The sequence below is a fragment of the Anopheles moucheti genome, chromosome 2 (assembly GCF_943734755.1).
Source record: "Anopheles moucheti chromosome 2, idAnoMoucSN_F20_07, whole genome shotgun sequence".
Classification (NCBI taxonomy): Eukaryota; Metazoa; Arthropoda; class Insecta; order Diptera; family Culicidae; genus Anopheles; species Anopheles moucheti.
Genome location: NC_069140.1, coordinates 52,305,257 through 52,376,503, shown reverse-complemented (window position 1 = coordinate 52,376,503; position 71,247 = coordinate 52,305,257). Strand labels below are relative to the sequence as shown.

Here is a 71,247-nt window from a genome sequence, read left to right as displayed (position 1 = left end):
GATAGTTTTTTGCTGCTACTTCCAACATGGGAATAGCAGCGGAGCATTAGTATATTCCGGACTTGCAGTAAAATTCATTAATATTGTAGTGGTTTTCTTTGTACTCTGTATCGATTTCAACAGGTGAAACAAAATAACTACTTCTAGAAAATTTTGGTATTATAAAAATCGACTGGGAACCAATTGATATTTTCACCGCAACATCGTTTCATGTGACTAGTGTATCTAACACTGTCGAAAAATTTAACCGACAAAATTCCAGTCAACCACACATGCTCGGGAAAATAAAAAAAAAACAAGGAATCACTTTGCACAAATTGTTAAAAATTCAGCATAAACGGTGTTAAAATTACAGCTAATGCCGCCATATTAGATTAATAAAATAAACATTCCCAACAACGTCAATTTGAGAGAAGATGGTTGTTTCGTCACGCATCAGTGCGCAAAGCATTAGCTGTAATTGATTGGCTATGGTGTTATAGGTCACATCCTGAAAAACATGGTGAACAACCCTGGTATGACATGGTGGAGGAAATGCAACGAAATGGGTGACTGTCGATTACGATACTATTTATTTATTTATTTATTTATTTATTAATTCATCGGACATGCACGTGTCTTAATGAATACTTAATTGGTAATGTGACAAAGAGACAACGGACCTAACAAGACGAGTTGGACATTGATGGACAGAAACGGAGACGTTCGCGAAATGCCGGTTGGGAAATACCAAAGTCATACACATTGTAATTAGCGTTAAAAACTGAACACATCACATTTACGGGATCTGTTTGACCGAAAGTGGTTCTATATCGCGAAGTTTTGATTATTTCCCGTTGTCTAAGTCTCCTGGATGGGGCCAAAAAGTTAATGGAGCTAAGAAGGGCCGGTGCATCAATGTCGTTACCGATGAGGCCAGCAACAAACATACATTGAGCCATTGTCCGTCGTACCGCCAATGGCTGAAGTCCCAAGAGCAGGCATCGTGCTGTGTAGTCTGGGCGTGTGTCGTTGGCTCTCCAGGGAAGAAGCCTAATGGCAAACCGGGTTGCCTTCCGTTGGATCGCTTCGATGCGTTGGCTCCAGGCATGTATTGAGGGACACCAAACTACACTCGCGTATTCTAGGATTGGTCGGACCAACGAACAAAATAGGATTTTTACGCACATGGGATCACGGAAATCTTTAGTCACACGAAACATTAAGCCTAGCGTCTGATTACCACGGTTAATTAGATTTGTCATATGGGGTCTAAAACTAAGTTGCTTGTCAAGAACGACACCTAAGTCTCTAACACTATCCGCACGTTGCAATAACCTATTCTCAATGTTGTAGTCAAAGAGAATGACAGATCTGCATCTTGAGAAGGACATTACTTGACATTTATCGATGGACAGTAGCAGTGAGTTTCGACGGCACCAAGAACTAAATGTGTCGATTGCCACTTGAAGACGAGAACAGTCTGAGACCTGTTTCACCGCGGCAAACAGCTTGACATCATCGGCATATAACAGAATGTTGAAATCAGCTAGTAGTAAAGCAGCATCGTTGATGTACAGAAGGAACAGTAATGGTCCGAGATTGCTGCCTTGCGGGACCCCGGAATTAGTGGTGAAGGTTCGTGACACGCTATTCTCTAGCTTAATGCGATAAGATCTTCCTGTGAGGTAAGAATTTATCCATTTTACCATACCATTTGAGAAACCAAGCTTCTGTAATTTAGCCACTAGAATAGCGTGGGAAACCGAGTCAAAGGCCGCCTTCAGGTCTGTGTAGATGGCATCGACCTGGAACCCAGAGTCCAGATTTTTTTTGCAGAAACTGACAAACTCGATTAGATTCGTGGACGTTGAGCGTTTGGGTATGAAACCGTGTTGTGAGGAGCATAGGTACTGTTTTGCAGCAGGCAGCATTGAGTGGTGGAGCATGAGCTCAAACACCTTCGACATAGCGCAAAGGGATGTCACACCCCGGTAATTTTTTGCATGTGAACGATCACCTTTTTTGTGTATTGGCACCATTAGAGCTGATTTCCAATAGCTGGGATATATTCCCGTTTGAAGAGAGGTGTTGTAGATGTTTGCTAAAATTGGAGCAATAGCATTGCAGCAGCGGACGAGGACGATAGCCGGAACACCATCTGGGCCAGGGCAAGTAGTCGGTTTAAGTCGGTTTATAAACGCGACCACTGTAGGAATATCTATTTGTGGGAGGTTTAGTTCCAGTGTATCAGCTGGTGTGTCGGCAGTGGCGTCGGCAACGTTAGCGGGGTCAGTGGTCACACTGACGTATTGGCTTTCAAATCGGCGTGCAAATATCTCACAGATCGAATCAGGAGAGGTGCCATCGATCCCTTCAAAAGATACTACATTCGGAATCGAATTGATTTTGGTTTTACTTTTGACAAACTTCCAAAAACTGCGAGGTTTGGACGAAAGATTGCGTTCGATTGAGGCTGTGTACCTGGCGTAGCATATGCGATTATATCGACGGTACATATTTGATACTATGCCAAAACGGATCCTGGAACATGTAGTTCTTGAACGCCGATGAGTGCGAAGCGCTGCCGATCTTGCCTTTTTCAGTTTTCTGAGATGTTTATCTCCCCAAACTGGAGCCTTTTTTGGTCGCGAGCACGGAACACTGATGGAAAACGTCGCATGCAGTAAATCAGTGAAGGCATAAACTGCATCGTCTATCGAGTTATAGTTAGAGCATTTAAAATCGGCAGCAAAAGATGTAATGCGGGATTCAATGTCGGCAAAATTAGCTTTGGCGAAATTTAAGCGCGGTGCGTTGTCAGTTACAGTATGCGATTCAGCCGTCGTAACAGAAATTGTCCATTCAAGAGCCGGATGGTGGCAGTCAGGTGAGATGATTGCAGGATCCGAATGTCCTATTGTCGTAGTAGCAAGTGTAGCTGTCAGATTAGTAAAAATTAAGTCCAACTGGCGCCCCAAGTGGTTTTTCACACCGCTGAGCTGACTGAGCCCGTTACTGGCCATTCCATCAGTGAAAATAAAATTGGCCTGAGATTGACACACTGGTTCATAGTGCATAGCTTGAGGAAGTATGCTATCCATGTCGGATGGTAGTGGAGGGTTCCATATGATATCGGGCTGATTAAAATCACCAATGATGAATAACAAATCATCATCTTTCGAACACGACGAAAGACTTGTTACAACCTTGTTAAGAGTATCCAATGTGTGAGTGTAGGTGGCTAGACTCGGAGGGATATATACTGCGCCGATGATGATGTGTGTGTTTAGAGCTCGTATTTTGACGACCAGCATCTCGAGCGAATCAGTGCCCAGCGTTATTTGCTGCGTACAGAGCGAAGAAGAGCAAGCGATCAAAACACCTCCGCCGCGTGAGCAAGCACTGTTAGATCGGTTTCTGTCGCAACGATATACTTGGTAGCCATTATCCGAAAAAAGTGCGGTTGGGATGGAATCGTCTAGCCATGTCTCAGTCATTATTATAACATCGTGATCGGTTTCGCATAGTGCCATGTGTAAATCTTTCGTTTTAGTGCGTAAACCGCGGACATTCTGGTAATACACCGTGAGTTCACGTGGTGGTAGCAGTGTGGCAGTGTTCGTAGTCGGGATGGAAACATGCGTAGTATTCGTTGCACGTGAAGATAAGCGCACACGTTGTGACGTTCCCGCTGACAGGATACGTGGCAACGCAGTGTTTGGCGTGGGATGCACGATGCAGTTCGTTGATGTGTGACAGCTCAGTGTTGATGATAATGATCGCTTACACGCGAAAGAAGCGATCAAGTGTAACTTGGCGCATATTGTAGCTGGTATTGTGGTTCGTTTGTGGAGGACCGTCAATCAGTGTCGAATTTGCATCATCAAGTGTAACTTGGCGCATATTGGAGCTGGTATTGTGGTTCGTTTGTAGAGGACCGTCAACCATGGTCGAATTTGCATTATTGGCAGTTTCCACCAAGATGCGGTTACTCGATTGCAAGCAAACGGGTCCCGGAGGAGGAAGCTGAGGTGTGTTTGTTGTGCAGCGGATAGTAGTACTGAGTCTACGTGTGGCGAAACGGCGGCCTGTGGATGTTGGTGTGTGTACTGCTAAGTGTTGGCCAACGGCAGCAGGTGTGTGTATAAGGCGGCAGCGATCAACGGCATTATGTGATGGTGAGTATACACGGCGTGGGGATTGAAAGAACTCACGAACACCCACGCCGACGGGCCAGCTGGACGGAGTGAGGGCCTTGTCCCGAAGGGATGCAGGAACTCTCACTTTGAAGGACAGCCACCTCAAGGTGTCCACATTTGTACCCCTCCTCATTAAGCAAAATGCAATTACGTCATCTGTTGCTAAACGGCGCTGTACAGAGGCAACCACTTGCTCAACGGTAACAGCAGTGGAGAGATGGGATAGGCGGATCCAGATCCGATCCATACGTGGCTTAAGAGCCACTGCTCTTAGTGGGGACGACTCCAGGTCAGTACCCATGAGTTCTGCTGGCAATGACGTTAGCGGAGTGATACCGGTGCCAGTGTTAGTGTTAGGTGAGGATGCTGTATAAAGATGGTCGACATGATTGTTTACATCCCTGATGCCTCCTTTTTGTACTTCAGGTGAAGCAGAATCTTCAACGATCCGTCTACGTTTACTGCCAGGGGCAGGCGGCACACCATGGAAGCGCGTACGTGGTGATGATTTCGAATGCAGGAGATTAAAGCCACTACGGACTTCTGCAACTATTGGCTCAACAAGTTTACCCATAGCTGACACAGCCGAGGCAATGGCAACTTGAAAGCCGGCGTGAGCTCCCATTTCCTTAACGGAACGGCAGCGCGGGTTTTTAAGGATGCTGGTGCATCCGAAGCAACTCCAGTGCAGGTCGATGTGCGTCAGAACTGCGTCGATGCACGCGGGGGGCAGCTTGCAACATTCTCGGTGAAAGGTAGCCTCGCAATATGCACAGGACATTATGCTGTCGGCACCCTCAAGCGTTAGAGCACAAGAGTGACAAATATCGGCCATCGCTGCTTTCTGCGCGGAATCGTTGAAGACACGAAAAAGCACGGATTTGTGATGACAAAACACGGATTTGACGGAGCAGTACAGTAGCACAGCGATCGGAAACAGTTACGAAACGGTTAGAGTCAATTACAACGTGGTACGCCACAGAAAACACAGAGAATTCAGCAAAAAATCACGGAGCACCGCGAGAAAGCGTCCTAACTAGAATCTATTTAAGTAATAATTTATGATTAAACATTATAAGTAAGTCGTTAGTAGGTTTAGTAGGGTAGGTAAGTAGGTTTTAGTTAGGTACATTAGGTAAAGTTCAATGCGAAGTTAAATACGAGTTAAACACTTAAGGTATGTAGGTTTAGCGATATGCGAGCAATAGTTTAGATAGAATTGATCAACTAAATGTTTTAGTCGCACGCACGAATATAATATAACATTATGTCATCCATATGAATGCAATAAACACGTTGAACCTCTTGGTAACTTGGTCATGTCAGCAAAACGTACACCATGTGAACGGGTTAATTGAAAAGAAGAAGATAATTACACATTTTTGCATTGTGCAGTGTGGCTTCATTGATGAAATTGTCAATTCTTCTTGATTTTAATTCTATTCAATACATATTAATAATACAAAGCGATGTACGCCGTACCTCGAAGTGCGATTTGGCTATGTAAAAGCGTAAGAAGAATGAACTGCCGTCCTTAATATGTGGCTCAATGGTCTAGGGGTATGATTCTCGCTTTGGGTGCGAGAGGTCCCGGGTTCAAATCCCGGTTGAGCCCGGTATGTTTTTTAGATAAATTTTATCTGCAAAATTATTTTTATTCTGTGGCTAGTAAATTTTTCGTTACTTATAGCATACAGACATGAGTTTGATCAAGAATCAAGCATCAATAATTAATAAAGAATATTTTAGTGCACAGTTATACAATAATTGTCATATATTAGTTTGCTCAATCAATGTGGACAATATAAATGGTTGGTTGTGAATGCTTCGCTATAGAAATGTGGTCTGTGTTGAATGTAATAAAAAGAGATCTTGGAGATGCCGGGTATCGATCCCGGTACCTCTCACATGCTAAGCGAGCGCTCTACCATCTGAGCTACATCCCCGTGTCGGAAATCGAGTGCTTAACGGCCATTATAATCGGTGGTAGCCCAACATGGCATTTTCATTCACCATCGCAAACATACATTCCAACGCTGAATGGCAACCATACCGGATGCTTCTGCTTTAATCCGTCATTCAGCTCAACCGTTTCTGCGCCCCTAAGGGATAGGGGAAGACGACACAAAATACAGAGACTGATTGCATGCTGTACACCGGTAGCGCGAGTAGTAGTGCTATTACGTATGATCCGTTTGATGCGCTGTCGACAATTCTGCTACACGATCTGTTAATTAATGTATTCAACCAGACGGGCGCGGGTTGTTGTGTTGTGATTACTGTCATTTGAAAATGAGACTGTCATAAGAAGACTTTGTGCAAATGCAGACAACACCGGGAGACGACAAATGGTGGTTTCCTTTGCATGGACACACCACTGCGTTTGCCACCGTGTCGCCCCCCCGCCCCCCGCCCCCTGCGCCATTATAGCTATCGGGCATACTTATTTATGCTTCACATTGTCTATTTTTGCCCATTATTAGTTCCTCCCGTTCGGTTGCTGTTATTCTCACGGTGAGAAGAATGTCCGGGGCAAAACGCATCGTCGATAACGGCACAGTAATGGAAGCAAGTGTGTATCGTGCGAGAATTGAAGCATCATTATCGATGCCGGACTGCGCGCCGCGTACCGGAAGGCCAGAAGGTACAGATCCATCGAATGGCTGAAGGAATAAAGTCAATCTTACCGATCGGCACTGCTTCCTCCACGCCCTAGCGAAATAGTGCGCGCGGTCAACAGCATTTGGCTTCCCGCTTCTCATCATCACGGTCCAAAAAACGGCCAATTCGAGGCGTCTTCATCGATTGCTATAAAAGAAATAAATTACAAACAGAGAAATCCCACCGATTTTGTGCCGCATTCCTTCTGTTTCTGCCGCCGCGGCATGTGTATATGCGGACGGGGCCAGAGGGTAAGCGCCGTAAGTCGTAAGTTGAACGTTGAAATATTTCATTGAACCTGTTTGAAGCGAAAAGGGGCGGGGGGAGGCGGTCTGCTTTTCGTGTGTGTGTGTGTGGGTGCTATGGCGAAACATACTTGCTACTTCTTCGCTACCCTTGAATTGAGCCCCAAACCCCACCTGAGCCAAACGGTAAATGGGACTCTCTCGCGCCGTTGCTGTGGGGATGATGGGCCACAATTTTTCGTAGCGCTTCTTCAACGCTTTTCCGACACGGTCAAAGTGTAAAAGAACGAAACCAAGAAAAGGGAAAAAAGGCGAGTGAACAGCCACACCGGGGATGGAATGAAATTAAGGTTCTTTTGGCGGGGCAAGAGCTTTGGAGAAGCTGCCTCAAGATTTAGGCAAGCTTCTGTTCTGTGGTTTTTGTTGTTGTTGTTGTTGTTGTTGTTTGGCGGATGAAAGATGGTAAAGACTTTTTTCCCGTTAACGGACCCACTTTGCAGGGTTGCGGTAGGAAGTGGTTTTGTGTTGTTGTGTTTTTTTTTGTTGCTATCTTTATTCTTGTGTTTTTTGGGCTGTTGTTGTAATTTTTGGTGTTCCGTTTTGACGGAGGTGTTCAAGGTGTAGCGGGTGGCATGTTGATGAACACTAATCAAACGCACTTAACGAAGAATCGGATATGGTGAAGCTATGTGGGCACCGTAAAAGTGTTTTTTTTTGTTTCATTGTTTGTTTTTTTTTTTGTGTATATTTTGAATAAAAGTATTTTCTCCACCTTTTTGTTATTGCTATTTGTTTATTATAAGTCTTGATTAATGGTATCAAACGATTATTGCTTGTTCACTCTGAGTTAGAGCATAAAACATGAATACTCGCACGTTGTATTGGAAACTTCCTAGCTTTATCCGTCCCTTACGGTGAAGTGACCTTTTCAATGGCTTCGCTTTGTTTTGCATATTTTTATCCGACGGCTGTGCCATTTGTTCCTTTTCATCTAATCATAATTACGGAAAATCGCTAAATGGCAGAGAAGAATAGTAACAATAAAAGAAACACATTCAAACCCTCACGAAGCCTCCGGGGGTTACATACACGCACAAACACACATACAATGTACAATGTGGGTTGTGTTGTGTCGCAAAACCACATTCAGTCGCCCACTCAATTTCCGGTTTTTCCACCCCTCCCCCCCCATTTCCACATTCCGTGGGTTCGCTGCCAACAATCCGCCTTCACTTAGTGTCCGATTATGGGCCATAATCAGTTGATAAGATCCGTGAGCGTTTGGGAAAATGTCACTTCCCACACACACACACACACACATTGTTGTGGCACAAACTGTTCCACAACGCATGTGTTTCTACTCCGGTCGAAGGGGATCAATAAATTAACGCCCAATCGAAACGGATTCACATTTCAACGGCATTCGGTTGGCGGGGCAGGGGGAGGAAGAGGGGCGGGTTGCAAGTGGAACGAATGGACGCCAAAGTGGTAAAGTATCCTTAAAACCGGAAAACCCGCCTGGATTACCAGGCAGCAGAGCGCACACGGCCGCGCGTTGTTCTACAAGGCGTAAGCAGTGGGAAAAGCTAATAAAACGATACTGTGCGAGTGACGGAGCGAGAGAGAGAGAAAGAGAGAGGGGAAACGTGCGAGAGAGCGAGAGTGGAAGACGGAAAATGTGAGAGTGAGAGTGGGAACACCGAACAAAGGAAGAATGAGATCAATGTGGTTGGTGCTTTTGCAGCTAAAGCCGTACGCACACACGCAGCAACACGCCACGGAGATGGGAGTATGAATTTTCACACCGTAATGGAGCCGCCTGGTGGTGGGTGTGTGGTGGTGGTGGTGGTGCTGGTTTCGGGATAGGGGTGGACCGTAACAGCCACTGAATGGGGGGTTGGCTCGGTGTGACGTTTGGATAACTTGATTTTCTTCTCTTCCGGTTCGGTAGGTCAATACGGACGACTACGATGTACACCGGAAGCATCACCAATTTTTATGGATGTGTGTGAATGTGATTCGAGTGGCTATTTCATTTATAGGTGAAATGTTTGAAGAGGTACAGTTGCGTATTTTACTAACTTTAACTCAACGTTTGCAAAGTATTGCAGCTAATTTGGTTGGAGCCCATTGTTTAATAAACTATGCACCTGTTTGGGTGTGTTTTTTTATTATTTTCAAAGTTTTACAAGAATGTTTTATACGGCTCTTTTACGGTGGTGTAAAAGTGGTATCGAAATTATTTAAGTATTTCGTTATCATTTCTTTTAGCATTGTTTACGGCAGCTCTTTGGACGATTCTTATGACTTCTCCAGCTGCTGTTATTTGTTGTATTTTAACGTAGATATCATTTACTCTTATGTGCTATGTGGGCATAATTTGACGGATGGCTTTTTTTTTATTTAACGGAAGAACGGCCAGGCTGTATATATTATAGACTGTACTTAGACGCTAATAGTTCATCAATTTTGTAAGCTATGTGGTAGGGAGACATTTCCTTCTCCCACCATTAGGATGCACCTTATCCCGGGTGAACTCGGAAGGAATAGCTGCATGCTTTTGGGGTCCCTCTTGTCCTCCTTTTTCGGCGGGTTTTACTTTCAGACCATTCCGACATTCAGACAGGCCGTCTGCGGCGTCCTTTGGTCGGAGGTGAGATTTTAGTGGTCTTATGAACGGCTTCGTGACCGGCTTGCCAATCCTTTGGCTTGGGGACCTTTAATTCGTTGACGTCCGTGTGGGCTGATGTCTCGGACAAATACTATTGCAAATGCCAATAGGCATACCAGACTCCGTCATGGTAGCGTCTGTCCCAACCTTTATAGGTGCGACTGTCCAAGCCTCCCCGATGTATCCTCGACAACAGCAATAGTACATATAACAGTAATGACAACAGAAACGAGGGACAAACATCTGTAACAAGGACTAAACAAAAGGAAGAACAAATAAGAACAAACGATAGTGCGTACTACCTACAGGATGGGGAAGGGGAGGGATTCATAGGGTGATTCCGATCTCTTTGGCGAAGTCGAACAGAATCCGTGCGTACACGTAGTCCTTCTGATCCAGAACGTCGCGAATTGGCACAGCAGCGGATCTTCCTGATGCCCGAACGGCTGCTAGAAGACCGGGTCTTGCGGCATCGAATTCACCACATGACCAGAGGATGTGGTCGATGTCATGGAATCCAACACTACAGCTACAAACCTTGGAGTCGGACATACCTATACGTTGAAGGTGCGCATTCATTGCATAATGGTTCGACATGAGCCTAGACATCATACGAATGAACGCACGACCTACCGGGAGGCTGTGAAACCAAGGACTCAGGGATACCTGTGGTGAGATTGAATACAAGAACCTCCCGAGCTCATCGTCATCCCACAAGCTCTGCCAGCGAGCCATGCAAAGCTGTTGTGGGGTGCGAAGAAACTCGTGAGGGGGAATCGACCTCTCAAAAAAGTTGCCCTCAAAGGCACCTCGTTTGGCCAAAAGATCTGCCTTTTCATTTCCGGGGATACCGCAATGAGCAGGCAACCAGATAAGCAATATTCGAAACGCTTTGTTGTACAGAGAGCTTAGTATATCCAAGATTTTTCGAATAAAATAATCGGAGCTCTTTATAGCCTTCACTGATTTCAGTGCTTCGACAGCGCTGAGGCTGTCTGTGAATATAAAATACTGATCCGGAGGACTCGCACTTATTAGTAATAGGGTGTAAAAAATAGCAGCCAGCTCAGCTACATAGATTGAGCATGGCTGTCTAAGTTTGTGGAAGATTTCGGTGCATGTGTTAAATACACCAAAACCCGTGCCCATATTGTTAAATAAAATAAAATAATAATATGTTAGTATTCCTCTTACACTTCGTTGGTTTCAAAACAAAAATGCTTGTTTTTTCAATGTTGTGACAGATGTTTCATAAGTGAAATGTCATTTAAGATTTTTTTTTTACAGAGTCAAACTGTTAAGAGTTGTATAACAACTCCCTAAATCTGAAACATTCCGCAACTGTCGTAATATGAGATCAGTAAGCGGATAATAATCTTACGTTTATTTATTAATGTCAACAATAATGTTGGCAAAAACATTGGCGCAATCTATGTAGATAGTATTATATGTTCATTGTTTATTTTGCTTTAACCAATTGCATCCAGTTCCCTAAATACCTGTTTGGTTTTTCTAATGCCACAGCAGGGCATGTTTATAGCACAGAACTTAACCATAATAGTAAAAATGGATTAAAATGGCCTTCAATTTATGTTTCAAACAATTGTTTGATGTGTCTGTGAATCTTGGTAGATGGTTCGTTCTTTTTAAAATTTGCCTGAATTGCTGAAGAAACAGAAGAATGTCCACTCTGCAAGATTGAAGTATGAACGATATTGCTAAAATATAACCGGCATAAGGTATTGTTTGTTAGTACAACTCAGCGTGTGAAATATTGCATTTTAGACACACACACTCTCTCTTTTTCTGTAAACAACGAGAAGTTGTTGAGCCACTTTTTCGTATCAGTAAATCATTTGTAACTTAATTGAGTTTATTCCAAACGACGGTTCTGTGTTATTCACCACTTTATTTGCCAATAGAATTACTGGATCAGTAATTTTGAATTTAAAACTTATTAAATTACAAAATCCAATAAAATGTCGCTTTGTTGATTTCAAAGTGCTAGTTGAGAAACCTAATTGGTGTATTATGAACCTTTATTTTAAACTACATGGTCAATCAAAAGTATGGGGAAAATCAGCTTATACTATTTTATGTAGGGTCCATGAAATAAGTAACCTTAAAATTCATTTATCAAGAAATGATGGTGGTGGTGGGGGTGGGGGTTGGAGTATATCTCCATATACCCTTTAGTATATCGGTAACAATGAATGGCACCACCACCAACCAAAGCAATAGAGATCAATGCTTTCCACTCAAGGGGTGGGGCGGTGAAATGATTGTGTTTGCGTGCGTGCGCGTCGTGAAATTAGCATTTTCTAAGCGTTTTTATTTAAAAAGTAAGTGTTTTTCTGGGCTCAACCGGGATTTGAACCCGGGACCTCTCGCACCCAAAGCGAGAATCATACCCCTAGACCATTGAGCCACTTGTAGTGAAGAAACAATAGACCCCAACAGATACTGATTTTCGATCACACGTTGACATACTTTCACCATGACCAGATAGTGATTTCACCACCACCTCCGTTTCAACCCATTGGCAAACTTTTGTGCGATGGCATCTGGCCAATCAGGCAATGGTTAAGTTAATGAGCAGCCCGATAAAACAATAGAGAACCTTTTGCGTGGTCACGGGTAGTAGTGAAGCATCTAATTGGGATGTCCCTGCGCCCCAGAACCTATTGACACTGTTGGTGCTCGGTGCTCACGCTGAATGAACTCTGCCGTTCAGCGTGGAACGCGGGTGGCAATGGTTAATTTAAATGAAGCAATAGCACAGCAGCAGCTTACCACGGCCAAAGAAATTGACGGAAGCTGCGATGTGCCGTATCGCACCTAATCTCTCCACCGACGATGACGTTTCCCCCCGGCCGTTGTCTTGTTCGTTAATTTTCCGTTAAATAAAATTACCCTTCGCTCTCGATGTTGACGCCCGGTGATGTTCTGCTGCGGTGTGGCAGAAACATACAGCAACAAAAAAAAACATCGTTTTGCTTGGAACCATGCGGAGATGGAAGATGCGCGTAGGCAGGAACAGAAGGGAACGGAAAATATTGTTGTTGTGCTACAACTGAAGACGATTCATGCCCCGGAACAAGTACAAGACAGGGCAAAGATAAACGATAAAATGAGATCGTACAGCAAGGGTGGAGGACAGAGCCGACAAGGAGAGGTAGTGCACGGGGAGCGGCGAGACTGGCGATGCTGGTGGTGTTGTGTTGCGTTGGTTGGTTGCTTCGGTGGGTCACCGTAGAAAGCCGTAGCAGCCGTACTAGCCGACCGCGCCGGGCGGTGGCGAAATAGATAACTCGAGAAAGTGGCGTCTGGTTTGGTCGTTTTGGAGCCTCGTTTGTGTGTTGGTGTGTTGGTGTGCCCTTCGCATCGAAACAGAGAAACGGCCAAAATGAAGGAAAAGATATTATTAAACACGTTTGCAAAAAAGCCTGCTCCCCACCAAATGGTACACGGTAGTAGCGGTTTATTTATTGTGGAACTGGGGTGAATCTTTGTTACGGGAGAGATTTGTCTTGTTTTCAGTAAATCACAATATGATTGGAATCGTAAGCCTGTTGGTTTTCGGCCGAGTGAAGATGGTTTGCATTGCAATGCGTAGAGTAGCTTTAGTAAAACAGTTTACCTTAAATAAAGGTGCAGCATTATTTAATAAATAGGGAAATGTTTTCATCTTGTTTTCCATTTTAAGCAATTGTATACTGGAGAGGGGATCAGAATAACTCTTCAACGGACACTTTTAGAAGTCTTCCCACACTTTCGTTAGTTATGATTATTTTCGTTGTTGTTTCTCTATACCAACTCAGAGGTAGGCCATACAAATGTATGATAGAACATAATTCTTATGCCAATAAACAATATTATCCTTGTTTATAAAATTAGAATACTGATTAGGCATTAGAATACTTTATTATCCAATGTGTGAATTGCAGGGTTACGCAATGTATATCGAGCACTCTGTATTGAATCGTACAAACGAATAAGATAAAAGCAGTAATTGAAATGGAAAGAAAAGGAGAGTTTTTTACAAAATTGTTAGTAGACATACACACAAAAAAAACGTTTCAGAAAAATGTTTAATTTTAACAAACTACTTATTATTATTAATCTGCTTTTTTGTTTCAACAAGCAAGTTAAACAGTAATCAAACGCATAAAAACACAACAATGCAGCTTTGACTCTTTGGCAATCAATAAACAGGGCACGCGTTTTTATATTAATTGCCGCGATTATCTTTTTTAGCTACTAAACATGTGGTAATATAATGAAATATAATATAGTATAACAGAAATAATTCTTGATATCTACTGGTACAACATATGTCTACTTTAATTCACATATATGTAAAGATTAGAGAAACAACGCTAACCTTTTTTGAGACCAATTTTATTCCGTTTCGAAGTACAAAACCAATCTGTCCCTTCCCAAGCGCACGCCGCTTATATAGCCCCTCACTCGTTCTCATCCACTCGTTCTCATCCACTCGTTCTCATACACTCGTTCTCATACATACACACTCATGCCTATCTCAATCACTCACGCCTCTCAAGTCACTCACGCCTCTCAAGTCACTCACGCCTCTCAAGTCACTCAGACGATTATTGATGAGCATCCTAACATCCCGACTTCACACGGCCTTTCCTCGACACGTCCTTCCGCCCCGGAGGACCTCTTCTGCATTACACCCGATACGGTTTCATGTGCGACGCCGCCGTCGAGGTTGTATGTGGCCCTTCACCGTTGATTTTCACCACATTGTACCGATCGTGTGGTCGAACATCCGTCACCTTGTACGGTCCAAGATATTCAGCAGCGTACTTCCTGCCTGGTCCGAACTGCGTCCGCTTGATAGCCACCAAATCTCCCTCTCGGTAGACGGTTGCCGGTCGTGCTCGCAGATTGTAGGATCTGCGTTGCTCTTCTTGCGCCTTGTCGATGCAAGTCCTAGCTCCTGCACGGATCTTCTCTCGTTCGTCGTTATACCGGGCCACACGAATCTCCTCCATTAGCTCGCCCAAGCGAAGATCTCCTTCGTTGCGCATCGGTAAGCCAAACATGGCTTCAAACGGAGACACACCGATGCTATGATGCGGACTGGAGTTTATCCATCTTTGGATATTCGTGGTGTGCTTATACCACTTCTTAGGATCGTTCACACTAGACTTCTTCAGCATAGTAACAATCACTTGGTTCACTCTTTCCACTTGTCCGTTACCTCGTGGAATTCCCGTCGTGATTTCTACTCTTTCGATACCTTGATTTTCACAGTATTGTTTGAAATCGTTCGATGTAAAAGCCGTTCCCTTGTCGTGCACAATACGCCTCGGATTACCGAATGTTTCGCTCTGCATCTTAAGTCGTTGAACAACTTCAAACGAATTCGTCGTCTTAGTCGGGTAAATCCATGTGTATTTGCTAAAGGCATCCACAACCACAAACAGATACTTATATCTTTTCTCCGTACTATCCATGGGACCCAGATGATCCACGTGGTACGTGTCAAACGGAGTGTTACCCTTTGGAATCGCGTTTAATAATCCTTCCGTTTTTCCTCTTTTCCGCTCGGATAGAATACACTTGACACAACACGCGATGATTTGTTTCACCTTCTCACTCAAGTTCGCAATGTAAAATTCTCTTTGTATGATGTCCTCTAACTTACGTGTTCCAAGATGACCGTTATCGTGCGCTCTACGAATTAATTCACTTTGCATTTCTGCTGGAACAACGATAAGTTCCCTACCTTGCACCACTTTCATCAGTAAACCATCACTCATAACGTAATCTTCATATTCTTGAATTTTCAGCAGTTCTATTATTGCCTTAACACGTTCATCACTTTTTTGTGATCTTTTGAGAGCCTCAATCACTGGATCGTGTGCGACTATCATCACTGGTGCTCTACTCAAAGCGTCGGCATGCTTCATCGATGATCCCGATCGATGGACTACTTCGTATTCATACTCTTCTAGCATTAACGCCCATCTCGCGATTCTAGCCGATAGTTCTTTAGACTTTAAAGTATGCTTGAAGGCCGCACAATCAGTCACTATTTTAAACTTTAGGCCTAAAAGATAAACACGAAACTTTTCAACCGCACGAACTACTGCCAAAACCTCCAAATGATATGCACTATAATTTTTCTCGGCACTAGATGTCTGTTGACTCATATATGCAACCGGATGAAACTTATCGTCATCACCCTTTTGCATTAGTATAGCTCCGTAACCGTATTTGGACGCGTCTGTATGTAGTTCAGTCTCACTGTTTTCATCATAAATCCTCAACACAGGATCGGTGGTCAAAAAACGTTTCAGCTCATCGAAACTGTTTCGTTGCGCTTCACCAAACTCAAACGCAACTTCTTTCTGGAGAAGGTTCGTCAAAGGTTTGGAAATCGTCGCATACCCGGCAATGAATTTTCGGAAATATCCAGTTAGTCCCAAAAATCGCTGCAATTCCTTTACGTTCTTTGGTACCGGGAAACTCTGCACTGATCGTAATTTGGTTGGCGATATGCGATAACACCCACCGCTTATCACATACCCGAGATACTCGACTTCTTTTTTCAAAAACTGAGATTTTTTCCAGTTAAACTGTACACCGTTTTCACTCGCAACTCTCAACAACTCCCGAAGAGTTTTTAGGTTTGATTCTTCGTCTAAAGAAGGAATTATCAGATCGTCCACGTACACTAGAATACGTCCGTCTTTTATCAAATCGCGGAACACATCAGCCACGAATCGGCTAAAACTCGCTGGACTGTTCGCTAACCCGAAAGGTGTCCGCAGAAACTCGTATTGCCCCGTGTGGGTAACGAAACCAGTAAATCGTTGACTCGAGGTTTCTACCGGGACATGAAAAAATGAATTCTTTAAGTCAAGCGTTGTAAATAATCTTGCCGATTTCAACCGATCAATCTGATCTTCGATGTTTCTCATCGGGAAACAATCCTTCACCATCTTGCGGTTTAATTCTCGATAATCTATACACACACGTAGTGTGCCGTCCTTCTTTCGCGCCAGCGTAACAGGACTCGCGAAATCGCTTATGCTCTCCTTAATAATATTCGCCGCTAACCACTCATCGATCGTTTTCTCCAAAACGACCCTTTCACCCGGTGCGAACCGCCTTGGTGAGGAACGCACAGGAGTATCATCATGCAATATGATTTTTGTCTCCACGCGACACTTCACTTCTTCACTCGGTTTATAACCCGAAATTATTTTTTTCACTTCTTTGGCGAATCGTGGGTTTACATCTAGATCGTCTTCCGTTTCGCACATTATTGTAAGGACTTCATTCGTTGTATCACATGGTTTTATTTCCACGCCGGTTGTCGATATTGTAACTTCAAAATGGTTCAACGAATCCCTGCCCAAAACTACTTCATATGACATGCTTTCAGTTGGCACCACAAAGAACCTCATTCCACGGAACACATTGCTGTTTATTGTGATGTCCGTTTCGAAGAAACCGATGGCTTTTGTCTTCATGCCTCCAAAACCTTGAAAACACATCGTGGTATTGTTAAGCACGTTACCTCCGATCTTGTTGTGACATGATTTTGTCATAAGGTTCTGGCTACTACCGCTATCGAACAAAGCCTTTATTGTTGTCTCGTTACAGACAGCATCGATCGTTCCTTCGGTTTCTTCTACTACATTGACTTTCGCAGGAACCACACTTTTGTTGCGCGTACACTCGTTGGACTTGTGTCCGTATGCCTGACACGAAAAACATTTCGGACCGCTTCGCGCTAATGTGCAATCTCGGGCCTGGTGTCCTTTCTTCCCGCAATTATAACACCTTTGTTCTGTTCTCTTATTATCCGGTTTGCTTGAACAATTTTCTCGCTTACCTTCCTTACCATCTTCTTTACTGCCCGACACTTTTTTCTTTTTAGCGTTCAGAACCTTCTCATGAGTTCTGAGCTTCTCTTTCATTTCTCGCACCGTTCGTGCCTCATACAGGAGAAATTTGTAAGAATCTTCATCCGTCACTCCGTTTGCGATGTACTCACACAAACTAGGCTCATCGAGATCGATTTGTTTCGAGATTCGCTGCATCTCATAAACGTATTCACGCATCGTCTCGGCCTCTCCTCTCTTTCGACCAGAAAGGATGCGATGTACATCGCTCGATCGCACGAGGGGAGCGAATTCATCTATTAATTCTCTCTTCAACTTCGCATAGCTTGACACATCACGCAACGAAAACACGAATTTTCGCGCCACTCCAGTCAGCTTTTTGCGACACATGATCAGCCGTTGCTCATCATCCCAGCGCGCTGATTTTGCCGCGGATTCGAGGTGAGATAACCAAATTTTAACGTCTTGACCGTCTTCCGCTCCAAACGATTCGATGCTATCTTCCATGTCACGGAACGTATAGACTCTACGTGACCGTCTTGGAGATGATGTTCGCAGAGCTGTTTGGAAGAGCTCATCATCGGAAGCGTTGCCGTCACCAGGATCATCGTTGTTATCGGAATCATCAACCTCGTCGTCGTTGTCCTTGAAAGGGCGATCCACTTCATCTTCCTTTTCATCACTATCAACCGCTTGGACATCACCTTCTTTTTGCGAACGGTTGTGATCTTTTGAACTCGCACTATGTCCACTCTTGGACGTACCGGCGCTGCCTGCGGAAGCCATCACTTTCTGATATTCTAATATTCGCTCAGCCATTTCCACTTTCCCACCGGTGGAATCCAGCGCAAGCTTCTCGCATTCGCGCGTAAGCCCCACTTTTGTGAAAATTTCACAAAGTTCCTGTACGGTAGCCATTATGCAATTACCCGCAGCTTCTTCGCAAAGTATTGGCTTTACAGAGCCACGCAGTTTTTCCACTCGGGAACGTCACAGATTGCTTCAAAGAGCCTCGCAGTTTTTCCACTCAGGAACGTCACAGATTGCTTCAAAGAGCCTCGCAGTTTTTCCACTCAGGAACGTCACAAAAATGCTCAAGAAAGCCTGCACAATTCTCCTCACAGTGTTTTAATGAACCTCACGATACACTATTTGCTCATAAGCGTCACAATTTTCACACAAAAACGTCTTAATGGTCAATGGGAAAGTTTATCCACATCCCGGTTGAGCCCCCATGTAAAGATTAGAGAAACAACGCTAACCTTTTTTGAGACCAATTTTATTCCGTTTCGAAGTACAAAACCAATCTGTCCCTTCCCAAGCGCACGCCGCTTATATAGCCCCTCACTCGTTCTCATCCACTCGTTCTCATCCACTCGTTCTCATACACTCGTTCTCATACATACACACTCATGCCTATCTCAATCACTCACGCCTCTCAAGTCACTCACGCCTCTCAAGTCACTCACGCCTCTCAAGTCACTCAGACGATTATTGATGAGCATCCTAACATCCCGACTTCACATATATAATGTATGCAAGGCATCGCATTAAGAACTTTATTTAACATCGTTTAAGTATATATAATATATTTTCGAAGTTACATATATATTTTTCTATTACATTTAGAAAAACATATTTTTATTTTAGTTCAGTAATTTTTCCTTCTGCAAACCGTGAAGTGAAGTGAATAATTCACTTAATCTTGCTAGTATTGGAATGCATTGCTTTCTTTTATCCGAGAAGCTACCCTGATAATTGTATTATAATGCCAGTTTAAAAGCATTCTTCACCGTTAAATCATATCATATACTGAGCTCGTACAAAATAACTTTATTGAACAAGCAAGCATCACATTAAGAAATGAACAAAATAAAAGAACAGTTTTATATATTCTCCATTTGCTTTGTCTATTATAATCCATGTTAAGCCTGGTTTAAGACACAGCATCCCTCTCAATCTCAACCACCAATTGTTTATTTATCTCTGCTTTCAATGCCCAGTCAACCGTCTATTGCCATCATTGCGCAACTGTATGAACGGAACAGAGTCGTGTTCTCCCCGCACATTCTTTTCAAGCTGCAAATATTAATTACACCCAAGCGCAGTGAACGAAACTGCACGAAGCATACACGGCGGCCGGGCTGATCTGCCACTGGGTTCGCCACTAAATCACCCATCCACCCACGGTCGGGTTGCATCATCTGTACCAGCGCGATCTAAAGTGCGATCTCTCACCTACTTTCACCGGCCGGCCAGTTGGAATTCATTTTCATTTCAACGTTTTCATTCCCATTACGTTGCGCGCCACAGTGCTGCTCTTCGTTGGAAAGCGAAAACAACTCCTTAAAGGGGGTAGCAGCACTACATTCGGTGAGCGTGAGTGTTTTAGATAGAAGATGCTAAACTTACAGGCGAAAAAAGTCGAAACCGTGAAAGAAGAAAAGTTTAAAATTTGTTGTTTCTTTTTATTGTGGTCCAGTGCAATGGAGGATAGAAATGATTAATATTTCCCTTTTTCGATGCACTTGCTGTTGCACACTCAAACACTGACACCATGTGGTTCCAGCTGTGCGCGACACTGCAACGGACACGCAACCGATAGTGGCAGTTGCATTCGAACATGTTGTTTATCATGCACGGAAGTATGATATTTTTTCCAAACAAACTTGATCGCGGGTAGCCCCGGCATAGAGGAAAGCGCTCGATCTATCATTATTAGCGGGGGTCATGTCTTCGCGTGTTTCATAAAGAAGTATCCAACAAACCCATGCCGGGTAGCTGTTTGATTTGTTGCCACTGCACGCGCTAAAAGTAGGCCAACCAAACTGTACGCCCCACGCTAAGTAAGTTGTGTGGTGTTGGTGTACGGTTGTGCTGTGCGTGTGCGAGATGATGGCGACAGTCACCGAATGGTACGCATTGTGTTGTTGTTTTTTTTTTTTTAAGCCACCTTTACATCGGGCTGGTTTGGTGAAAGGACAACAATGCTGCCACTGTGTGTTCTGCGTGTTCGTTGTTTGAATAATATGAAGGTTGCTGGGAGATTTTTTGGGATAAATATGTGTTTCTTACATCAATAAGGCGCCGTGGCTTAGTTGGTTAAAGCGCCTGTCTAGTAAACAGGAGATCGTGAGTTCGAATCTCGCCGGAGCCTAGGAAACTCGTCCTTTGAAAATAGTTCGAGAGAGAGAGAGAAGTTCAAGGAAGTTTCTGTGAAGAAAGATGCTTTTTATATATATTTACTTTATACACATTTTGTTTACTTTTAGTGCACCTAAGAATACACAAATTAATTTTTATATAATCGAACGATTTATGTTTACCGATTTTACTGAAAGACTTTTAAAATGGATTGCTTTCCACATCAACCTCTCGTCGGCAATTTCCCTCCAGGCGTAGTACGTCACAACAGCTGTGGTGTCCGAGCGGTTAAGGAGATGGACTTGAAATCCATTGGGTTCTACCCGCACAGGTTCGAATCCTGTCTACAGCGAACCTTACAATAGCGCCCGTTGCCTTGCTCTTGATTTGTGAGATAAAAACTTGTGAAAGAGAGCCAGCGCAACTGGTAAAGAAGCTTTTTTAGAAGAAAACATTCGTTATAAGTGTGATGACATCCTCTCCATGTAGGTTATCTTTTACGCTAATTATAATTATTTGAATAAATTTGAATACATACATGTTTTTTCGACATTTAGATCCTATAGATAAGACATATGATTAACGATCTCACCTACACCACTGTACAATCCAATTGAAATCTCCTCAGAGCACACTTATTAACGCCAAGATGAGAGCTTCCATGCTGCTCATTCAATCGTCCTTCAAGGCGACCCATTTTCCTCAAGGTAAAGAAAATTCAAGACACAACCGCCGTATTGACTTTTCCGGAAGGTTCATCCTTACCGTGCTAAAGCAACCTACGCGTACATTCCTTTCCTGTCCCCTGACAACGGCGCTATCGCACCGTTATGCTAACGCCCACACCAACAGCCAGCGTTACAACGATGGTGAGCATGAACGATTCATGTTTTTTTTGCATATTGGCCAAACTTCTGAACCATAAGTCTATCATCCCACGCACTCCACAATAATTCGCACGAAATCGTAACAGTTCGGAGAAATGTTTCAAGAGTCCATGGCTCGCCGGTAACACGTTGCCCGCGGGTTCCATACGATACAGCGTGGGCTATATGGGTTCAAAGATCCTTACGTATCGGGTGTCTCTTTCGTAATAAGGTGGCGGCAATTGAACAATCCAGTGAATGCTAGCGAGCTATTTCCCAGATGCACTAAGATTCACTGGAATACGCGAAATCGCGCCTGGGAATCACCGGGAATGGCATCAGGGGCTAGCTCGAAGTGAAGAAACTCAGATGAACGAATCGCTGGAACAATCATCATTAAAAAGTTTCGGTGAAGTCTACCAAGGTCAGGCTAGAAGAATGCAATGCCATTTTGCTTTCTGACCGGTTCGTGTTAAATGGCTACACTGCTGTGGAACAAAACAGACGGTGTCGGAAAACCCAGCCCCAGGAATTCGACGGAATGGCCGGACGGGTTTTCGTACACATCAGCATTGGTGTGTTAGCCTTTTTGGGGGAAATTTGATGATGGAAGCTAACCAGAAAATTTTAGTAATTCTGTGAATTCTGGTCACGGGATCGAGCATTTTCCGAACCTCTGGTGGAAATTCTTGATGATTTTGATATCTTTCCAAGATATATTAAAATCGTTAGTATAGTGCAATTGATTTCACTGAAGTAAGGAAGGATGCCAATATTACGCGAGTATTATATCTCCGCAAAGTCGACACGCAGAAGTACACACAAAACTCGCAAGGATTTACCGCGTTCTTATCAATGTATCTGGTTCCGGTGTTTACGCACCGATGTTTAAGAAACATTTTTACGTTTTGACCGTGAACAAGATAAGTAAAACTGCATCTGCATCTCTCGGCGCGATTGTCTCACCAGGCATAGACACGGAGGAAAAAAAGGTCAACGAACGGGAAAGCGATAAACAGAAGGAAAAAGTGTACGGCCCGTTTGAAAGCGGGACCCCTCCTGGAAGCGAGGATGTCTTTTTTTTTTCTTCCAACCTCGTGCGTAGCGTTGTGCTGTGTGTCCCCTACCGTGTCATCGCTTTCGCATATGTTTATTTGTGTGTAGATACATTTTGTGGCCTCGGTGCGCATCCGTCGACGTCGTCGGGCAGAGCTTGTGGGTGCATCCGTTTGGTGGTGATGTGAGCACAGGAGGATGGACGGTAGAAATCTGCTTAGAGTGAGAATCCACAACAAGCCGATACGGTTACTACCACCTGCTACAGCGCCCCCACACACTGCGCTTGCCTTTGCGGCTCTTTACCTTGCTGCGAGTCCTTCAGTCCTTAATTTCTGGTGGTGTACGTGCTTTAGAAAGAGAGAAATCGAGAGGTGCGATAGAGATAGTATGCGCGTATACATTTTACTCTGCCCGTTAGAGGAAGGCTTCTCGACTCGTCGGCATGCTGCGAAAGGATGACATCGAAGCGTCCTTTGCATAACGTGAAAAAGAGAGAGAGAGAGCGCGAATGAAGGAACACGATATAGTGAGAGCGATAGAAATGGTGAAAGAGTGAGAACTGTTTCTCACTCACACAACGACCCAATACGGGTAGACATTAAAGAATGAAGTTTATTGAAAAATCGCTCGTCCCGTTGTACAAGTACGACAATGAAAGGGAAAATGAATGAACAGCGGATGAGGGTGAAAAGTCTCTCTAGACCCGTCATCAGCACACGGCAGAGTGTGCCTGAGCAGCATATGGATCGATGTGAAACGAATGAAAGAGACCGAAACAGAATCTATCAGGCGCTCTTTCTCACTCGCATATTTTCCTCCTTTTTCACCCCTCCCCTTCCTCCCTCCCCCGCCCCATCCCTTCGTCACTCACCGTGGAAGATTGTTGAAATGCAATGCAAACGTGATTTCCATCACGTACGAGCATAAATGCCGCATATACCGACCAGCAGAGGACACACAGAAGCGGGCATTGGAAATGATGGCATATTATGTTGTGTTTTATTGTGGGTCGATTCTCTAAAGCCGGCTTGTTGAAGCCTGGTGGTACGTTTTCGGTACGGTTTTCGTGTCGATGGACGGACCGTCGCGTGGAAATGGGGCTGTTGGTAGTTTTGGGATTTTCGGTATTCATTACACTTTTTCCAATTAAAGCTAAAAGCACCCTACACACATCCCCCTTCCCCCTGGGCTGGTGAAGGGCTCTCGTCGGGAAGCTCCGGGGGCAATTTGTTGCCACCGCGATGGATTTAAACGGTGCGATTGTGATGGGCTATGGGTGGGTTTTGAACGAGCTTTACATATGACTGCTTGGCTATTTAACCTATTATTGTTTTATAAATTATTTGTGCGTGAGAAAGTCTAAAACCGCGAGCTCTGTGGAGTTAACTGTATAGCGCATGGCTAACTTTATAGAATATCATTGGTTGTTCTGTTTATCTTTAAACATTCGTTCAACAAGTTTAAAAGCCGTGAGCACACCTTTGTGGCCAGTGTCACAACGTGTCAAGTGACTACCGCTGAGGTGCATCTGCTGAAGTATACAATCAATTCGACACCTTATAGAGAGTCACCGTCATCGCAATCCTCACTATCATCATCATCATCATCATCATCATCAAGAGTCTGCCCATTAACAAGGAAGGAGGTTGTTTAACATACCACCGAATGGCCTTTGATACATCCGCTTTTACGGGGTTTATTTATTTTTTTTTTTTGCTTGGTGGCAGCGTTAGTACTCGCTTCGATCCCTTCACGCTTTTCGTACACGCTCGCAGTTGTGTGTTGGTTTACATACGTCGACCCGGGAGGATAAACTCGATTACAGCAGTCGGATTTTATGGTATTTGCCATCGTCGTCGGCATCGTCACTGAGCCGATTCTGTGCACCTCTGCACCAAAAACTGTACCTTCCATTGATGAAGGACGAAGGACGGGGTTCCGTTTTTCACCGTGATTCTTCGAAACAGTTCCCAACGAAAGGTAGTCGAAAAAATCGGTTCCTTCACGTGTGGGTTTTTGTTGTTTTTTTTTTTTTTGGGTTGCTTTGGATTGTCGACGGTGTTATCCTCTTGTGCATGATTGTTGAATTCTGGCGAATGTTTTGGATGTTTGGTTTTTTTTTGTTCACTTCTTGCTTAACTTACTTTTAAAAGGGTATCGGTGTGTTCGGCGTTAGGGTGTATGTATTCTCTTAATTCATTCTTATATTTTGCTGGAACCGCGCTGTATGCATTGTCAAATTAATCTTAAATATGTAAAATATAATCACAGTTCGATTAAGTATGTTAATAATAATGATTAATCAGGTCTCACGATTATAACCATTTTTATCATGTAATCGATTACAATTATTTGTTTTAATACTCCTTACTTTACGCAACCATTAAAACCCAGTTGCACTTCAACCGTTGAATTGCATTATTCAGCTCTATTTTATCGCGGCCGTCGATACGATGCAAAAACTTTTCAATCAACAATCAACACGGTGGAACAACGAAACAACTGTAGCAATTGGTACACTTTGATAAATGGCGTAGATGTGCATTTACGTGCGCTAGCTCTACAAGGGGAAGGGGACCATTATTTTTTATCAACAGGTGCTGCAGGGTTCCGAACGCTGGAAAGATCGAACGGGTTCCATGGTGTAATGGTTAGCACTCAGGACTTTGAATCCTGCGATCCGAGTTCAAATCTCGGTGGAACCTCTTTGCGTTGCGCGCATCTCTTCTGGAATCTCTCTCATTGTTGAAGAAACAAAAGAGGTTGTAGTTAGAGGAAATTGCGCGCGAATGAGGGAAAATTTTGCTGTTATTCTACTCAAAATTTGCCTATTTTATCAACTACAAACAGCAAGCAGTGGATAAATGTGTTCGTAAACTGGTGTGGGATGAAAGAGGGGTGAAAGGAGAGAGAGGGAAGGGAAGGGGGTAGTTCTTATTGATGAAAAAGTGCAACACTAAATCTCTCTATTTTGTGTTTTTATTCGATGTAATTATAACTTCGATAGAGACATTCTTTACAAAATTATCGTTGTAGCTTAAATTGAAATTATCATGAAATTAATTAAACAAACTTTTTGTACTATTCCTAGTTTATTTTTATGTATTACTTGGAGTACTATATCTGAGTTGGATTGGAGCGAACTGATAAAATAATTTTAGGCTCAATGTCTGTCTTCATGTTTTGAGAATTTATGTAAAAAAAATACATTATTTAATGTATTGATAATTCCAGTTCATGACTTTACTGTTAAATTTTAACTTCATAAGCAACATGATATTCGAAGCTGTCGAATCAACCACACTCACACATACTAGTCCAGTATCGTTCTCATCGGTCGATCACATCTCCCGGCACACGGTTGCTTCTACACAGGAATCCCCGGGACAATTAATCTCCCGCCAGTCCTTTTCTAAATGAAAAAAAAAACGATACACAGGTCGTGCGTTTTTTTTTTCCATTTCTGGCGACCATTCGAAAAGTTTGTTCACATCAAGAAACAGAGCTTTTTGAAGCACTGTTCTCACAACTCACCCCCCTAGTGTAGAGCACAAATCTTGCCTCAATACGGTGCTGCCGGCCACTCACAATCGTCATTCGATACTTCCCTTGTTGAAGTTTGGGCCGCTGCTGACATCCGTACCGTGTTGCTGTTGCTGCTGGTACATCGGCTGCAGTCGGAGGATGGCATCGATGGCAGATGCGCCAGAGGGCAGTGTTTCTCCCCCTTTTTCTGCCTCGGTGTGTGCCTGGCGTGGCTACAACAACCCCAGCAGCGAAAAACTTTCCTCTCGCTGCTGCACCTTTCAAGATGAAGACGCATGAACCTTACCTCACCTAAAAGAGTGGCAAAGGAACAACAAAAAAAAAAACATCCTCAACTCAACCAAAACTAAATTTCGTCCTCTCCCGTCAGGGCACTGGCAGCAGGGACCCTCGTGTTCCTTTCCGTAGGTCTGAGTCGAGTCCAAAACAACAACAAAAAATCCTCTCCCCTCCCCCTGTGTGTGTTCTTCCCTCTTTCGGTTTTTGCTGCAGTGTTTTAAACGCTGCGAGAAGGACCCGAGAAGGACGTGCAGTGCAACGACGCAGGATCACACCGTCTCCGAATCCATCGGGGTCATTCACATCGTCGTCATCCCCTGTATAATATGGCATATGTGTGCACGCTTTGGGCGCGCGATCTTTTAATCTTCTCTCCCTTCTCGTCCAATTCGTTCGTTTCTTTGGGCACCTTTTTTTTTTTTTGTTCCAGGCCAGTCCGTCGGCGGCGTTTCCATCCATCTTTCGATTAGTTCGAAGAAATTAATCTTGCTCCGACGAAGTAAGGAACGAAGAAGGTAACAACCGTCCCCGTCCCCCCCCATATCCGTTCTTTCCAGCGCCTGCTGAGATCTCGATCTCGATCGTTTCACGCACCCATCGAGACTCACGCAACTCACCTTCAGCTCACGCTCATCTCACACTCACTCACCAGCCTACGCTAAACGCTTCATTCTCTAATCGAATGTATTCGCGTCCACTTTTCAAACATTTGTTTCGTCTTTGTTTTCGCCTTTGCCTCGTACGTTACTTCGTTCCCAGTTTTGTTGATCTGCCTCTGCCTCGTGAAACGTTTCTATAAATGCTTTTGGTTTTATTACCTTTTCGGCTCCATTTCTTAATGCCATTTTACATGCTGTTGCTGTTCCGTTTGCTTATTACGCGCCGTTTTTAGTCAGCTTCGATACGATTGTGTGTAGTTTTTTTTGTCGCTTGATTTTAGGCTTTTATTTCATCTTCTCTTTCTTCCCGAATACGTTAATATATCCCCCTATATGTATTGGGTTTTATTGCCATTCGCTCGATCCTTTGGCTGTTTTTTGGCGGGCGAACTCTGTTTTGTCGACGATGAAAGCCGAGGTTGAAGTTTTTGTGTTTTTGGCCAATCGGTAAGGTATGGAAAGACAAAAGATTTTATCGCCATTTAGCACGGTTTTCCTGCTGGTGGCAGCGGGGCAATCGGATACCTTTACCCATTCGCAACGGTTCTGGTGCTGTGAGTCGTGCACACGCATCCTTCCATATTGAATCCCTGCTTCGCTGGGTGGTCCACTGCATCAAGCAAAAGCGTGCGTGTGTGTGTGTGCAGTAGAAGCCCTTTAAAACATGGTCATTACACCAGCCGCTAATGAATGGGATTAGGGCAGAGAAATCAGTAGAAAGGGTTGTGCTAGAGTGATGCCGAAATGATGGTAAATTGCGCATCGGCAAAATGTGTATTTATGTTGCTGAAACCGAGAACAAGATTTGTGTTAGTAATGTTAGTTGTACATGTTGTATATATTGTGAGGCGTTATTGTCTTATCTTTTTGTATATTTGTACATTTAAAACTGTTGTGAATGTCGAGAAGGTGACGCTTGTCACTTATAGAATTAATTTAAAAGGCTAAGACAAGTATTTGGCAGCACAAATTACCTAACTAGTGACCAGGGCCTAGTGTCGAAGCAGATATTTTTTTGATTAAACCTAGAAGCCATAGCTGTCATATGAACATTGTCACTAATTGAAAATTATTTCTAAAATTACATGATGTAGTTAAATTGACGTCAAAGTTTGTGTGAGTAATGTCGAAAGAGTATGGAATTTAAAGTGTCAAACATCCTTCATGGTTTATTAAAATTTTTACACATTATTCTTTTTTATTTACTAATAGTTACAAATACAGTCTCGAATAATCTAATTCTAATTTAAATCGAATCTAGTAATTAATGTATGTGAAGCATTCCGAATCATAATAAAAACACATTATCCAAAAATCAAGTTCTTTGATCTAGTGTAGAAATCCGTCTGCGAATTAAACAGGGTCCTTAAAATTAAAGCCAGCAAAATAATTAATCTTCTCCAGCGGTACCACATTTTCACGACCCTCGAATGGAACGGAAAGTGAAAAAGTAATCAGCAAGAATGTGTTTCAATCGTTGTGTGTTTGTAACGTCCGATTCCAGAGTTTGATGTGCGTCGCATGCGGCCGGTCGACGAATGGTGTTGGTGGTTGGTTGGTTGTGGCCGGGAAAATTCCTGGAACCATCCAAGGGCCGTGTTAAGCCGAAACCAAAGCGCACGTACGTACGTGCGTGCGTGTGTGTGTGTTTGCGTGGATAAAGGTGTAACATGGAGTAAGATCAATGAAATTCTTGAACCATGTACCAAACCTGGACACCCTGCCTGCTTCTGGAGCCTTCTGGTGGAAGCCCAACAAAGCCGTGCGGCATACTTGAGATGTTTTTCCCATCGATTTAAGCTGACCGTTGATCGTTGATCATTTTTCAACCGATGCCCCTCCCCGGGGGGAGGATCACCACACCTGCTCGGATCGTGGGATCGTGCAACCGTGTGTGTGTGTGGTTGGGGCTGGGTGGATGAGCCAAACATTCCTTTAATGTCTGTCCACACAATCGGAACGGAATCGATCGTTTGATGGGGCGATGGGGTTGAATTTGGATTTTATTCGTCGTGGTGCAATAAAGCATAAAGCCTTCCGAACGCAACAAGAAATGACTTCTTACTTTCGGCTTTTCGGTTGCCAGCCTCTTGCCAGACATTCGTCACGCATTCGTCCTCTCAAACAGGCGGTTGTGTGTATACTGGCGTACGCTTATGATGGAAGCGCTTTCCACCCCGAGAACGGTTTGTGAAACTGGAACAACAATTTTTCATCACTAATCTTCCCATAAGGCTTTCTTTCCTTCCTCTCTTCGTGCCGCTAAGTTGGGTCCACCGTTGCAGGAAAGCGTACGAAATTGCGTCAATAAATGAGACTGCGTATGTATCATTCTTCTCCAGTCCTGCTATGCTCCCCGTGCACTGCACTGCAGCCCTCCCCGGTGAGCAGATGAGCCCAAATGGAGGTCACTCTTGTCCATCAAAGTGTTGTGCTATTGTATCGCACTGTTGATTGTTGTTTGCTTGGCGTTCTTTTCGGGTGTTCCGTTCTGTTCGGATCGTGTAATCGTGACGGTTCCATTCCGAAAAAGGCCTCATGAATATTATCCATCCACACACACAACCCGCAAGCGGGGCGAAACTGCTTTACATCTGAACCGTGGCTAAGCAAACAAGAATGATGATTGGGATGTTAGAAATATTGAATGGAGCGTATTTTTGGGGGATGTTATGGTATGGTTTCGGTGAAATACATTTTTAAGCCCGTCCCACAGCAAGGTGTCATGATGGAGGGGGAAATAATCCTTTCCACTATATTGAGGCTTTACAGATTTAAACGGATGTTACCCCTAATGTAGGTGTTTATCCCTAAGATAATTAATCAAATCGCTTTTTTGAAATTCTGCTGCATTTAGATTGTTTTGTTTCATTCCCTGCTGTAGGTAAGGTTCCGTTTACCAATGCGATCCACTTCTATGTAGAATAGGATCTTGCAAATAGACGTAGGCTGAGAAGAACATCTCACAAGAAGCACCCTCTTTGATTATGGAATTCTTTGTGAACCGGATCCCTTAAAAGTGGAATCGGGCGACAGTTTAGTTACAATATGCTCATGACCAGCGCGAGCAAATACAAATCACGAAGAAGACCAATCTGGAATATTTAGATCAGAAGATATTCCTCCATGAATTTGATAAGACGCCCGCACTACATCGTGTATTATGAGGTCGTTTTTTATTATGCTACTTTACGATACTCGCGTACTTACTTATCGAGCGGTACAACCGCTTCGTGGTCTTGGCCTGCTGCAGGAGTCCTCTAAAACGCTCACGGTCGAGTGCCCGGATCCGAGGACTTTCTGACGAAAGTATCAACGCCATCACCCCATCTTAAACTGGGCCTACCACAACTTATCTGTTCATGTGGACGACTTAAAAGGACATTACGAGCTGGATCGTCCGGTGTCATTCTCATGACGTGATCAGCCCCAATTTAAAATAAACCGTAGAATAATAAGAGAGTTATTAGTCTATAACTCTAATTCCTTCCGTTTTCTACAGTTTTTCAGCATTCCTTTCTAAATCCAATCGAACTTTATGGCTTCATTCGACATCATCAGTTCGCCCAAGATTATTAGACCCGGATAAGTCTATGTCACATGAAAAGGATGTGTGGAAACGATCAAAACCGAAGTGATGTGATCATGTAATAGCCAATGTTGGCATGAACATCTCACAGATCACAGATAATCCTCATACGGATGCACAAACAGGACACTTAACTATCTGATTCTTAGTTATATTGACGAATCTTACTTTAAATATTTATTCGAAGAGCTGCCAAAATCTTCGAGAGTTTTTGCCAACACTGTACAGTGCTGCTTGTTCAATAGACCTTGATCCAGGCCAGTATACTTATGAAATTACGTTGATAAATGAATATTTTAATTATCCGCTTTATTCTTGTCCATACAGTGCTATTGATGTTGGTTTTAGAAAGAGCGAATGAAAAAGTTGTAGCAATGAACTTGAATATTGTTGCTCAATGTTGAAGCTTAAGTGTTTTATCTATAAACCTTGGCTGGAAAGATATTTTCTATGTTCGATAGATACTGTTAACGGTTTCTATTTTGATACATGGAATAATCATCAAGTTGTTACATAAATCTAATTTAAAAACTCTACAATAATCCATCATGGTGAAGAAATCTGAAAAATTCTACAATGTATGTATGTGGCCAGCTCTGTAGCAGATTGAATTATGTTTAATAAACCCGTTTGCTTGCGATCTCAATCTACGCATTGTAATGGCGAGTCTCATTAGTTTATTTAAGGAAAGCAGTGAAAATATTCGCCAAACCAGCAGGAGAGAAAAGGCATTCAGAATATTAATCACTTCTACACCCATTAGAACCGATTTGTTTTAATTATCTGCAGACGAAGAAGGTAAAGTTGTTTGATACAGTGAAAGATTTCAACCATCACCTCGGTTGTTTGCGGACGGTGCTTGAGGCCAGTTTGCCGGTGAAGAGCAGCGATATAAAAGTGCGATGAAAATCGTAAAATCATACTCGCGTGCACCGTTACGCTTTATGGTGTCTTTCTGTGCCCGTTTTACGATGGGAAAAGCTGGCGGTGGCTTCCGCTGATGATGATGATGGGCCCTTGTCAGCGTTTATGAAGTTACTGCTGGTGCTTGGTGCGTCTCGAGGTCTTTGACGGTGCGTGAATCGTCCGCTTGATTCCGTCTCCGGTAAAGCGTAAAAGGCAGAAAGGGGGTTTTTTTTACATCGATGGTCTTGTGTGCTGCACGGGGGGGTTAACATCGTGTAAAATCGTTTACATTTTTTTTTAATCAAAATTACCCGGGATATTACATAAAATATCCCCGTTTAACGCCGTGGAGCGATTCTCACTCACTACTACAACTGTCAAATGGTGCAAAGCCTACTACAGTAAAGCTGTGACTCCCACAGCACACGAAAGATAGCGCGACATGTTGAGCGCGATTGCAAACCGAAACTCCGAAGCGAAGGTAAACCAAACAAGACGCCTTTTTGCCGCACTTTACAACGTTTTGCAATCGCCATCGACCCTTGAAACGAATTTTCCCTTTTCCGAAGGGCAATTCCGCCACTACCAACCCCCATCACCCATCACCCACCGTTGTTCCGTTGCCGTGCCGTGTGTTTACCGCTACAGCTACTACCGGGGCTGTTGTTTGTGGTGGTAGGGGTAGTAACAATGTGGTGGCAGTAGTAATAGAAACGGAATCTATCTCCTTACTTTTCTGCACGGCCAAGATTAATACAGCGAGTGTACTGCACGGTGGGGACGAAAATTAATGAAAATTTTCTGAAACCTACTCACCCCCCGCATTCCGTCGTTTCCGCCACACTCCGTCTATGCGCCATCGCGATCCGTTATTTGTCATCGTCACCTCCCCGCACAACGACGGTTCCTTATACACCGCTTCCGTTCCTCCCCTTGCAACGCGCCCTTCAAGTGGGGAGACAGACAGGCCTTAGTATAGGTGTGTGCGCGCGCGACCGAAGAACAACGAGGTGAAGGTGAAAGTTACAAAGTTACGGTGACACGAGGCTGTTGTTGTAGCGGGGTTGGGGTGCGAATGGGGGTGATTTGTAACTAAGAAAAGAGGGTTGTATTAGAGAGTGAGAGCGAGAAAGAGAGAGAGAGAGAGAGAGAGGCTATTAAATGTGCCCATCACGCTGTGTGCTCTTCGCTGCACGAAACGAGAGCGAAATGCTGTGAATGAAGAGAAGTGAGTGAGAGAGAGAGAGAGAGCGAGACCCACACAGAGTGTGAATGATAGGTGGAAAACGATAGAGCAATAGGGGAACGACACAGCACAATTGAAAACGGTGTCATTTCGGGGAGGGGAACGAAAAGGCAAAAAAAGGGAGAAAGACGGTTGGAGTAAACGAAACAATAGAAAGAAGGGAGCGAATACCGGCGTCTAACTTATCTTGCCACCCACCCCATTACAACTGCTTGATCCACCCACCCACCCTCTTTATCAAGCCTTTTTGATGGGGTAAATTTGTTTGGCGTTGTTTTTCCTTTTTTTTCTCACACATCCTTCCGTTATTTGCGTCTTCCTCCTCCCCCCCCCCCCCCCCCCTCCTGCCCTCACCATCAAATCAAGGGGTAGGAAGACGAGAGAGAGCAGGAGCAGGGGTAGGGTTTTCCCTATCAGCGTAAAGGGTGTTTAGGTGCTGTGTTAATAAGCACAACTTCATAACCCAATCATTTCTGCCAATTTCATCATCTGTATCAATTGGGGCCGTTGTTTTGCTTGCTTTTTATGAGGTTAGTTTGCGGTTTGTCGCGATTTATGCCGCCTGGTAGACGTTTGGCACCCTGGCAGTACCTACACACATTCACACACACACACACACACACACACACACACACACACACACACACACACACACACACACACACACACACACACACACACACACACACACAGACGGTGGAATCGAAGGTGAATGCTGGTACGGTGGCGGTTGCAACAGCAACGGATCGGTTGTCGGTGGCCCTCGACGCGCACGTTGCATTAGACGAACACCAAAAGCAAGACAGACGGTGTGAAAGAGCGCGAAGCAGGCGAGAGAGAGAGCGAGAGAGCGAGAGACAAAAAAACCTTCCTTGCATGAAAAGGAAATAGGCTGACAGGGTTGATGTGCGGGTATTACAAGGGGTAGGGGATGAAACAGGGTGGTGATAAATACTCGTAAATCGTGCTGTTGCTACTGCTGCTGTTGCTATTGCTACTCGCGTTGCTCGGACAACACACACGCGAGTGAGCGATGAGTGACTCACGAAGGCAAAATCAGCTGAGCGCACCGATCGCGCACACGCACGCACACGTGTGCGGGGCGCGGCACTCACGACGCACACCACGAAACGGCTGCCGGTGGGTTTGAAAGGTGTGTGCGTGCGTGAAACACTAACACAGCCAGAGTTCGCAGTGAAACCGAAACCAGCTGAGCGATTTTCTTCGACACCTCGCGCTTTGGCTCTTTCCTCTTGCTGGCCGGTTCCTGCGTCGCGCGCTGTGCAGGTGATCCGAGCGGGCGTGTGTTGGTGTGTGCGTGAAGGGGAATTCCTGCTCGTGGGTGACGGAATTCGCGTGCTCCTTCCCGCGCACCTTGCACCTCCCTCCCCCCAATCCCTCCGCAACCACACACTTGTTTCGTTTCGCTGCATTTCGGGACCGTGCAGAAATGGGAAACCCGCACACAAGTTGTCGAATGCAGCAGGTAAGCGGTTGTGTGTGTGTGAGAGAGACGAGGTGGAAGGGAAGGGAAAGAAGGGAAGGGTAATTCTGTTTGATGACGCGACCGTTCATTGCTGAACGCGCGCGATGCCCTTGTGTGTGCTTCTCGCCCCGAGAGAGCTTATGCTTTTGTGTGTGCCGTCTGTTTCGTCTGGCCGTCCGGTTTCCCCCCATCCCCTTGCCCATTCCACTGCCTCCGTTGCCATCCTTCGTCCAGCCGGGTGTTTCGCGTTAGTGCGCGCTGGCAGTTGCGCTAAGTTTGGGTTTTAATCACGCGAAACAAGAAGGCACAGCAAATGATAGTAATGTTAGTCTTCATCCACACAAAGGGGCACGGGACAAAGGGCTTGATACCGCGATACCGGCACCTCTTGGTGCAACTCTTTCGGGTGACAGCAGCACCGAAAGACGTTGGATTATGATGGGCGAGCGAGGTGCACACCGAGGTGTGCGAAAAGTAGTCCACCTGTGTCTGACCGACCACAACCGCGACTCACTGGCAAATGTGTGGTTTCTTTGTCCCCGTTTATTTTTTGATAATGGCTACAGGTTACAGTTTAGCAATAATTCATTATGGGTTAACGTGTGTGTTTTCTTCGATAAGAATTATTAAAAGAGCTTCTCTATGTGCTTAACAGCTAGTAATTGATTTGGTAAGCGGCGTTTGTGTCTAAATCAAATAAAGAATATTTATTGAGTGTTTCAATGACATTTAATTGAAACCAAAATATAATGCTGAAGAATGCACCATTTATTCCAGTGGTGTAAGTGTAGTAAGTAGTGTAAAAAAAAGGTGCGCAGCCGGTAGGATTCGAACCTACGCTCCCAGAGGGAATCTGATTTCTAGTCAGACGCCTTAACCGCTCGGCCACGACTGCTCTTCCCGAGTGTGCGGTACAAACGCACTGAAAGCCTATCGCAAGATACTTTGCTCAAAACTTTTCCTGCTTCATGTTTTTATTCGCTTCACTTCACACCGTGTTACCCATCGCAACGAACCATCCAACCACCCCTACCAAACGCACCCTCTGAACCATTCGTATGTGTGCGTTGTTGTTTTCCTCAGTTCGCTAAATCTTCCACGGCATGTTGTTGAACACGACCTTTCCGCTGTGTGCGCGATGTTTTGCGAACCGAACAACGATGACGCGCCCGATGAAGGTGACGTTGATGTTACGTCAACGCTGCTTAACGCTGCTACACAGCCAAACACACACAGTGGACAAGAGACAGGCTTTTAAGTGTGGAAGAATACGCACGGCCCAAAGAAGTTCCTGTACGCGCGCTGCGTTCTTTACTCGATGCTGCGTAATTAAATCACCATAAAGGGAAGAAGTGCGCTGTGGGTGTGGAATAAAAACCGAATCTCTGCCATATGTGTTTTTTCCGGATTTCCATTGCAAATAAGAGTCCGTATTTTCCTTCTTCGGTTATACAATCTTTTAAAATGTCATCATGAGCAGTGGCGGTGAAAATGGGACCTGGCTTTTGGGAGCAGTTGCTAGTCCGCTTCTTAACATATCGGTATTCTGATTTGCTCACATCCATTTTCTATTCCACCACTGAGACCTTCAATCGATAATCGATAATAGCTTCAAATAAAAAGCATCTTTGATTCGTCGAACGGTTTCATGTTAGGTAGTCTTAAATGTTTTACTAACGAAAAGTAAGCAAATTTTATTAAAGAGAATCTCATAAAGTGTCCGAGAAATTGGACGACTATAGTAGTACGAAAAAAAAAATAGCTGTCAAGAATGTTTCAGCTTTACATAATTTTGATATAACTTTACATAATTTTGCCTTCTTTTGCAGGTTTCGGTAAGAAATAATACAATTCTGGACTCAGTGTTACTGCATCATTCATCCGGCTTTGTTTATGAAAGGTATTGTCGAGACTGCCATGCGTCAATAGAGCTTTTTATCGTGTACCTAAAAATAAGTACGCGATATTGTAGTTCAAGGTTTTCTTTATCTGTAGTCTTCACATTTCTGCCGCTTATGAATGGCTTTCAAATGTGGGCCATTGAAGAGTTTTACCGTGTAGTATTTTCAACCCTATATACAAACAATTTTGGTGACAAAAAAGTGATTTGTTAGTAAAATAAAAACACGAACGTACAATGTACATCTCATCCTGTTAGAAAAGTGATTGGAAAGACGCATAGAGCAAACACAACACCACGTAAACGATGAAAAGCGTACTGAAACTGTTTAAAAACGACTAAATTAAGCAGTGAACCCCCACGTCACGCTTGTCCGTTCGAAGGGAAAGTTTGAATGGAGAAGCGCATTCGCCAAGATAAGACAACAACCAAAACCCCCCCGGAGGTAGTCTGCTTTGTATGTGGCAAAAATCGTTCATAAAGTGTGGCGTGTGTGTATGCGTGTTTATGCACCACCACCCCCCGTACTCGGGGGGTTCAAGTGCGTACGGAACGTCGCGTCAGGTCGTCACGTCTAGCAGCAGCAGCAGCAGCAGGTGGTGATGCCCTTCCGGAGACTTCGAGATAAAGGACGGACGGCGCGTGAGTGGTGACGGTGTTGGACGCTACACTCGCTGCAAATTAAGTTCCAATAAAACACACCACCGCTTGATAACCAGCCCAAACCTGGGGAAGGGGAATGCTTCGATGCTGATCTGAGCGCATCTGAGACAGACTTCCGCCTCGTTTACTGCTGTCCGCTTAAGGAGTAGAGTGGCCAATGTTGATTGGAACGCTTCAACGTACCGGCATGATATGCTGCTTCTCTGCTACACAATCCCCGAGCGAACTTTCGCTTGCCTCATTTCCATTTTGGATGGCGAAAAACTGTACTCTGAAGAAGCACTACTCCGCCCCGCACAGGTGTGTAAGCTAATCACTTGAAAATCAAACCACGAAAAGGCGCATTATCCGAGGAGAACTGACTTGTGTCGATGGAGCGCTGGCAGAAGATGATGTAGTGCGTCTTTTTTTGGGTTGTTCCCCGTTCTCCACGGCCGAGGAAGCAGAAACAGCTACAACCGAAAAACGGGACACAAACACCACGCAAACACCATTTATTGCCACGAAGTCACATAATTTCGGTAGGTCACGTAATCGTTAAGCAAATGAGAAGAAGAAAAGCAGGTCTCCGGACACAGAGGGGTGTGCGGCGGTGTGGAGGGTGGTTTCTTGGCGGCACTGTTGCGAGTGGTTCGTTCCATTGCTTCGTGACTACGTTCAGGGGGTACAACAGCACAACAACAGCGGTGTGTGTGTGTGTGTGGTTATGAGCAGTGCTGCCAAGCAAAAGTAAGCTACGTCGCTGTTTTTTTTTGCGCCTACTTTGACTTTATGCTGCTCCGCTGTTATTTTTCCTTTCAACAGCGAAGCAAAATAACGCCACACGGCTTAATCGAAGAGATTCAGAAAGAGAGCGACCGAGAGAAGTCGAAAAAGAGAGAGAAAGTTCAAGGTTTTTTTTTACTGAATTTTCCTTATTTTATTCCGATTGCGATTCCACACACTACACTACGGCGGACGCGTGTGTTTGTTTTGGCATGGGGCAGCATGCCTCTCAGAAAGAGGAGAATTCCTTGCGGGGGGTGGAAGAAGTAGGCGTCGTTGGGTGTAAAGTCGAAGTAGGAGGGGGATGCTTATAATTGAATGATGTGAAATTATGAAAAGTAGATAATGATTTTTGTGCAAAATACTTCACTCTTGTTCTCTCTTATCATAATAATCACACGCACACAATTTCACACTCACAGTTAAGCGAGAGGAGGGAAGTGAGAGGAAAACAAGAAACTCTTCCGGAGAAGGATCCCTTTTCATCATCTACACATAAAAACGCAGTCGGTAGGATTCGAACCTACGCTCCCAGAGGGAATCTGATTTCTAGTCAGACGCCTTAACCGCTCGGCCACGACTGCTTGTCGAAGTTCGATCTCTCAGATTAGTACAGGTGTCGGAAGCTGTATTTAACACCAGTAATCTCCTCTAAAGTTAGCATTTTAAATACGTATACGATTAGTTTGTTTAAATACTATACTACTTCACTTGCGAGGTTACCATTGCAAAATGGAATAGAAATTATTAGAATTCCTTTGCATATGGCTTAGCAATATGCTACAGTGCTAATCGCTAGCGTGTTTGTGTGGATCTGTTGATGGTTGGTTTTGCTGCTGCACTCACTACATTCTTCCCGTGGTATTTATGTAACTATATCAGCAAAAACCTACACTTTTCAAACCCCTCTACCACACAATCGCCGCCTTGCTAGTTCTTGCCCACGAAAGCAAACGCACCATAGCCGAATAGGTGTTCCAGGAAAACGGTGTATCTGGTTAGGAAGTGGACGGATACGCTTTGGTTCGGGATGTGGAAGATATTCGGAGAAGAAGACATGGGGCCTGAACTTGGTTAGGTCGGTCGGTCGGTCGGTCGTTGGCCAAAACGCGTCGTTCTTGCAGCCCGTACAGGCAGAGGAAGAACATCGATTCTCTTGCTCGAATCACTTCGATTTACCGTCGTGTGGCGTAAGTGTGAGATGAGCGAGCGAGAGAGGGAGATGGTAATGTGTTTCGTTCGCACCCGTGGCACACTGCAGGCAAACAAACGCGCAAGTGGCAGCCAGAGCACACAACGTCACGGGGGAACTAGGGGTGTGCTTGTTTCGGCTTGAAAAACCACCCTTAAATGAAGCGAGAGCGCGAGAGGGAGCGAAAGAGAGAATGGAGGGTTGCTAAGGGATCCCTAACGGGGAACGAGTGCTAGGGCAGAGGCGGGTGTGCAGTAAAATTGGAAGTGATTACGTTACGGTCACCCGAATGCCACAGGCTTCCCTATTTTCCGCACCGAAAAGGTTGAATGGGCAGCGGAGTAAGAAGGAGGAAGTGGTGAATAATCGGCACACACAGAGAGAGAGAGAGAGCTACAAGAGCAGCCGAGCGAGCAGCGACTCGCGATAGCGTGGAACTTTTCGATGTTTGGTAGAATTTTCGGGGTCCATACGTTTACACTTTAGCGCTTAGAATTGATAAATTAATGCGAACGGCGCGCGGATATGGTTGACCGAACAAAAGACAATTTCTCGGCCCCCCCTCCACACAATAGTGCGTGTGCGTGCGAGCGGGTAGGTATGTACCGATTGAGTAAATCGGTTCTCCGAATGCGGACCAATGCGCGTTCGCTTCTCACTGATGAACTGTTTGATGAGGCGCGATCCAAGTGGATGTGAACTGTGTGCGAACTGGCGCTTTTGAAGTTACTCGTTGGGTGTTATTGATGTAACACAGATTGTTATCTCGGTTTTGACAGAAGAGGGTTCCACAGGACGAATCGTCGAGGTGGTTAAAATGGCTCACCGCTTCTTTATACGTTGTAGCAACACGTACCCCCTTTTGAGTTTCATATCCTTTACTTGGCCATTCGAACCAAAGCAATGGAAACACTTAATCAACAGACCACTTATTGATTTTGTTAAACCAAAATGCCATATCAGTAAATTTGATTTAAAAGCACAGGACCGGAAAAAATTGCTCTTTCTCTAGTTCCGGTGGTTGTTTCCGTTCCCCCGCCCGTTGTCCATTCGCTTATCCTTTTCGCTCTCACCATTTAGGCTTTCCTTGCAATAGAATGCTTGGACTGAAGTTTCGGTGTGTGTGAGTGTGTGTGTATGAGAGAGATACAAAGAGAGACGGAGAACGCGTATAATCGGCTCATTTTACTTGGGTTTGCCATGCCAAGTAGGCGCCCAGAGTTTTATTATGATCTTGTTTTTTTTTTCTTTTTGGAAGGTGGGTAATTATTTATATCACCCTCCATCGGTTGATTTGGCTTTTATGTTCTACCGATCGCACATTTCTGTCTTACCGTGGCCATCTTCTAGTGTGTGTGTGTGATTTTTTTTGTTGATGAAGTTGCCCCATTATCCATTCCGATTGATTATTTAATTGGTTTTCTTTTCGCTGTTATCGGGCTCAGACATCATGTCAAGCATCTCGATGCTCTTGTCTCATTATCAACAGATCGAGCGCTGAATTAAGAAGAATTGTAAGCATATTTACATTAATGTTCAGTTCTGCTACTTTTTACTTTGTATTTGCAATTATCCTTTTTTTTCTCTTGTTTGCATTTATATTTGGAATCAATTATTTTAGTTTTTTTTTGTTTTCCATAAGAAACAGCGTTAAATTGTAATGTGGTTATTAAAGTGTTTTTTCCTCATGTCTGTTTCATAGTTTTGTTATTTTCGGATGTATGATCTATTGACGAAAAGTAATTGAATTACTATTTTTATCTTTAACTTTTCTGTTTTTAAATATATTTTATTCATTTCTCAAGTTATATAATAGAGATTGAATCTTACATATAATAGCCATAGCTATTCTAGCTATAACTCTAAACTAAGTTTTTGGAACTGCGTCCCATTTGGGCTTGAAATGTGTTTGAAATGTGCACTGTTTGTGCAAAATATTGCTTTTTGACCTTTATGAAGGCCAAAAATCAAACCACCATAATTAAACTTAAACAACTCTCGATCCCCCCACTAATGCTCAAGGTAACATGACACAGTTTCATAAAGTCCGAAACAGAACATGGCAAAGAGGCAAAATTAAAAAAAAAATGAATGAAATATGTCCAAAGCGGACAAACACAGGCACACACAAAAAAGAGAGAAACGCCTACACGATTTAATGGTTGACTGTTTGGCAGATTTTATGACAATTTCGGCGTCAAAAAGCCGCCAAACGGCGGTACGCGGAGCGGTGCGTGGGGGGTCGGCAAGCCGGCAAGGGAAGAATAAACAAAGCACGGAATGAGATTGATTAAATTGTGTTTTATTTGCTAATGGTGAAAAGCACCCGCGCTTATGAATGATAATATTCACCAAACACTGTACAACGGTGTGGTAGTTTTGTAATACAAAGTTTAATATCTATTGCGTTGCGCCCGGAAAGTAATACACCGAGCTTTATTTCCCATCGATGGCGAACTTTTCCGTATCAGCATCCTGCTTCGTCGTTCTTGTTTTTATTGTGAAGTAAAATAAATACAATCCAAAGAAGAAACATCAAAAAGGTCTGAAGAAGAATAAGGGAATGGCGCAGGGTTCGGGAAGAGGGCCAAAGCAGTAAACGTGAAACGACTGCAAATCAAGTCAACTTCACTGTGTCGGATGAAATATCACAGGAAGCTCGGATTTAACCTCATGTCCGCAGATATATCTACCGTGAGTTCTCACTCTCTCACTCGTACGCTCTCTTTTGCGCCAGTGAGATCAAATCTTCTCAGCTGAGACAGCAGCGTGGGCTGTCGGTGGATGCTGTGTGGTGAAATGAAACGTGTTCGATACGAATATTTAGCTGTTTTGAAACGGTGGACCCCGGCAATGGGAAAAGCGTCTGAAGTGTGTCCTGCGTGTATGTGAGAGTGTGTGGTATGCTAGAAAGATGCACATTTTCCACCGGTACGTATTGCAAGCGAAGGTGTGAACAGTGTGAACAACAGAGTAGAGTTTTGGATCATGCTCACTCACTCACTCACTCACGCGCCCATCCTCATCTCACGCACGTACACTCACACACTCACGCCTGCCGGATGTGTTTCGTCGCCGTGAACACAAAGGACTCGCACGGGCAAACGCCACAAGGATATTATGCGGGACGGACACGGCCGTACGTTTGTGTATGCATACAGTGGGGGAGATCCACCGCGAAAATGCAATTCTGGACGCGTCCCGGACCATCGCAAGGGGAAAACACAGGGAGGATGCAAATTTATAGTGAGCCGGGAGACAACCGGGCATGATTGTCAGCACACGGGGTACACGGCGGTACCAAAACCACCAGCACAGCACAGCACACTCTCCGGCCAGCCGGTATTGCACCGGTACGTATGAAACCACTTATTTTGTCGCTTTTAAGCGTGACATTTCTGTGCCGTTCGTTCGCTTCTCACGTATTTTCACACGCAACGTGTAAGAAGGTGAAGCACGGCGGAACAGAGACACGCGCGGTAAAAATGATGCTGGACGAATGTGTGCTGGATTTAATTGACATCGGTGGATATTCTGTGTAGATTATGCACTTCTTGCCAAGGTGTGTAATAGGTTTGAACATAATTTGCGACTGTTCGTGGAATCGTTTGGCAGAGTTTTTTTTATTGCGATTTAATTATTATAACAAGCCTTTGATATAAAATAGTGGCATGTGACTGGCGACTTGAAGATATGCCGCAATACTGTTCGGGTAGGAAAGATCTCCTTTGATATATTTTTTATTTCTTCTCCATCCCAGTAAATTCCCGCTTAATGAGTACCTTTTTTAACGGCATTAAACGACAACGAAAGGAACAAATCTAAATGCTACATACATAACCCTAACAACGTCTAAAATCTCGCCTAACGATCATTTGAATTCGATAACAAACCTTTCAAACATTGAAGCAATCTCTAGGCGTCTAGTTAAGGATTATGAATTGAAAACAATAATGATGAACAGTTTCTAGCGGAGTGCATTGAACAATGCTATTGAATCGCCCAAAAGACTCTTAGCGTTACTGGAGCCAAAGAAAAAGTTGAATAAGCATTAGCATAAGTATTAATAGAAATTGTAGAATAAATATTAGTATTTTCTTACATTTATCACAATGATCAAGCCTGGATATATTAACGCAACTTAACTTAACGCAACAACTCTGAGGAAACGAAAAAAAAATCCCCTGATGATAAGTAATATTATATTAGAATTATTTCGTTTTTCCTAAATATTGTATGAAATCTCCTCCCAAGAAGTTTTTCGTATAAAGAATGCAACACTGGTTTGAATTAAACTCTCGTTGTGAGTGGGTTGACCGTGATTACGCTGTAGCTCTGTCTACAATTGTTAAACGAACCTAAAAGCTTGTGCTGCTTCTCATGGTATGTTATTGGCAAGTGGATCACCGAGGATGCAAAGTCTCAAAGTTGTACATTACTTAACAGTTTTGTCTAAAAGAATCAATTGCAAATGAACATCTGAACTAGGCCTCCAGACTCCAGAATGTCTTAATCTGGATGACCATTTCGACTGTGGGTTACTTTTACAAGACCACTATGATCTTATGCTATCCAAAGCCAATCGTTTGCTAGACTCAAGAGTTCAACAATCTGCTCAGTCTGAAGGCTCCTGACTGTGCAATAGACCGTGCAATGTTAGAATTTCCGACCAACAAAAAAAACGGACAACTCCAAATCAATTCAGCGCAACTCGACACCTCCTACACGGCTTGTGTATCCGTTTGTCTTTATTATCGTTTCAGGTGTTTCGTATTTGGACTGGAAATTCTCCAACATCGAAACATGGCAGTGTTTAGTGTTTAGCAAGCGTTTTCGTAGTTTAATTCCAGATTCTAGAATTCTAGAACATCTACAACAAGGAATTTGCAGCAAAATATCGAGGGGATTAGAGGTGAGATTTTGCAACTTGCAGAATCCTGTTTCATATAAATAAATACACTTGCATTAAGGATTTTTCACAACTAAATATAATTTGATATAAACTTTTGCATTGGAGGAAGCAAATAGAGCAAACCAACTGTTTAAAAAACCATTGCACGTTGCTAAAAAAAGCGATATTTTATTAATTCAGTCATCAATTCATAATTTGGACCTGTGTCATAATAAAAAAAAACGTTAAGCCTAATCATAGAGCTACTTAAATGTACTTAATTACTATACCTTTGGCACCAAGAAAAAACGTATTTCAATATTTCTAAAACCATATCTCGTATGAGTTCTACGCTGGATCGCAAGCTGGTATTTATAAGGCGATCCATACACATTCGCTTAGTGAAAAGCGGTATTTCTTTCAATTTGTGGAGCTTATTGATTTTGTATCTAAAAGGCATCACCGTAAGAAATATATTTTTACACTCTGTGCACAAAATCGTGATTAGAGGTGAAAATAAAAATAATAAAAATAGAATAAAAAAGTTGATTTTAAGGCTTAAGGCCCTAAAACCTAACTTTGTGATCGACAAATTTCAGTTATAGTGTCCAGTTGATAGAACTCCACAAATATTTACTATTAATAACACAATAATAATGATTACAGTTGAAGTTGCAATAGCGTATGGAATTTTTAATATAATATAAAGTTACCGTAAACGCGTTGTAATATAATCAGCTTGTGCGATATATTATTCTTATGTGTAAACAACCAAGTAAATTTCAAGTTTATGTTACAGTATTGTGATAAAAAGCTTAATGAAAACAATGAATGAAATTGTTAATAACATCTCTGCATAAGATGTAACAGTATAACCATATGTTCCTTCGCGTGTTCGGCTATTCCGGACGGGTGCTAGTGTTCTTTTTTATTCAGTTTTTGAACATTTTATCCCTGCCCAACTGTCGTCTGTTTTGAGTGGTTTTGTTTGATTTCCGCTCACTTGGTGAAGGTGTCTTTTTACGCGTACCTTCCAGCATCGAGATCGTCGCGGTGGAAGGAATCGGCAAGAAAAATAAACCCCGTGGTAGGTACGATGATACATCCATCGACCTGCTGTTCAAACTTTCGGCACCGTGTTGTGGGTCGTATTATTTGTCTTGATTGTTTCTTTCCCGTATCCCCCCCATTCCGCTCGTGTCGTCGCTTTTTATGTGTAGGCGCGCGTGTACCGGTAGTTCATGGCCCGTGTCAACTCCATATGGCTTTCAAATTCTGGTAGGGACGTTTTGTGTCTTAAAATGGTTCCCATTGCATGTACTCTCTTACCGAGCGCGGGCCAAAAGCTTTATTGTTGCGATTAGCTTCCTGGCCCGACCCTGGGGGCAAAGCATAATTAATCATGAGCCCTCCACCAGGGAGAGCTTCACCATGAGGTGATGGTTTGAACCAGAAACGAAGGATATCCCAAAACGAAGCAAAAAAAAGTTTAATCTAATGGTAAATATTACTTAAACAGTTTTTTTCTTTTAACTTTATATTTTCCATCCAACAACAACATTGCTCCGACGCAAAAGTTCATTCAACCGTTTCGGTAAGCAGGAGCAGAACTTACAGAAGGCTGCAAAATAAAAAAAAAAAGCCAACGGACTGCTGCTTGCTTCTCCTTCGCATCATTGCTCCCCACATCCTTCATCGGAACAACACGGTGCACCCAAACCCTTACGGCAGGGTTGACTTTTCCATCGGCTGTGACTTAATTGCGTTTATAACTTCTTCGCGAATCCCAACCGGTTGCTTTTGCTGGTCAAGCTCTGACCGACGACGACGAAGGCGAAGGTGAAAGAAGCTTTGGATTCGTCTCTTTTCTGGCCAAGATCGGACGATCATTAATCAAAAAAAAAAACAACAACTAGCCAGAAGGTAAGGATAGCAACACCTCCTCCTACACAACACAAGGCAGGTTAGCACACGCACGCGAGACAAGATTAAGCCGACAGCACCAGAGAACAGAGCGAACTCTTTGCGCAAAGGGTAATAAACCGGATCTCCTGTGAGTGATGATGGAGGGTCCTCACAGGTGCACGCACATCCACAATCCTTCCCTCTCCCGTTTGTCCGTCCTGTGTGTGTGACGCAATTGTCCCGAGTTGGGATGTGCTGCTTAAATGGGGGAGTGTAACAAAAAAAGATCGGCTAACGCGCGCGCGCGCCTCTCTCTTTTCTCTTGGAGATACCGGGGATCGAACCCGGGGCCTTTCACATGCAAAGCGAACGCTCTACCACTGAGCTATATCCCCATTGATGAATGCTGATGGGTTAATTGCGTACGGGTGAGCATCGCAAGGAGGGGTAGATACATGGAAGGTATGACAAACTCGCTCGTTGGCTCGCCGTAATTCGTTCACTTCACAATTCGGAATTGTATTTTTATTTTACAAATAAATCCACCGGTTCAAGTGCGTCAAACGTAGCGTGTGCTCGTCTCCAGCAAACGTACGAAGTAAAAGAGCGAAAGAGAGCGAGAGAGTGAGAGAGAGGGAGAGCGAGAGCAAAAAGTAAGGGTGGTTAAAGTCGTTCGTCGCCAACTAGACTGACCCTCGCAGATGTTGTTGATCTTTTAACACATTTTTTTGTTCGTGCTGTTGCTGTTGCTCCTGCTGGTTGCTCGGTGTGTTTTTGTGTATTTGTATTCCTGGTTCGGTTGTTTCGCTGGCCGTAGGCATCAATCGTCTCCCAGACCGTTGCAACCGTTGCAAAACGCGCTGCATTCGCATTTAGGGCTCTCAGGAGTGGGGGAGGGGGGTTGAAAAATGGTCGAATCAGACGTTTTAAAAATGAACTAGCTCGTTACAACAACAAAAAGTCGGAACCGGATTCGATCGAGGCAAAGAGTCCACGGTTTACGAACTTTTGATAAAACAAGCACACGATTACCCACTGTAGGTAATATCGTTTTCTCGACAACTTTGGTGAAGTTCTTTTGGGCAACGATTTTTCGAGGGTCACCGATGTGGGCTTTTGGAGATTTTCATGACCTATCCTATCGTATCCGTCCTATATGACAAAAAAAAATCCCATCCATGCACCGGATTCACCGGCCCAAAGGTCGAAGTGAGAGAGAGGTTTTTGTACGTCCGGAAATTCCTTCGACCCCTGCACACGACCGTCGAGGGACGATGTGGCAACATTGATCCATGCCTTAGTGCCCTTCACCCTCTGCGGTGCCCCTTCTTCTGTGTGGACGTGTGTGTATGTGTGCGTCCTTCGGCGACTCTGCTTTACCCTCTTCAAACTACGCTTCAAGCAAACGCAGTACGGCTCTGTCCGATATGTGTGTTTCGGAGCTGTAGTGAGTATCATTTGGTTTGCGCCTTTGAAGATGCGTTTTCTTTGATTCCTTCTTGTGGCACTTCCCTCCACTCTTTCGAATTGGTTTTATTTTAATATTTTTCATTCATTTTTCATCGCTCCATTTCGACACATACATCTTGTATGTGTTTGTGTGTGTCTGTGTTTGTGTTTTCCCCTACCGGCCGGGTTTATTATATTATTCCATACAATCATCATCATCATGCCCTCGTGTAGGCTCCTAGTCAAACGCAGTAACCGCTGAAGCGCGGCAAGGCGTGAGCAGAAGGAGATGAGCGTTCACTCGCATCTCGCACACGATCGCACCGAGATTCCGCTCATACGCGTGTTTTTATCCTCTCCAGCGGGTTGTACGGTGCTTCCCAGCGTGTTCCCGAATGTCGAGATTATCCACCGAAAAAAACATGAGCTTATCTCATGGTGCGCTTTTGTGTGTCCCCTAAAAAAAAAGGTGAATGTGGCCTGTTTTGTAGGAAGTGGCACCGCACCGAAAAAGGGACACAACAACACGGTGTTGGCTCTCGTTTTACCAGCGGCCGGTGAGTGCGCAACAGTGCTGGGCAAAGCAGCAACACTCTTAGTAGACGATGACGGGCGGCAACAAACAAATAATATAAAAAAAACAACACCATCACCCCATCGCGAAAGAAGGTGCTCTGGTGTGCGTGTGGTGCCTTACGTGCCCTGGTAAGACGATAAGCATGACAGCATAATTTAAATCACTTCACTAACGCAACCTATTGCCTTATTGGGCCCTTTTTACCGTAAGGCACTGAACTAGTTAAGCGAATTTGGTGAAATACAGAAATTAAAAAAAAGGATCATTTCTCACACATGGCTAACAGTATGAAAGATTTGATGGTATTGGTTATCTTACAAATCTTTTAAAAGACCCCGTAAGCCAGCGTGTTTTTCATGCTGATTTGCTTTTGGTGCGAATCGATGAGATGAAATGAGATAAATTGCTCACGAGTGTGGATAATGGGTTTTTGTTTCTCTCGTTTGCATATCACATCAAACGAACAATCGTCGAAAAACCAAACAAAAACAGTTTCTTTAAGGGGCAAAGAAATCTTTAAACTATGCAAAAAAAAGGATTGCATTTGTTTTTCTTTCTTTCGATCTTATATGTTGTGTTTTCGGTTCGAACAAGATAATAATACAGTGATGCTGCTAAGGTATCAAACCACCTATCATCAACAAAGGCAGAAAATTATGTCGGTGTTCATCCTCAAACCAAGAACGTGACGCAGGTGATAGATAACAAATAACGAATAAAGAATAGGATGAGAAAAATAAGCATCACAGGACAGAGGGGCTAAAAACGGGCACAGAAAATGATAAAAAAAACAGAGAGAACGCAAGATGAGATGAGGAAATTATCTGGAAGGACTTGCTTCTTGGGTAGCTTTCTCCGCGTGAGCCGGGTAGGATTACTTGCCATTACGATGGTAATCACGAGCGGGACGGGGCTTTGAAGCAGTGTGCGTCAAGCATTGATTGAGCAGTGCTCGATTGGGAAATCCAGAAATGAGAAACATATAAGAGCTTTGTTGGAAGGAACCGTACCGTTCCATTCCATGGGCTTCTTGCTTACGGTAGACTATCGGAAAATAAATCAATAGAGACGTTTGTTCGCTGCTACAATGTGAGACGAAAAATGGCCACCGCCAGTACCGTTTAGCGATAAGAAACACATGCATGTGTTGGCTTGATTTGTTTGCGTTCAAGACGCGAAAACTTGGCTCCCTTCAACAGCTGATAAGGAAGAAGAACCCCCAGTACTGGAAAGGAACTGTGTGGGAAACGTGGGATCGTTTAGTGTGTATTTTATGTGATAAATCTACAAACATATGAGTCACATAATAATGCTAGTTGGTGGTGCACTGTTCATTTCAAAATAATTTGTAATTTATAATAATTTTGTAATTTGTAATGTAACAATTATGAAACTGATTATTATACTTTTTTGGCTTCTCGTCTCGCTGAAAATGAGAAGCATTATAATTTATTTATGCGTGAGTTTTTTTTCTGCACATCAATCTCATCTCACCGAATGTGTTTGAGGGTAATGTAAACACAACCAATTGTGGAAAGAATCCCAATTTGCGCAAATTGAATATTTTTGTTTGCAGTTTTTCAGTACTTTTTTTTATCCTTAACGTATTGAAGTAACCTTACAGGTTTTTAAATATTTTTTTTCATCCTGCATGTCGCAATCGATTGATAATCAATGTTTTGTTCGCTTCTCACCTCGAAGCACCGAAACAAGTGGTCCTCCACACTGTTTTACATGCCAATTGCAAAACTCAAACGATGTTCACATCAGAACAATAATAACGCTAATTAATTAATAATTAATAATAACGGTAGAATCAAACAATAACGCTAACGCTGCCGCTGTCGGAGCCGGTTCCGGTTCTGGATCCGTTTATCCTATGACTAATGTGCCTTCACGCAAAAACATGATACGCACCCGATCGAACGTACGCAATATTGCACCGCGCAAATAGACTATGAGAACATAAGAAAGTAGAGCTGCTTGCATGGCTGGGTTAGCAATTGGCATACCTAACGGAGCCCGGAAGGCTGTCTGTTATAAATGAGTATAAATAGTCTCTTAAAGAGGCGATCCTCTTTCTCAGATCGGTGCAGTATTGCCTCAACACAGCCAGCAACATGTCGTTCAAGACTTTCTTCCTGTCGCTGTGCGTGCTGGTGATCGCATTCAATTGCAACGAAGGTGAGTGATGCGATTATGGGTTATGGGTTATGGGGAAAATATAAACATTTTCTAACGCCACGATTGTTCTGCACAGCCAAAAAAAGCTTCATTGCTTTCACCAAAAACTCCACGTTTTTCGAAGCGTGGCAAGATTGCCATTCTTTCGATGGGTATTTGGCAGCTATTGAGTCTGCAAGTGATCAATCGCTGGTGGAAGAAGCAATGGCAAAAACCGGCAATCCCAAGGACGTGTACTTTATCGGAGGAACTGACCTTGGTCGTCAGGATCGATGGATGTGGATTGGTTTGAACAAGCAGTTGAAGGACAGCGACTACCAGAACTTCCGTACAGGACAGCCTGATAATCACGGAGGCAACCAGCACTGCCTGACAATCGGATACTTTAAAGCAGAGAACCGTGGTAAATGGGATGACGATAATTGCATGAAACAACGAAATGGATATATATGTGCCTTTGGATATTAATAAAAAATCGAACGAAACAAAATGATGCAGTCAGTTTTACGTAATAATCTTCAAGAAACAGATCATTACTTACTTACTTATTCGGTGCTACAACATGTTGGCCTGCTGCAAGAGTGCTCTAATTTAAGCCGTCGTCTGCCAATCCATCATTTTGGCCGTTCTGGCGAACGCATCGACGCTACCACTCCAACTCAATTTGTTCCTACCACGTCTTCTATATTCATGCGGACGACATAAAAAGACTTTACGGGTTGGATTGTCCGGTGTCATTCTCATGACGTGACCAGCCCACCGGAGTCTGGCCAGTCTAATCCGCTATACGACAGTAAGTTCGTCGTACATCTCGTAGAGCTCGTAATTGTAGCGGCTCCTCCATTGTCCTTCCAGGGTTCGGCTCAGTTTTAGACCATGACCACATATCAGAGACGTATGTGAGTACAGGAACTTTATAGGTTCAAACATGTCAAACATATCAGACATGTCAAACAAATGGCCCGCAAGGTCTTTGAATCCGGCCCACAAATGAATAACGAGAGCATCGATTTTTAAATCGATGTTTATATATTTTAATGAATATTAATGAAAACATAATGCGTTGTAGATTATCACAAAATCATCTCAATAGTGTATTAAAAGTTACTTGCACCCGCACAATGAAATCTAATATTAAAAAATTAGTCATCTACCGGAAGCTCGCGAATTCCGGGATGCATTTGAACTCTAGGACGCATACAATCTAAAGGATCTATGCAAACTTTAAGGTGCAAATGTTACCTTGTGGTATAACTGTTAAAAATGGTCGTGCTTTCTCTTCTCGCTACACACACACACACACACACACGGTTGGTGTCGCCGCCGAGCGTGTTCAGGTGTGTGTTATCTTCCGGTAGTGAGGGATGTACGAGGTGAAGCCATCGATAAGATGAAGAAATTTTGTGTTAAATCTTCATAAAAATTAAGTAAATTTGTGTAATACACCAATGGAGTACTCGCTTTTCATTACATTTGTTTCAAATTACACTTTTGCCTCGTTATTTTCACGAAAACTGGGAGAAAAAAATCATCACCAAAACAACAAAGACCAACAAAGTAGGCCTGCAGTAGAGTTCACGGTATGGTGGAAAAAAGAGTTTAATTAATAAGGGGGGAATGTGTGCGTGTAATATTAGTGTATTAAAATCAAAAGTGATAAATATAAAAGTGATAAGCGCCAATGTGTTGTAATTATTGTGCTCATCACTAAACCATCCGAAAAATGAAGCACGGGATGAGTGACGTCACTCACGCCTTGTTCATTTCGCCTTATTCCGGTTCTCCCAATAAAGCCAGAAAAAGGCGAGAATATAACGAAAATTTTATATGGGATTCTCTCTCAAATTGTCGGCAAACCAGCAAAACTTTATATAGGGATGATGATGATGAGTATAAATAGTCTCTTAAAGAGGCGATCTGTTGCGATTTGGAATTTTTTGGATCGAAGTAACCATAGGAAAAGTAATATTGTAAGCCGCATGAAAAATAGTTTAAGGAAGCTATGATTTTTTGTTAAAATGGGTATATAAGGGGGAGCAATTGTTGAATAAAGTAGTTTTCGTTAATCGGTTGAAGTAGAAACAGCGAAGAGTGAAGGTTTCTTTTATCAGAGCTCTGGTTTTCGGCACCTTACCCCCTTCTGTCTGAATAGGCTCCCCAAGCATTGGATAAGGAGCAACTAGCGGGAAGGTCTGGTAAGCGGGACGAATAACCACCTCTGCTTCACCGGGAAAACTCCGTTACCGTCGCACGGAGTCTTCAGCAAAAGGATCAGTCCTTCGCGTGGTCTGCCGAAGAAGCTCGGCGTGTAACATTTGGTGGCTCCAGAGAGGAAGAAATCAGAAGACGTCGTACCGTCGAACCGAGAAAAGAAGATATCGTTTTGAAAACAGAATCGTTCGATCGAAGAATCCGTGACGTAGAACATTTCGATTGAAGATAATTGATTAATTCCTGTTCATCGGAAAGGAATCTGCGTTTTGATTAACAATTGCGCAGGTATACTAACTTTCAACCATGGCGAACAGGAAACTATACTTCGTGGAAAATGAAAACGGAAATTGTCGTTTGTGCTACGAAGCTGACGATCCCAATGAAATGGTCCGCTGCGATGAATGTGATCGCTGGTATCACGCTTCATGTGCAAAGATACTGCGATTACCGAAATATGATGAAACATTTACGTGTGAGAAGTGTAACGACGATAGAGCTGAATATTCACGGATGTCACAGAATGATTCAACAATCCAAGCGTTAGTAGAAGCTTTGAAAGCAAGTGGTCTGAACGCAGCAACGAGTATGAAGCGCATGTCGCTTAGCAAATTGCCATATTTTGATGGAAAACCCAAAGATTGGTCCAAGTTCAAACGAACCTTTGAAGAAACCTCTAAGGAAGGAGAATTCAGCAATTTAGAGAATCTTAACCGTCTTCAGCATGCATTGAAAGGAGATGCGGAACGATGTGTTCGGAGATTATTCCTTGATCCGGATAATGTTCCAACCATCATTTTGAAACTAGAAGAACAATTTGGAAGACCAAAACAAGTGTACAATGATTTGTTAAAAGAAGTCTTGAGAGTGAAGCTCGATAACGAAATGAAGATTCCCGAGCTATCAGATGCATTAGAAGACATGATTACTAACCTCAAGGCTATGAAATGGGAGGCGTATTTACAAGATCATCGTTTAGTAGATGAATTAGCCTTCAAGTTATCTACAAGCAAGCAATTAAAATGGATAGAATACAAAGAACATATTGAGAAAGCCTACGAAGTACCGAACGTGCTACATTTCAGTCAATGGCTTCTTCCTATTGCTGAAAAGATTAGAAAGCTGCCTAAAAACGCAGAACGACCACGACAATCGGTAAATTTTAACCAGCCTCAAAATGTAAGTGTTCCATCGAATCACCAACGTCCACCACAATTGAATTATAAACGGCCTATATATCCTCGAAATACACCATCAGGACAGCAACCGCGAAAAAATTCACACCAAGGAAGCATTCAACCGCGTATTCCTCAACAATCATGCCCACTTTGCAATGGATCCCATGCATTGCATCGATGTGAACGTTTTGAGAATATCCCAGCAGATGAGCGGCTCAAGGTAGCTATAGACAGCAAACAGTGTCAAGCATGTTTAAAATCTAACAATCATAATATGAGCAACTGTTACGCGGCCAAGGAATGTGGTATTCAAGGTTGCAAAGAACACCATCATCAGTTGTTGCACATTGAAAACACAGCGAGGATGAATTATCATCAGACTATACAGAACGTATATTATCAAATCGTTCCTGTTGTGTTACGAAATGGGAATATTACTGTGAAAACCCACGCTTTCCTGGATGCTGGATCATCACTAACATTAATTGAAGAAAAGATGGCAAATAAATTAAAGTTGGACGGAGCGAAGGACCCTCTTATGCTTACATGGACGCAAAATCTTTCGATGAAAGAAGATAATAGCAGAAGAGTAAACTGCATGATCCGTGGCGTCAACGAAAAGAAAGAGCACGAGTTAAAAGGCATTCGAACGGTGAAGAACTTACAATTGCCAAACCAGTCACTGTCTGGGACAAAGCTAGCAGTTCGATATCCGTATCTGAAAGATATTAAAATAACGGATTATGAAAAGGCATATCCTACTATATTGATTGGATTGAATCATAGCCATTTATTAATGCCATTAGGCCGGAAAATGGGACGACCAGATGAACCAATGGCGATTAAAACAAAGCTTGGTTGGTTGATTTTTGGCATTGACAAATCAAACGCAAAAATGGAAGAGAATCATATATTGATTCATAAAAGCGAAGAATTGATGACCGATATGATAAAAAGATATTTTTCAACCGAGGAGTTTGGAGTGAAACCTGTGAAAACAGTGAAATGTCAAGCGATAGAAAGAGCCAAGTCTATTATTCAGCAAACACTCAAGAAAAAGGATGGTCGATACGAAGTAGGCTTGCTTTGGAAGAATGACGACATCGTTTTACCGAATAGCTATAACAACGCACTTCGTCGCTTGGTAACACAAGAAAAGCAACTAGATAGAAATCCGGAATTGAAAACGTGGCTGTGCAATACCTTCAAGGAGTATCAGCAGAAAGGATATCTGCGTAAGCTGAGTCAGGAAGAAATATCTCGACACTCTCCAAGAACATTCTACATCCCACATTTCGTGATAGTAAACAAAAATAAGCCAATTCCGAAACCAAGGTTAGTTTTCGACGCCGCAGCAACGATTAACGGTGTTTCTTTAAATTCAGTATTGCTAACCGGACCAGATGAAATGGCATCATTGTTTGGAGTACTTTTGAGGTTCCGTGAAGGACCCATCTGTATATGCGGGGACATCAAGGAGATGTTTCATCAAGTAAGAATACGTCCAGAGGATCAAGACGCACAGCGAATTTTATGGCGAGACGGCAACTCTAGTAAGAATCCCGATACCTACGTCATGCAGGTTATGACGTTTGGAGCAACGTGTTCACCAGCGTGTGCTCAGGTTGCGAAAAATCGAAATGCCGAGGAGAACAAAAACAAGTATCCGTTAGCACTCGAACCTATTAAAAATCAACACTATGTGGATGATTACCTCGATAGTTTCTTTTCGATGGAGAAAGCAATCGCAACAGTAAAACAAGTCATCGAAGCCCACGATGATGGAGGATTTTATATTCGAAACTTTGTGTCAAACAAACAGGAGTTAATGAACAACATCTCCCAAGAACGCCATCAAGTAAGAACTTTGGTTGATATTAAAGAAAAGGATGAAGCTATGGAAAAGATTCTAGGTGTTCAATGGAATACTCGAAATGATTATTTTAGCTACAAAGTCGATCTGAAACGTATTGATGCAGAAACGAAGCCTACTAAGAGAGAAGCATTGAGCTTTGTAATGAGTGCTTATGATCCACTTGGACTTATTAGCCACATCACCATACATGGTCGAATAATTATGCAAGCCATCAACATTGCCACGGAAGATTGGGATGGAAAGATTCCCGATGCATTGTATGAAAAGTGGCGTGAATGGCTGAAAATGACAATGCTCCACCTGGAAAATGGTTAAAGGGAAAGGTAGTGGAAACAGCAATAGCCCCGGATGGACAGGTACGATCGGTTATTGTAAAAACTATACAAGGATTGATAAAAAGACCAGCTATAAAGGTTGCAGTCATAGATGTGACGCCGAAAGAGCATCTTCTAGTAGTGAACAAATTTTCAAAGAAACCTGGAAAGAGAGATCAATCGGATAATGCGAGCAGCCCAATGAAGAAGAAATACAAGATCGAATCGCGCAATTAAGAATCAAAGAAATTGAAACAAAAATCACAACGCTGAAGATATTATTTTGCATAATTCACCGGGTTGAATTATGGAGGGGAGTATGTTGCGATTTGGAATTTTTTGGATCGAAGTAACCATAGGAAAAGTAATATTGTAAGCCGCATGAAAAATAGTTTAAGGAAGCTATGATTTTTTGTTAAAATGGGTATATAAGGGGGAGCAATTGTTGAATAAAGTAGTTTTCGTTAATCGGTTGAAGTAGAAACAGCGAAGAGTGAAGGTTTCTTTTATCAGAGCTCTGGTTTTCGGCACCTTACCCCCTTCTGTCTGAATAGGCTCCCCAAGCATTGGATAAGGAGCAACTAGCGGGAAGGTCTGGTAAGCGGGACGAATAACCACCTCTGCTTCACCGGGAAAACTCCGTTACCGTCGCACGGAGTCTTCAGCAAAAGGATCAGTCCTTCGCGTGGTCTGCCGAAGAAGCTCGGCGTGTAACACGATCCTCTTTCTCAGATCGGTGCAGTATTGCCTCAACACAGCCAGCAACATGTCGTTCAAGACTTTCTTCCTGTCGCTGTGCGTGCTGGTGATCGCATTCAATTGCAACGAAGGTGAGTGATGCGATTATGGGTTATGGGTTATGGGGAAAATATAAACATTTTCTAACGCCACGATTGTTCTGCACAGCCAAAAAAAGCTTCATCGCTTTCACCAAAAACTCCACGTTTTTCGAAGCGTGGCAAGATTGCCATTCTTTCGATGGGTATTTGGCAGCTATTGAGTCTGCAAGTGATCAATCGCTGGTGGAAGAAGCAATGGCTAAAACCGGCAATCCCAAGGACGTGTACTTTATCGGAGGAACTGACCTTGGTCGTCAGGATCGATGGATGTGGATTGGTTTGAACAAGCAGTTGAAGGACAGCGACTACCGGAATTTTCATACTGGAGAGCCTTCTGGAGGCGACCAGCACTGCCTGACGATCGGATACTTTAAAGCAGAGAACCGTGGTAAATGGGATGACGGGCATTGCATGAAACCACTGAATGGATATGTATGTGCCTTTAAATAATATAATATGTCAAACAAATGGCCCGCGAGGTCTTTGAATCCGGCCCGCAAATGAATAACGAGAGCATCGATTTTTATAAATGATGAATAGTAATAAAAGCAAAATGCATTCAAGATTATCACAAAATCATCTCAATAGTGTATAAAAAATTTACTTGCACCCACACAATGAAATCTAATATTAAAAAATTAGTCGTCTACCGGAAGCCCGCAAACTCCGGGATGCATTTGAACTCTAGGACGCATACAATCTAAAGGATCTATGGAAACTTTAGGGTGCAAATGTTACCTTGTGGTATAACTGTTGGTTGGCTGAATCTACAATTTTCGGTTGAAACGATTTTCTCGTATTTCAGATCATTCTTTAGGATGAATATCAGATGGAGATCAGCACACATTTCTTACCGTGTTCATCGAGTTTTTTGTGATCTCGGGCGACTAAGGCTTACAGTTGAAAGTAATGAAGAGATTCGTTTTCCCCAAGGTCAACGCATCCTTGCGCATTTTGCTCGTTTGTACCGGTTAATTAACAACAAAGGATGGATTTGAAGTAACAACGTATTCCCGTAAGAAAGGCGTAAGGCGATACGTAGTTTCAAGATGATCCTGTTGCAATTGCTGAAGTAGATTTGATGAGCGTGCTATCGGAGGCATATTTACGCTTTACATATAACTGATCTCCTAAACAACATAAGTGATTGGATTGGACCACTCCAACATTTAGCGATACATTTCATTGCATCGAGATCACACATTAAAAACATTGTTCAGTGTAGTTTTTCTTACATGGATGCTCGATTCCTGTGGTAGATTGTCGCTCCTCCTGGCGCATAAAAGAAGACGCACAAACCCCTCCCGACAAAATAACTAAAAATCAACAAATTTAGCATGCCGCCTTTGTTACTCCGTGACTTAAAAATGCTCGTGCTCCTTCTTCTCGCTACACACACACACACACACACACACACACACACACGGTTGGTGTCGCCGCCGAGCGTGTTCAGGTGTGTGTCATCTTCCGGTAGTGAGGAATGTACGAGGTGAAGTCATCGATAAAATGAAGAAATTTTGTGTTAAATCTTCATAAAAATTAAGTAAATTTGTGTAATACGCCAATGGAGTACACGCTTTTCATTAAATTTGTTTCAAATTACAGTTTTGTCTCGTTATTTTCACGAAAACTGGGAGAAAAAAATCATCACCAAAACAACAAAGACCAACAAAGTAGGCCTGCAGTAGAGTTCACGGTATGGTGGAAAAAAGAGTTTAATTAATTAAGGTGGAATGTGTGCGTGTAATATTAGTGTATTAAAATCAAAAGTGATAAATATAAAAGTGATAAGCGCCAATGTGTTGTAATTATTGTGCCCATCACTAAACCATTCGAAAAATGAAGCACGGGATGAGTGACGTCACTCACGCCTTATTCATTTCGCCTTATTCCGGTTCTCCCAATAAAGCCAGAAAAAGGCGAGAATATAACGAAAATTTTATATGGGATTCTCTCTCAAATTGTCGGCAAACCAGCAAAACTTTATATAGGGATGATGATGATGAGTATAAATAGTCTCTTAAAGAGGCGATCCTCTTTCTCAGATCGGTGCAGTATTGCCTCAACACAGCCAGCAACATGTCGTTCAAGACTTTCTTCCTGTCGCTGTGCGTGCTGGTGATCGCATTCAATTGCAACGAAGGTGAGTGATTTGATTATGGGTTATGGGTTATGGGGAAAATATAAACATTTTCTAACGCCACGTTTGTTCTGCACAGCCAAAAAAAGCTTCACCGCTTTCACCAAAAACTCCACGTTTTTCGAAGCGTGGCAAGATTGTCATTCTTTCAATGGGTATTTGGCAGCTATTGAGTCTGCAAGTGATCAATCGCTGGTGGAAGAAGCAATGGCTAAAACCGGCAATCCCAAGGACGTGTACTTTATCGGAGGAACTGACCTTGGTCGTCAGGATCGATGGATGTGGATTGGTTTGAACAAGCAGTTGAAGGACAGCGACTACCAGAACTTCCATACTGGAGAGCCTAACAATCTCGGAGGCAACCAACACTGCCTGACGATCGGATACTTTAAAGCAGAGAACCGTGGTAAATGGGATGACGATAATTGCATGAAACAACGAAATGGATATATATGTGCATTTGAATAATATCCAATAATATAATATAATATGTCAAACAAATGGCCCGCGAACAAATATTAATAAAATGAAGATTAATAAAAGCAAAATGCGTTCAAGATTAAAAAACGTTGTATTAAAAGTGTATTAAAAGTTGCTTGCACCCACACAATGAAACCTAATATTCAAACATTATTCGAAGATAAGGAGGTGTCATGAAAATCAGGAAATTTATGATGTTATATATTTAACTGCAGAAAAATATAATTTTTAAAGTTCTTTACTGTTATTGATACTATAATACGACTGAATTTAATTGTCTTACGACCTTCTCCTATGATTACCTACAATGGAATAAATGTATCTAAAAAACATAGTAACTTAGAACATAGAATTGTGTTTTACGTGTATTTTACGGAATTTGAATGTCTTTGCAAGAGTGTTATCTACATAAATTTTAAGTATATGCAAATATAATGGAATATAAATTATGTCGTGTGTAACTATTATTTTAAATCACGAAAAATGTCCAGGCTGGATGCATGTAAACTAAATAGTCAGGCAGATTTTGCAACACTGCAGTGTGATATCTTTAGAGTTGGCCCGTAAGATCATTGTTGTTAGCAAACCGGTTTGCAAGCCAAAATGAGTTTGACATCACTGTTCTATATAATCCCAGCTTGGGTGGGATGAGGACGGGATAAGGCTCGGGATAAACCAATGATAGAAAGTTTCAGTGCCCACCAGGCGTGTAACGACAGTGACAGCAGCTACTCCTGGAGATCACCTCAGAAGATATTTTCCCAAATTGACAAGGTTCTCATCGGTTTCAAGGAATTTCTCGGATGGCTCTCATTGCCGTACGGACCGGCAGAGGAGCAAACATAACGGGGAGGCACAACGCACGGACAGCAGTACGCAATATTCCTTCTTATTGTTGCTCAAACACTGCCTGCTGCCCTGTGGAGCGTGGTGCCTTTTTTTGCATCATTTTTGTTTCGATTCGGTCCGTTGAACTGTTGCTGCGCGCGCGACCCCTATCGTCCGTGGCCAGGAACAGGTGTGCACACACATCCACGCAGGACAACGGGGTTTTATTACATGCGAAAGGTTGCTGGCCCTTTGCGATTGTTTTATGCGTTTAACGTGTGTTTTAAATTCACTTTAGCTACTATGGAGTTGACATTTTGATTTTTGAGCTGTTTGTCTCGCTGTTTGTATTTGTATAATTAATTTATTAAACGTGTCTTGTGTCTTGTTTATATAGCTGTCTTCTTTGTTCAAGTGGTAATATACAGTCAGTATATTTAAGGAAATCAAAAGTAATATTAGTGTAATTCCTCAAGGCTTACAGTTAAATTAATCCGTCAAGTAATAAAACTATGGCTCAAGTAGTTACTGCATAGCCATGAAATTTATGTTTAAAGCTGAAATACGTTAAAAACACCTTTTTCACATCCCAGAATTTGTAAGAGATTTGTGTACCGGTTGATGTATAATTTTCACCGGATATTCTCCATACAAGTTGTTGAATGCATAAATTAACAAAAAATAATTTCTCTTCGATTCACAAAGTGATCAAAATAGTGACCAACCTTTAGTTATAAATTGCTTTTTTAATCGAGCTGTCAGCCATTTTGTTAATCTATTTTCATGTCTTTTATGTAGCTTTGAAACATTTTTGGTTTTGCATTTGAAACTAATCTCTAATATACGATTAAAAATAAATTCTCGAGAACTCTAAAGCGTTCTTCTATGCAAATTAGAATAACTTTCAAATAGGTTTGCTGAAATAATGTTTTCCATTATCCTTTACAGATTTAAATCCATTTTCGGAGGTCATGTTCTTTGCACGGTAAGTGACGCTACTGCAATTGTTAAAAGTCTTCATTCGTTAAACGTTACCTACGGCGGGGAGTTTCCAGCTGTTACATCGCTGTAAGACGCTTGCTCCTTGCGAGTAAAAATTGCAATCAAACCAAATGAGGAAAAACAACACAAAACCAACCTTGTCCGCATACAATCGAAGTGAATGCGCGCAGCATGGTAGCCAAAAAGGGAACGAAACCTTTCCCTTTAACCGCAAGCTCGCAGCCGTAACCAGGACCTCCGTAAAGAAATGTAACCGTTTTGCTTGCCTTCCACCACCGTCTGTCAGCTGGGACGAAGGACGAACGTGAACAGATGTGGCATGCCGTGGCTGCTATTGGCGACACGGCACGACGGCACACTGTCGATGTGTGAGTGTTTCGTGTAGAGTTCGTTATGTTTTTTTCTTGTGCTGTTTTCAGTTGTTTGTTTCATTATTCATTTCATAACGATATGTCAGCGTGCCTGGGTTTTGTTGATGTGTGCTGTTGTGTAGCGTCCGTCGCAGACCGTCAACAGCAACAAACTTACATCGACCGTTGCCTGTGTGTGTGTGCGTGTGTGTGTGCGTGTGTGCATTGGCTTTTTACTGCAAGGGAGCGAATTATTAACTCCTCCGGCTTCTTGGGGTGTGTTGTTCTGTCTTCGATCCCGGTGCCGTTTATGCTGGGACCCAGCGCGCCAGGTGTTGCTGCAGGGGTCTATTGGGCCATACCATGGGAAAACCCTCCTGCATCAGATCGAAGTGTTTTCAATTTTCGTCGATAAATTGATGGACAGTTAAATGGCATGGAGTTCGGATGTTCGGCGAGAATGCTACGGGTGGGAAAGGAAGCGTAGTCGCGCATAGTCGTTGCGAATATTGAAAAGCAAAAGGTTGCCTGCCATTTTGTTAAGCGCAATTTGTAAACCACGCTGAAGGTAGTGCCTTTCATTCTGGCGAATCCAAATTTTGAATCAGGTCAGGGCCAAGATGAAATATTTTTGCGTTCGGCTGTGGGAAGAGCTTTTGAAGATTCTTATATTAGGCATCTTCATCGTTCGAGGTTAAGAAGATCCATCAAAGAACTTAACGCTTCCACTACCTGTGGAGGGGTGTAACCTTTTGCCAGGGGAGATCCGTTGCAGTCGATAACGTTGCCAATGGAAGAATAGCGATGCCTGGCCTGCGGGTTTTTGCAAGTGACCTCAATAACGCTTCTGTTTGTTTCTGCCCATAAACACCTTGACCACGGTACTACACGGTACAACCCGGTTGTGGATCTTCCTCGTGGAATGCCCATCTCTCGAGGTCACCTTTCATGCATGTCACCTCGGTCTGGAGCAACAGAAGAAGAAGAAGGTGACCAGTTTTTGGCGTTTGGCCCTGGCACACTAACAAGCGGGTGTAATATCTGCTTGCCTGCATCCTTGGTGTACACCCGCACACTCACACTCGCACCGATCAACCGATGCATTGGCCACGTGCAGCAAACGAACGGCGCCCAACCCACACACCACCGAAAAGGCCGTGGCATTCGTTTTTGTGTTGTGTGGCGCGCGCGCTCCAACACCACCGATTGACCGTCAAGGACAACCTTTTTGGCCCGATGGCGGCGGTGACGGCGTCGCAATATAGGTTGACCTTTTTTTTTTCGCTGCTTCTTCTCCGTCTTGCTTCTCACCGGTGTGAGAAAGGGAATGGAAACGGCTGCGTGCGTGCGTGTGGCGGTGAGGAGTTGTGAGGCGGCTCAGTTCAATGCAGTTCATTTCGTGCAGCCTTCACCGCGTACGCTCACTTCATCACCAACACCGGAGCATCGTAGCGATCGGATGGGTGAGTTCCACAGCGCAAAGAGAGCTATAGGGGTGTTTGGAGAGGGGGGAGGGGCCAGATAAAGACGCGGGCAAGAGCGCGTAATGCTACGAAAACAAAAAGTCCAGTGACGAGACGCACAAACCGGAACTACCGCGATGACGACGCGGTGGCTATGAGGACGATGATGATGGTGGTGATGATGACGATGATGGCCACGAAGGAACGCCATCGACCGGCCTAGACCTGGAAAAGGAAACAGTAACGCGCGAGGTACGCTTTTATGTTCATCATCATGCTTCCCTCCCGCCCCAAAAGGGGACGCTCACATCGTTCGGTGTACTGCTGCCGCTGCTGCTGCTGCTGCTGCTCACCTGTCAAAGCGGCGGCCACTCTCCTCACCACGGCGATGTACGCATCTCACACGGAAACGAAACACTCACCCTTTCATCGTGTACGTTTCTCGTAAACGGGAAAAGCCCTTCAATTACCCTGCTTTGGGGATTTGCACACTGAAAAACCCCGTTCACAACTTTTACGTTACGTACGTGATAGTTGTGCTCGGCGACTTTAATAATCGTCACAAATGGTTGACAGTTGAATATATGTTTAAAACACTCCATAAAGTTAGGCGTTTTTTGGCTGTTAACTGCCACTTGCTACGATTTAAATACGATTACAATAACAGGGATGATTTCCAATCTTAATAGTTGAGCTATATTCGTTTATTTCTTTGAAATTTTTGTTTGGGTTTGTAATATTTTTAATACTAACGGTTATATTATACTACTAGCATCCTTTGTTTTATATTGACTTTTGTATGTACATTATTTACCCCGTTGCAAAATAAATAAGAATTTTTATTCCCCAACATTATTTCGTTCATTTAATTATTAGTTTGTACTTTTGCTGACGTACGCGCTGTTAGTTCATAGTTTATTTGGATAAAATCGGCCTTGAAAGTGAAATAATTCAAGACTTTATTGCATTTCAATGTTAAAATAAGTTAACATAATATATTACTGTCAAAATTAATGTACAAAAAAACCAATTTATTAAAACTGTATAAAAAAATAGCCCATATTACCGTTAATAGAATTGTTGAAAGCAATTTTATTGCAACAGAATTAAATATATGAAATAGTTTTTTTTCACTAAAACAGATTTTATCATGAAATTTGAGCAATACAAAGCGCAATAAAAACATATTGCAATTTACAATTACCACCGTGTGGATGGCTTAAACTTATCATATTTAACAAAGTAATTACTAAACTTTATAGTATTTTATTATTGATGGTTACTTTGTAGACATTTTCAAAGAGCTGGATAATGTTTTTATTTAAATATTTTTAAAGTTCATAATGCAAAAAGATCTACACAATTCATTCGTCAACTGCGATAACTTTATTAGTACCACAAAAATAATTATCACAGTATAATATAAAAAGAAAAAATGTACAAGTCTGGGGTAGTCTTGTAGTGCCAGTCCAGTCCAGTTAAATGATGAAACAAATAAACAATGGTCAGAGTTTTTTTTTAATTATTTCTCTCTCTCTCTCTCTCTCTCTCTCTCTCTCTCTCTCTTTCTCGTTCATCGCACACTGTTACACACGCAAAGGGATGCGAACTCGATTGGCCCGATTGAGAATTGCGGGGTATTATGTCGGATTTCCTTTAAAAGATAGTGACCGCGTGCGCGGTGTCCATATTCCGTTATCGTGGAAGTGAATTTCGCGGTTACGCCTGCTATCGGTCAACCAGCAACGTGTGTACTGGCCCCGCGGGTTGAGATAAGCTCACTCGGCGACTGTGTGAATGACACCAGCATAGACTGTTGAAGGATGGAGGGGTTGTTGTTCTTTTTTTTTATTATTTTGGTTGCGGGTTACCTTTTCTGCAAACGGAAGTAAGGCGAAAAGGGGATGGAAAAGAGTGTGGCTGAGTGGCCTTCTCGCAATCATATGGTTCCTGCTCGCGGTGAAGTGTGGGCAGATGATGTGTGATGTGTGAGATATGAGCTGTGTGTGTGTGGTGTGGTGTGCGAAGCAGCGAACGAACGTTGTCTTCCGTTTCACAACCGTCCGCTATTGGTGTCTCGCTTCCGCGGGAGCGCGCTCTCGCCCGCTGCTCGGACGGGTTTATTGGTCAGGGTGAAGGTCGTACAAATCAAAACGTTGGACAGTCACAGCAGCAGCAGCAGCAAGAGATCGTGTCTCACGCTCACCTTACATACGTGCACTCACCACACTCACGCCTATGTTGGTGTGATTGTTCGTTGGCTAATTTGTTCCATTGGACAACAGTAGCGCATTCTATCGAAAAGGGATTAATTCACCATTTACCCACAGCGAGAAGAGGGTGGCTGTGGTGAAATTTAATAAAAAAGCAAAACATAGAACAGACCAAAAACCAAACCAGGTCATCTCTGACACACACACCCCGCACCGAGAGTATAAACCGTTTTGCCGAAATTCTTCGCCGTTTGCACTCTGGCTCTGTCCCATTTTACTTTCCTTTGTTGTCGTCGTCGTCGTCGTCCACACAGTACCGTAAAGACAAAGCTCTACGAACCTCCCTTTCCTCCTCCCTTTCCCCCACCCCGGATTTGGGGTGGTTTTTGGGGGGGGCAGTTGGTCGGAACGGTTTTTCTCTCAATGATCATGGTTTGGCGTTTTCTCTTACCATCAGCAACCCTCGGGTCCGTTCGGCACATGATCCACTTTGGCTTACTTCAGATTCATGCTGCCACGTCGTTTAAGGGTGGTGCACTCTGTTTTCCCACTCTTCAAGCACCTCCTGTACGTGTGTGTGTGTCTGTGAAGTGTATTTCAATTTGATTGCATTTTCCTTGACGGTGGTTATGGTTTGTTGTGTCTCTCGTCTGCGCTCTACCCCTCTGTTGGTGTGCTGTAAGCTTTCCCATTCTCGCAATGCCGACACACGAACATTATGGTTTACCTTTTGTAAAAAGGAAATTAATACCATTTTGTTTAAGTTGACGTTCTGGCCGAATGCTTTCGTGTGTGTGTGTGTGTATGGTGCCGCTGGGTATGTTTTATGTGTTGAAAGGAAAAGCTTCCGTTTGAAAATTCCCACATTGTGTTACACATCCGTTAAAATCACACCGACATGATTTTGCTGTTGTTGTGCACACCTGCCTTGGTTAGCTGGTTTGTGTGTATCGGTTTTAATTGTGCCTGGTCTCCGATGAAGCCCTTTATCATCCTGACCGTAACAACCCCGTAACCGGCGCTAGTGACGTAATTGAATCGCAACAATACAAACGCAAGAACGTACGCCATCTGCCTGCTCGGGGAGAGAAAGAGAGAAAGGGTCCAAGAAAGAGAACCCTTTTCGATCCAATTCGCTTACAAGCGCTTGGTGCTGGTCTCTGTTATCAGGTATGCTTGGGTATTATGTCGCCTATCATACCACCCCATCTTGCTCCACCCGTCCAACTCCAACGTCCAATGGACCGGGAAGCCGAAGTGAACCGAAAATTTGAAACAACCACTTGTCGACGTACGCTGCTTTTCCTTTGATCCACCACGGTGAACTGAAGGGTGGTACAGAAAACAAATGAAGAATAAAAAAAAAACCGAGTAAAACATGAGCTTTACCAGTCTTTTGCATTTTTAAGGGTTTAATTTGAGGTTTGAAGAGTGAAGTTGCACCAGAACGTAACGTTTTCTTGCCATGTTGGCTATGCTTTACCAGCGCTGTGTGTGCGCAAACGGGAAGATTATGCAAAGAAACATACGTACACGCTGTCTTTGGTTGTTTGTAAGCAAAATGTTTTTATTTTCGGTTAACTGTTTGTTTGTTTCGCTTTGGTTGACACTTACTGCGAGCTTCGTTGAAAAATGGTGAACATAGGCAATTTGTTTACTTGACGTGCGGCAGTACGATTTCGAGACGAACCACTTAAGAATGGTTGTTACGGTTGCATTGTAGCAAGAAAATGATTAGTTTGTTGTGGAAGCTAGGCAGAACAGAAACCCATTCGTTCATTCAGTGGATGTTTTCTATGATTGTTTGTTTGTTTATTTTTCTGTCAGTCGTTTATTGGAGTATTGGAACTGAGGCTTTTTTTGTTATTACATTTGTTTCTTTCATACGCTTTAATTGCAAGATAAAAACATTTCCCTTAATTTACACTCAAAGTTCAATAATACTATTAAACATTAAACTTTGTTATTTTTTTGTGCTTTAATTTATTTTTTATTGGTATAAGAAACTTTTGCTGAAAAACAATAAAAAATACTTTTTTACTAAAAATATCTATATAATTCTAGAAAATCGTACGTTATCTGCGATCTCAATAGAAAATTTGATTTTTTTTTACGGACAACGTATTGATGAAATCTCTGACAAAAGTCGCCTGGGTAACTTTTAACGTTCGCAATTTGGTTGTTATATATTTTCAATTCAATGTCTGAGCTAATTCTCAGGTAAATTTTCTTTTGAAAAACAACCCAACTAAAATGACCTTTCAACGAACTTTTCGCTGTATAACCCCCTAAGACACAGTGAATGGGAGCAACACTACCAAAAAAAAAAAAAGAGTCGAACAACTGACGGTACATTAATAAAATTATTTATTACCCTCACCGAACGATCGTTCGATCCTCTGCGCACAATTCCGCCTTCGTGTGTGCGCCAGTGTGCGCGCCGCCCTTCGATAAAGATTTCCTTCTTCTAACTCCCTTTATTGAACGGATTTTCCCACTCCCATCACCACCCCCACCCCGGGGCGGCACTTGGGGAGGGGGTTTTTTCAGTGCCGTCATCGTCAGACACAAAGCGTTCCTTTGTTTTAGCAGCGTTCCGTCCGCCGTCGCGAATGTAGTATACGGCGGCAATTTTCCTCCTTCGCTGTTGGTGCTGCGGCGTATCGGTGTGCGTTCAAAGACAGCCGAGGGCCATTCGTTGCTTGTTGCGCGAGGTTGCCCCCCTCCCCCTCCCCCCCCCCCACTACTACCCTCGCTGAATAGGGGTTGATCGTGCAAAGCAAAGGGGGGTTGTGAGTTGGGTACTCGCATTGGCATCATCAGACGCTCGATCTGCTCTCGTGAGAAATCGGAATCGAGAGCTACTCATGATCTGCTCGCACTGCATGGTTGCGAGTCGTGGCAAGGGTTGATCGCGAATTTGAAGGTGCTCTTTATCGTTCAGTTCATTTGACAGTGTTTGTTTGTGTGGGTTATGGGAACAGCTGTGCGGAGAAGATTGGGAGCTCGTTTGGGACGCTTTGAGCCGTTGAAAGGCGTTAAAAAAGTGGCGTAATCGGCAGCATAATTGTGACGCACATGCAGCGAAATGAATGTTTTATCCTTGTAGGATAACTAAACGTTTTTATTTTATTTTTTTCAATAAAGCTTTGGAACAAGTCCCGGTAGAAATAGGTCTAAGATCCCTAGCGCTTGTTTATTTTTAAGAGTCGTTTGAATTTGATCTCGTTTCGATGCAACTTAATCACTGTTGAAGATAATAAGCATTGGTGGTTGTACTACTACTGCGTTCCCTGCAGATTGAGCTGTGTTAGGTTTGATTTAAAACAAAAATTAAATATTGATGAGCGGTGAACTGCACTTGACTCACGCCGCTCATCTCACCACCGAAGACGCTCAGTGAGAGCGTCTAGTGAGCGCAACGACTTCCTTCCAACATGTGTTGTTATTTTTTTTTTCTTCGTCTTCTACCGTTAGCCCTTCTTCAACAACGTTGCGTTCGTTAGTTTGCGCGTTGCCAAAGGTTTTGCTGTTGCTGGTGCTTTTGTGCGGCTGCCTCACGGTTCGTCGGTCACGTGTCGCGAATCTTTCGCACGTTTCCTGATCGATGCGCGCGATGCGAAGACACACACACACGGCACACCATCAAAACCACCCCCACCTGCAATCTCGTGCGCTCGTCTCGTGGCTGGAGTTGTTGTTGTTGCTGCTATGGTGTTTTGTTCCGTGTTTAAGCGTGAGCCGTTTTGTTGGTTTTTATCGTACGCCTCGTACCTTCTGCATAACTTACCCACCCTTGCGGATGATACCGGGTGCACGAGATCGGTCGGAAATTGCCGTATGAAAAAAAGTCACATTTTCAGCTGGACAGGAATAGGAATGGCACGTGAAACACGTGCGAATGCTAAGAGTGACAGGGAGGGAGGGAGGGAGGGAGAAGAGTGTATGGGCGAGTACACACAACACCCCAAAGTAAAATGGGGGGTGCGGGGTTGGGGGAGTACTCCGAGTTGGGCCTCCGGGATGAGATGAGCAGGCTGGGTGGTGAATATACGCACGATAAGCGTAGGGGACGTGGGGAACATGATGCTGAAATGAGACGAGGGGTCAAGGATGGTTGAAGTGCAGTCAAGGTGGATGTTTTGCCATGTTTACCGATTATTTCCTGCACTTCTGAAGGTCGATGGATCGAGTGGGCAAAAGGCGAAACAACAGGCAGTACGATTTGAGTTTGTTTAAGCGAAGCCAAAAACACTAATAGCGATTATTTTTAATTAACAAAACACGAGAGCACCAGGAAGATGTAGTGTATAAATGTTTTAAATTCGTTGTATTTCTTAGGGGTACGAAATCTTCACCCAACTGCGCTCATAATTTGTAAATGCATTTACGAATTAATCAAAATGGTGGGCGAGGACAATATGGCTAATTAGCGTTCTTCAGTAGTACAAATATATAAGGAATATAATATAATATATAATAAATAATAAAATTACAGTATATCTTTCGTAGCATTCGATTTTTATTTTATCCTGTTAATTTAACGCATATTAAAACAATACCGAATTGTTTAAAATGTGAATTTGTTAAAATTTTTATTCCAACTTTTTTAACTCTACAAAAGATTCTACATGAAATGGGATTATATGTGTATTTTTTATTATTTACAAGAGGGAAATGAGGTAACATAAGAGCATGGCTTGTTGCTTCGCAAAGATGTCTCATTCCGTCTCATCTGAAGACAATAGTGTTTGACAATAGTGACAATAGTAATTTGTTATTGTAGCCATTTTACTACGATACGCTATTGGATTAAGAAATGTAAAGTTATAACCTTTATCGATTCAATATTTTATTTTCTCACACTTTTCTCTAAAAAACTAGCAATTGGTCAATTCTTTATCCACTCCGGTGCCTTATCGTTCGCTTTATTTTGTATCAAAATCAAACCACAAGCGAGACAAAACCGAAGCAACACACACTTCCCTTGGCGTTTACTTCGCGTGAGGTCACAAATTGCGAAGAACGAAGAAAAACAAAACCATCGAAGCAACCCACAAAAACCCTCTGGATTGCATGCGATGGGCACATTTTTCTCGATTTCATTATTATCAGTGTTGTTTGAGCTGCTACCAACTTGGGTAGCTCCACTGAGGGCCCGCACTACACCTCGAAACCCCTCCCGCCGCTCGGTTGACCCTTTTGCCATCGACGATTTACTTGCGGTCGTGGCGTTAAATATGTAAGGTTTTTTTTTTATTCGTCGTGTTGCTGTTGCCGTCTTCTTACTTGCGCTACACGACGCTGTATCTGGAGGGTGGAACGCACACCCGTACACGTGCCTTACAGTAGGAAAGCGAAGCACTGCCCGTCCTCGGAGGGTGGAAACGCCGGGGCGTTTAATTTGTTTACGCGTGCGCAGTGACGTCTCATGTCCGATCGTAGTACGGTCACCGTACTACGGTGTTTGGTCGAGCGAGCGTCGTTTGTACGGTGATGCTAACGCCTCATAGTGCGCGCGCCTGTGAGTGTTTGGTTAGCGGCAGCAGTTGTTTTTACGGATCGTTTATGTGCGCAACATGTTAGCGCATGTCAAAATAGTAGGTGAAGAAGATCCAACAAAAAAAGAGTTTGATAGGGGACACGATCCTGCCAGGAGTCGAACCTGGAATCTTCTGATCCGTAGTCAGACGCGTTATCCATTGCGCCACAGGACCCGATGACGAAGAGTGTGCAGTCAATCAATCCCAAATCGTGATCCTTCAACGTGTTTCTCATTCGAAAAGAGATGTTGCTGAAGAGTTGCCCGTGTTTCATTAATAATTGCTATTAATTTATTTGTTTCAATTTTTATTTGCGGACGGAATGTCCGTTGGAGTGGTCATGAATATTTTATTTCTTAAATTTACTATGTTTTAGTCAACATGTTGAAACATTGATGTTGATGATTTGTGACGTGGTAATCCAATTATCTATATAATAATGTTATCTCTTTTTCCACATACAGGCAGTACGTGGTACCCCGAGGTACGAGGTTTTTGGAAATTTGACCTATGAGTTAGTTTATACCACAAAATTTAAACAAAAAAGGTGAAAAATTGATCGAAAATACTATCCTTTATCAAATAAAACATTTGTTTTCATTTGATTATAATGTTTTCTTTAAAAAAGTCGCATAACTTGCTGAATAAATTAAGTGCAGAGAAGAAAGTCGACTCTGTGACTTTGATATATAAACGAAATTGCACCAGGATTCGACTTACGTGGAAATTCAAGTTACGCGGAATTTTTCCCGGGTTATAGCGGTTCGCTATAATAGCGTATTTCGGGGGCTGCCTGTAGTGTAATTTTTTTTATTGTCTTGTTTTATTTCGTCAGCATATTCTCCGTGTTCTGTTATCAA

At 43.1% G+C, this 71,247-nt stretch overlaps 3 protein-coding genes and 10 non-coding genes across 13 annotated transcripts; 7 read left to right on the top strand and 6 right to left on the bottom strand.

The window, feature by feature from the left end:
- Window positions 1-5,724: 5,724 nt before the first annotated feature.
- Trnap-ugg (transfer RNA proline (anticodon UGG)) lies at window positions 5,725-5,796 on the top strand. Its single transcript has one exon. It is a non-coding gene; the product is annotated as a tRNA-Pro (tRNA).
- Window positions 5,797-6,054: 258 nt separating this feature from the next.
- Window positions 6,055-6,127, bottom strand: Trnaa-agc (transfer RNA alanine (anticodon AGC)). The gene has a single exon. It is a non-coding gene; the product is annotated as a tRNA-Ala (tRNA).
- A 5,987-nt stretch (window positions 6,128-12,114) lies between these two features.
- Trnap-ugg (transfer RNA proline (anticodon UGG)) lies at window positions 12,115-12,186 on the bottom strand. The gene has a single exon. It is a non-coding gene; the product is annotated as a tRNA-Pro (tRNA).
- Window positions 12,187-20,727: 8,541 nt separating this feature from the next.
- On the top strand, window positions 20,728-20,801 carry Trnat-agu (transfer RNA threonine (anticodon AGU)). The gene has a single exon. It is a non-coding gene; the product is annotated as a tRNA-Thr (tRNA).
- A 257-nt stretch (window positions 20,802-21,058) lies between these two features.
- On the top strand, window positions 21,059-21,140 carry Trnas-uga (transfer RNA serine (anticodon UGA)). Its single transcript has one exon. It is a non-coding gene; the product is annotated as a tRNA-Ser (tRNA).
- A 4,206-nt stretch (window positions 21,141-25,346) lies between these two features.
- On the top strand, window positions 25,347-25,418 carry Trnaq-uug (transfer RNA glutamine (anticodon UUG)). The gene has a single exon. It is a non-coding gene; the product is annotated as a tRNA-Gln (tRNA).
- A 9,819-nt stretch (window positions 25,419-35,237) lies between these two features.
- Window positions 35,238-35,319, bottom strand: Trnas-aga (transfer RNA serine (anticodon AGA)). Its single transcript has one exon. It is a non-coding gene; the product is annotated as a tRNA-Ser (tRNA).
- Window positions 35,320-38,254: 2,935 nt separating this feature from the next.
- On the bottom strand, window positions 38,255-38,336 carry Trnas-aga (transfer RNA serine (anticodon AGA)). Its single transcript has one exon. It is a non-coding gene; the product is annotated as a tRNA-Ser (tRNA).
- Window positions 38,337-46,063: 7,727 nt separating this feature from the next.
- Trnaa-ugc (transfer RNA alanine (anticodon UGC)) lies at window positions 46,064-46,135 on the bottom strand. The gene has a single exon. It is a non-coding gene; the product is annotated as a tRNA-Ala (tRNA).
- A 3,724-nt stretch (window positions 46,136-49,859) lies between these two features.
- LOC128310309 (perlucin-like) lies at window positions 49,860-50,418 on the top strand. The gene is made up of 2 exons (XM_053046918.1): window positions 49,860-49,950; window positions 50,027-50,418. The coding sequence occupies exons 1-2, from the start codon at window positions 49,887-49,889 to the stop codon at window positions 50,416-50,418; spliced, it is 456 nt and encodes a 151-aa protein (XP_052902878.1). The 5' UTR covers window positions 49,860-49,886.
- A 5,877-nt stretch (window positions 50,419-56,295) lies between these two features.
- Window positions 56,296-56,818, top strand: LOC128298651 (perlucin-like). The gene is made up of 2 exons (XM_053034421.1): window positions 56,296-56,359; window positions 56,436-56,818. The coding sequence occupies exons 1-2, from the start codon at window positions 56,296-56,298 to the stop codon at window positions 56,816-56,818; spliced, it is 447 nt and encodes a 148-aa protein (XP_052890381.1).
- A 1,629-nt stretch (window positions 56,819-58,447) lies between these two features.
- On the top strand, window positions 58,448-58,976 carry LOC128310299 (perlucin-like protein). Its single transcript, XM_053046907.1, has 2 exons — window positions 58,448-58,511; window positions 58,588-58,976. The coding sequence occupies exons 1-2, from the start codon at window positions 58,448-58,450 to the stop codon at window positions 58,974-58,976; spliced, it is 453 nt and encodes a 150-aa protein (XP_052902867.1).
- Window positions 58,977-70,488: 11,512 nt separating this feature from the next.
- Trnar-acg (transfer RNA arginine (anticodon ACG)) lies at window positions 70,489-70,561 on the bottom strand. The gene has a single exon. It is a non-coding gene; the product is annotated as a tRNA-Arg (tRNA).
- Window positions 70,562-71,247: the final 686 nt, after the last annotated feature.

Coding starts and splice junctions, on each gene's coding strand:
- LOC128310309 (XM_053046918.1), top strand. CDS start 49,887: ATGTCGTTCAAGACTTTCTTCCTGTCGCTGTGCGTGCTGGTGATCGCA. Junction 49,951..50,026: donor CGCATTCAATTGCAACGAAG/GTGAGTGATGCG, acceptor TGTTCTGCACAG/CCAAAAAAAGCTTCATTGCT.
- LOC128298651 (XM_053034421.1), top strand. CDS start 56,296: ATGTCGTTCAAGACTTTCTTCCTGTCGCTGTGCGTGCTGGTGATCGCA. Junction 56,360..56,435: donor CGCATTCAATTGCAACGAAG/GTGAGTGATGCG, acceptor TGTTCTGCACAG/CCAAAAAAAGCTTCATCGCT.
- LOC128310299 (XM_053046907.1), top strand. CDS start 58,448: ATGTCGTTCAAGACTTTCTTCCTGTCGCTGTGCGTGCTGGTGATCGCA. Junction 58,512..58,587: donor CGCATTCAATTGCAACGAAG/GTGAGTGATTTG, acceptor TGTTCTGCACAG/CCAAAAAAAGCTTCACCGCT.